At 44.9% G+C, this 67,745-nt stretch overlaps 1 protein-coding gene across 1 annotated transcript; it reads left to right on the top strand.

Annotated features, from left to right (window-relative positions):
• Positions 1-20,766: 20,766 nt before the first annotated feature.
• On the top strand, positions 20,767-53,047 carry LOC311616071 (zinc finger protein 416-like; the record flags this gene model as incomplete). Its single annotated transcript, XM_084907286.1, has 7 exons — positions 20,767-20,840; positions 34,356-34,479; positions 35,439-36,341; positions 39,223-39,314; positions 49,458-49,530; positions 50,973-51,106; positions 53,006-53,047. Exons 1-7 carry the CDS (start codon positions 20,838-20,840, stop codon positions 53,045-53,047), a joined length of 1,371 nt encoding a protein of 456 aa, XP_084763412.1. The 5' UTR covers positions 20,767-20,837.
• Positions 53,048-67,745: the final 14,698 nt, after the last annotated feature.

Here is a 67,745-nt window from a genome sequence, read left to right as displayed (position 1 = left end):
GGGCGATCACAGGCACGTGCACACAGATCTTCTCCCCTCTCACACTTGCTCCTGTTCCGTTCCCTCTCTCCCTAGGTGTGGCTCCAGAACCGCAGGTCCAAAGAGCACAGGCTGAAGAGACCACCGCGCCAGCAGAGAAGCCCTGGAGCCCAGCACGCTTTGCCCCAGGAACCAGGAGCCTGCGCCCCTCAGCCCGCGCCTGCGCCTGCGGACCCTTCCTTCCAGGAGGGACTTGTACTCCCTGCCAGCCCCTTGCTCCCTCCGCACAGCCCCTGGCAAGTCTTCCCAGCAGCAGATGCCAGCGCCTCCAGCTACAGCCAGGCCTGCTGGCACCCTCCCAGGGTGTCCAGGGCATGGTCCCCGCTGCTCCTGCACCTGCTGTCACTCCGGCTCCCGCTCCAGCTCCAGATCCAGCTCCAGCTCCAGCGGAGGCCATAGTCTGGCCTCAGGTCCCCGATGATGAAGACAATGGAGAAGACGAGGCCCGAAGCCGCCTGGAATGCCTACCCAGATCCTGATTTCACAGAGCTGCTCTCTGCCCTAGAGGGCTTGGAGGAGCCTTCTTCCCCAGGCCCTGGTATGTATGACTTTGTGGGCGACAGCGACGTGGACCTGTTCCAATTACCAGGTCTCCAAAGGCTTCAGTCCCCGCCAAGAACTGCAGATGCCACGGCACCCAGAGCGACCACGGTGTGCGCCCACCTGGGGCCGGGCAGGCGCCAGAAGTGCTGGGCAGTGCGTCTTGGCTGTTTGTTGCTCTAAGCATCCACCTTGCCCCCACTATGCATGCTCGTGGTTTCCTGTACAGGGGGGCAGGAGTCCCAAAGGCTGCACCTCCCTCGCCCACGCTGCCCCCATTAGGAACTGCTGCCAGAACTTTCCAAGGGTCCCGACCCAGGCTCCATGCTCCTCCTGGCAGCACATTGTGGCACCCAGAGGACTGGGATAGCTTTTCCTGTCTGCACATCTGTGACTCCTAGCTGCCTTGGAAGACTTTGCTTGGGAGACTTTGGCTGACTACATGTACACAAATCTATGATGTGGCATAAGTGCAAAGTTGAGATTTGTGAATTACAATGTCCATCACTTTTACATTAATATAAGTAGTATGAAGGTAAAGATGACATGAGATAGAGTAATGGGGTACTGACATCGGGGATGAGTATATGGGGCTCTCAAGATACAATTCTGTACATTTCCATATATTCAAAAGTTTCCCAAATAAAAAGTTAAAGAAGCCCAGGCTTGGAGACTTTTACAGGAAAGAAAAGACATGGAAGCTAGTGAGGTGCATCCCCATACACCGGCATCTGTGAGAACACACCCTCTTAGTTCTTGGGTGGGAGGGAAGAGGAAGAGGGGGCAGAAATCCCCAGAGAACAGGAACCCCAATGCTGACATATGGTTTCCCGAGCCAAGATCAGCTGGGCATATCCTCCTCCCCTGTGGGACCCTCCTGCCCCTAGGCCGGCACCAACCCCATATTGCTGAGGGAGACATTCCATTCACTGCTCTTCCCTGTGAAGCAGCAGGTCCAAAGGAACCATGAGGGGCCAGAGCAGGGCCAAAGGAACCAGAGGGGCCAGAAGCCTGGAGAGCTGCCTAGTCACCCCAACAATTGCTGGCGCGCACCTACGCCTGAATGCCTTGCTCTGCACTTCCATGAGCAACACAGCTGGGTTTTGTAGCAGCTGTGCTCCTCCATGAGGGCCTGGTACTGCACTTTATTGATGGTTTCCAAGTGCTGGCTGTTGTCTTTTTCCTTCTGGAGTTCCATCTCCAACTCTTCCATCTGCAGAGCCAAAGACCCAGCCTTTAGGAAACTCCATTTCACGGAGGGAACTATACTCCAAAGCAACCCCCAAACCCACAGACCACTTTAACAGGATTTTTCTCAAGGAAAACACTTCATCCCCACTGCCAAGGCTGGCAGAGCAGGAAGAGGGAAGCCTGGCCCCTGATGGCATCACTGAGCCTTTGCCCCAGCGCTGGGCTGCCTTCCCTGGGACTTGTGATAGTCCCAGGCGAATCCACCTTGAAGGTTTGACAGGGTGACCTGAGAAAGGGAGTTCTGACCTGCACAAAGGAAACAGACCAAATGTCATTGCAAACACCTGTCAATTGTGGCCGGAACTTACTCTCAGGGATCCTTCTTTTTGACAAGCTGTATTGTTTATGCTGAAAGAGTAAGTACCTTTAACATCAACGTATAAACATACACATGGTAGCATGTACACATCCATGGGCCATATGCTTTCAAAACCAGTCTGAACCAAAACCAGTTTGGCTCAGTACATAGAGAATCTGCTGTGCACTGAAAGTTCCCAGGTTCAATTCTGGTCAAGGGCATGTACCTTGGTTGTGGGCACATCTCCAGTAGGTGGTGTGCAAGAAGCAGGGGATCGATGTTGCTCTCTCATCGATGTTTCTAACTTTTTATCCCTCTCTCTTCCTCTCTGTAAAAACTCAATAATATATACAATCTGAGTGTACAGTATTAATTCACGCAACACAGACTCGTGAATGCAGCACTGAGCAACCCACCACAGCATTGGAGCTTCTCTGTAAGCACATCCTCCTATCTTCAAAGTCAAGTGGACTTCCTTGGCCAGCAGCCATCTGGATCTTTGAAAAAAGACCAGTGTACATCTCTCTCTGCAATGCTGCACATCTAACAGCCCCCATTCTGAAGCCCATGCTGAGCCTGGAAGAGGGGGCATGGAGTCGTTTCAAAGTTCCAGTTGGAAAGGGAGACCTGCTCACCTCTGTCATATCTAATTAATACTGGGAATATTTAGGTTTCGTGTATGTAGAGACTTGGGTGCATGGAGAATGCTGTTATTTCACATGGTGAACATGATGGATGATATCAGAGAATGCCTGACACTTCTGACTGGTAACTGGTGGAATATAGGACACAAGGACTATGTTCAGAAAGCCCACTGCATGGGAGAACATATTTGCCAATGTCATCTCTGATAAGTGTTTAATATCCAACATTTTCAAAGAACTCATAAAACTTAACAAGAGGAAGAAAAACAACCCAATCAAAATTGGGTAACACACCTAAGTAGATACTTTTCAAAGAACACGTAAAGAAGGCCAAGAGACATATGAAAACATGATCAAAATCAGTAATCATCCAAGAGATACAAATCAAAATGATAATGAGTTACCATCTCACATCTGTCATGATGGCTATCATCAACTTATCAAGAAATGACAAGTGCTGGTTGTTGTGGGGTTGAACCCTGGGTTCAAAATAAGACCACCAGAGGCTGATGATTAATTAAAAAGCAGGCAAAGATGTATTGAAATATCTGGCCAGGACAGACATGAGAGCACCACACGCAGGTGGTCTCCACATGACTGCACCGTTTCAGGGGTAGGAAGTCCCTTTTAAAGGTTCAAACCACAGGAATTTTCCTTTGTTCTAAATTCTAAATCTTAAAGACTACATTCTAAAGACTGGGGTCACCCCACAGGGTCATTGCTAGTCACATCCTGCTGGACATTGGAATGTGGCCCTATCTTGTGATAGCTGATAGCACAGAAGGAGAGCTCAGAGGTTATCTACAGTTTCTATCTCTGAAGGTTACTGAGTTAGTGGGAATTACTCTCCTGTGCTTCTGGTCCCAGGCAAGGGAAAATTGCCTTAGCCTCCAAGTCTCCACCTGAAAGCTAAGGTAAATAGCTTCCACCCCCCCCCCCGCCCCCCCATGTTTAATCAGGTGCAAGAGCCAAACTAGATGGGTTAAAATTCAAACAGCAGTTTTTACCAAAGTATGGTTGCCACTATATTTCATTCCCCACTATTTTTTTTCAATATTTTTCTGTAGTATGTTTTATTTAATTTTATTTATTTTTAAATATATTATATTGATTTTGTACAGAGAGGAAATGAGAGAGATAGAGAGTTAGAAACATCACTGAGAGAGAGTCATGGATCAGCTACCTCTTGCACACCCCCTACTGGGATATGCCCGCAACCAAGGTAAATGCCCTTGACCGGAATCAAACCCGGGACCCTTCAGTCCCTGAGCTGATGCTCTATCCATTGATCCAAACCGGTTTCGGCTCATTCCCCACTAGTTTTATGTGCATGAGTCAAATCATTGACTCATCCTACTTCCTTTAAGGGCATTTTTTTAAATTCTGTTCTTGCTTTCCAGTCCTATAGCACATTTAGTTTTACTTAGCCCTGAACTTTCTCACTCGCTAGCAAAAAACGTTCTTACAGTTACAAAAATCCTTAGTACCACAGTTTCCATTAGTACTGTCCTCACTGAAGTCCAATTCCCCTACTGTGGGCATCAAGTCTCCTCCTGGGCTGCGTGGAGCCTAAGCTAGGGATCTCATGGGTGAGGTCGCTGGTTGCCAGGATTCAGGCTGTTTTCTGTGCAGCAGATGGAAGCGGTGTAGCCAGGTCTGGGTGCCTTCTACTTCAACAGCCATGGGCGTGCTCAGGGTAACAGTGTAGCGTCCCTTTCAGGTTGGGGTGAGTCCTTAGGCAGTGAACTTCTTTACCCACACAGAATCTCCGGGCTGGAGGGGGTATACAGGATCCACGGTGGGCACTGGCAGTGCATCTGGAACAAGCTTATGGGTGGCTCTCTGGGTAAACTGCAGAGCCTGTAAGGACTTGAGCAAGTGAATGGTTATGAATTACAGTTTTCAGTTTCTCCCTGACCTTTGGGAAGGATGGAGAAACGTCTACCATACATGATCTCAAAATGGGGGAGCTTGTCCCAGCACGGGGTACACCTGGCCCATAAGAGGGTGAAGGAGCAGGAGGTGGTCCAGTTTTCACCGTTTTCTAGGACAAATTTAATTAAATTTTTTAGAGTCCTGCTCATGTCTGTCCTAAGGCTTGAGCTATATTTTGAGATACCTTGGCTTCAAATGTGGGGCTGTTATCTGATTCTATGACTACTGGCAGCCTCAATCTAGGTATAATCTCCTGGAGTAATTTCTTGACTACTATAGAGGCAGTTTCTGTCATAGTGGGGTAACCTTTGACCTAACCTGAGAAGGTGTCTATAAAAACTAGTATGTACTTGAACCTCAATGCTGGTGGCTTTATCTTTGTAAAATCCACCTTCCAATGCTCTCCTGGGGAATTTCTCTGGGGCCCGAATTCCCAGGGTGACCCCCTACCTCAGCATTTACCTGTATCTGCCTCACAGAAGTTCAAAGTCTTGGTGATACCTAAGTGGGTAACCTGGTGTAACTGGGCATCTAACGTCTGACCTAGATCCTCTGGGACCAATAGTTTGTCATCTGGTAGGGTCCACCAACCATCTGGTCCTTTGATGGCTTGCTTCTGTTCACCCAATTCCTTCTCTTGTTTGGTGTAGGTCAGGGTCTGGCAGGGTTACTAAGAATTGTAAAGGCCCCACTGGTTTTTTGGGCATCTTCCTTAGCAGTTTGGTCTGCGGTTCTATTTCCTCTGGCTTTAATTGTCTCCCTTTTTCTGATGTCCTTTGCAGTGCACTATTGCAACTGCCTTTGGGGGTCATATGGCCTCAAGTAAGCTAAAATCTCTTCCTTATTTTTAATGTTTTTTTCTGGCTGAAGTTGGTAACCCTCTTTCCTGGGGGGTGGCACTGTGTCCTCATTGAAGGACCTGGATTAAGGCCAAAAGTTCAGGAACTGTGCCCAAATGGTGTGGTCCAGGGGGACTACTGCTGCCCCTGTATATCAGATCCCATCCTGAACATAACTGCTCCCATCAGTGTACAGTACCTCAGCTGGTGATGATGGCAGGACATCTGTCATATTGCCTCTGTTACCTCTATGCAGTCATGAATGGGTTCCTCAGGGTCATCATCTGGAAGCAGGCTGGCAGGGTTGATGGCCAGTGTCTTATGGAACCGGATGCAGGGCTGATCCTGGAGAAGAGCTTGGCACTGGGTAATTCTGGTGTATGATATCCATCTCTCTGGAGTACCTCAAAGGAGGGTCTCAATGGCATGGGGTGTTGTTAGGGCTAGCTCCTGACCCAGAGTCTGTTTATCTGCCTCCTTCACCAGCAATGCTGTGGTGGCCACTGCCCAGAGGCACACTTGCCACCCTGCTGCCACAGGGTCTAGCCTCTTAGACAGATAGGCAACAGGTCTCTTCCAGGGACTTAGAGTGAGTGAGAACCCCTTTGGCAATGCCCCTTACCTCACTCACTTAGAGGTGGAAGGGCTTCGTGACAAATGGCAAGGTTAGGGCAGGTGCTGAGACAAGAGCCTTCTTTATCTCCTCAAAGGTCCGTTGTTCCACTTTGGTCCAGTTCAGCGGCTGTGTTCCCCCAGTACATGTTCCTTCCTAGGTCCACAGTCCTTCTTGATGTCCAAGGAAAACAGTTTGTCTGGTGGCTCCCTGAACTGATATCTTCCTAGACCTCCCATCGACTCTATCAAGACTGAATACACTGCCCCAGTATCCACCAGGAAACTAATAGGTTTGCCCTCTACTTGTAAGGTTACCCTTGGGGGCTCAATTTAAAGGAGCCCCGGTCCTGTCAGTCTTCTTCCTTTAAGTTAAAAAAAACCCTTGGAGTCTAAGTCTCCCTTTCTTTCAAACCCTCTTTGTGTCTTCTGGCCTCATCTTCTGTCTCTCTCCCTTCCCATCTCTTGCTCATGTCTCTCTCCCTCCCTTTCTCACATACACACACACACACACTTATGCAGCCATATCACTTTCTCTCCCAGTCTTTATTTCTGTTTCTGTCTAAATCCTTTCCTCTCGGACTCCCAGAATCTCTTTCTTAAGTCTCTGTCTCGTTCTTTCCCTCTCTCTCTAAACCTCTACTTTGCTGTTTCCTTCTCTCCCTGCTTCTCCTTCTCATCAAATGTACAAACTTCACAAAAACTTTCACTATTTTACATTAGCCTTTAAACCCTTTTTTATGTCCTTTAAAAAATGTATAACCATGCTTAAACCTTCTATTATTTTAAAATATTTAGAAAAGGCAGAGGGAGTAGGGAGCAGGTCCACCACTCTATTCCCAGGCCTCTAGCCTCTTGAAATTTAAACTGCCACATTCTTCCTACAGATAGAGATCTTAGATTCCGATAAGCCTGGAAAGGGGAATGGGAGAATTTCTAACTGTGCCTTTAAGCCCCCTAACAGAACACGGTGAAAAGTGTCCAAGCAGTCACCGGGGGTTTTGGGGTCTCATTGGGGTGCAGGGGGTCACAAAGGAAATTCTCTCCTGGATGCAGCTGCCTCCAGCTAATCTAAACATCCCCTGGAGGTGGGCGGAGGTGGGTCCCAGGTGGCAAAGGAGGTGGCTTCCACCAGGGCATTTTCATCTGGCAGTCCGCCGCTTGCCACTTGCTAGCAAAGGTGCCGTGGGGGAACCGGTGACCCCTATGCTGCAATCAAACTCCCTGAACTTTCTGAAAAGTTCTTCTGCATGTGTTTTTATTAATATTACTGATTTTGAAACTATAATTTAAGAGTTGACACACACACATAAGGACCAAGTTGCCCTCAAAATATTTTCCTTTTCTTCTAAAGATTTTACAATGTATTGTAATCATTAATAACATTAAATTTAAATGGCCAATTGAGACAAACAGTTCTGAAACCATTCCTCCACCACTGATCAAGACTGGGTGATGGCAGAAATAAGGTTCATTTACTTTTTGAGTTTGCTGGGCAGACTTGGTGACTTTGCCAGCTCAAGCTTCCTTCTTGGAAATAGTTAACGTTAGAATTTGGTCTCTGCTTTTAACCTTTTGTACCACAATTGTTACAACTTCAAACCTTTAAATCAATAAACATAGACATAAATTTTGTTAGGTGGGCTGACTCCCTTCTGACAGAAAGCAAAGCACCCCTGGGAAAAAGGAATCCCAGTGGCCACTCAGGGTGGTTTGCTAGCTGTCAGAGTACTCAGTTTTAACCAAATAAAAGGTTTCTTTCTTTTTTTTCTTCTTTTTCACAGATTTTCACACTTACATGAACAAATAATTATACCTAAGCAGATAAACAAAATATCAAACAAACGTTTGTACTTATACCTTTTCAGTAAATGAGTAACATTACAATGTTTCAGCAAAACAGAAATGACAGTCATGTTGGACAAAGGAAATAAGACTAATACTCTAGGAACTGAGAGGGGAAAGTTATCCTACAGAGCGGCGTCGACCTGAGAAAAACAGTGGTTAAATCAAAAGCATTAACATCAGAGCCATATTCGTCTGCCCGTTTCTTGAAGTCCTGGAAATTTTAAAAAAACACTGAGAGGGGAACATGGAGACACAGACAAACATTGACTCATTTTGACGGAGATCAAAACACAAAACACAAAACAAATAGGCCTGACACAAACATGATAAAACACAAGACAACCTGTCTGGAAACCTGGGGCCGAGGAAACACACCATAGTGTCCTGGGTTGATGACACCGTTGTGTCCTCTGGCCAGAGCCTGGAGGTTAAGCTGCATCCAGCCCTCCAAGAACTCTTACCCTTTTGAGATCTCAACCATAACCTGGGCGCCTTACCTCCTGAGACCGGTCTCCCCGATTTCAATAAATCCTTGTGGCTTCTGTCTCAGGTTAAGATCCCCGAAAGGAGGGAGAGCCTCCTGCCCCACAGATCCAGAGAAGCACAAATGGAAGGTAGGGGAGGGAGTGGGTCCCTCTCTCCTCTTGCTGGAGAGAGAGCCTCCTCCCCCTGGGGGGTCCCTCTCTCCTCTCTCTCAGGTATCTTGCTGGGGGCCTCCAAATGTTGTGGGGTCGAACCCTGGGTTCAAAATGAGACCACCGGAGGGTGATGATTAATTTCAAAGCAGGCAAACATGTATTGAAATATCTGGTCAGGTCAGAGCACAACACACAGGTGGTCTCCACACAACTGCACCATTTCAGGGGTAGGCAACCCCTTTTATAGGTTCAAACCACAGGAATTTTCCTTTGTTCTAAATTCTAAATCTTAAAGACTACATTCTAAAGACTGGGGTCAGCCCACAGGGACATTGCTAGTCACATCCTGCTGGACATTGGAATGTGGCCCTATCTTTCGATAGCTGATAACACAGAAGGAGAGCTCAGGGGTTATCTACAGTTTCTATCTCTGAAGATTACTGAGTTAGTGGGAATTACTCTCCTGTGCTTCTGGTCCCAGGCAAGGGAAAATTGCCTTAGCCTCCAAGTCTCCACCTGAAAGCTAAGGTAAATAGCTCCCTGTCCCCCCCCCCCCATGTTTAATCAGGTGCAAGAGCCAAACTAGAAGGGTTAAAATTCAAACAGCAGTTTTTACCAAAGTATGGTTGCCACTATATTTCACTGGTGAGGATGTGAAGAAAAAGGAACCCTCGTGTACTGCTAGTGGGAATGCAGACTGGTGCAGCCACTGTGGAGAACAGTATGGAGTTTCCTCAAAAAACTAAAATTGGTACTTCCATTTGACCCCATGATCCCACTTCTAGGAATATATCCCATAAAACTAGAAACACAAATCAGAAAGGATACTGCACCCCTATGTTCATAGCAACACAACTTACAATAGCTAATATGTGTGATCAGACTAAGTGCCCATCTGAAGATGAGTGGATTTAAATACTTTGGTACATCTACACAATGGACTACTGTGCTGCTGTAAAAAGGAAAGAAATCCTACCATTTCCAACAGCATGGATTATGATAAGTGAAATAAGTCAGTCAGAGAAAGATAAATATAACATGATCTCACTCATTTGTGGAATACAATGTACAACATATAGTGATGAACCAAAACAGATCCAGAGAAGCACAAATGGAAGGTAGGGGAGGGAGTGGGTATGGGGGAGTGATCAACCGAAGGACTTGTACACATGATTATAAGCATAAGCAGTAGATACAGACAATAAGGGCCTGAGGGAGAGGGCAAAATTGGTGGGGTGAGGGGACAATAGGAGAGGGTAAGGACAAAATACCTTAATCAATAAAGGGAAAAATAATAAATAAAAATCTCCTAACTCTGTTCTGAAATCCTTTTTGCATGAAGTCAAGAACTTAAACACTATAGTCCAAGCTGAGGCAGACCAACTTCAGGCTGGTTCCTGTTTCCTAAAAGTTATTGGCTGGGACATCCTGTGTAAAGACAGACAAAGGCATGAATTTGCTTACAAGACTTGGAAGAAAACATGATGGCTCACAATCACTTTGCTGTTGTTCAGTCAAATAAATCTTTTATATATATATATATATATATATATATATATATATATATATATATATTATTGAGTTTTTCAGAGAGGAGGAGAGAGGGATAGAGAGCTAGAAACGTCGATGAGAGAGAAACATAGACCAGCTGCCTCCTGCACACCCCCCTTCGGGGAGGTGCCCACAGCCAATGTACATGCCCTTGACCAGAATCGAACCCGGGACCCTTCAGTCCGCAAACCGACGCTCTACCACTGAGCCAAACCAGTCTCAGCATGGTCAAATCAATCTTAACACTTCATTTTTAGAAAAATCTTTATTGAAATTTTAGAGGGGAAGAAACTTCGATGACAGAGAATCATTGACCAGCTGCCTCCTGCATACCCCCTGCAGAGATGGAGCCCCCAAAGTGGGTATGTGCCTTGATCTGGAATCAAACCAATGATATGTTGGTTGATGAGTACACACCCAGCCACTGAGTCCCACCGGCTGTGCACAGCATTATTTTTTCTTGGTGACTCTATTATAATGTTCCCAATTTCCAACATTTGATCACCCTACCCTGTTCCCACTGTTTCTAGGCCTCCACTGCTTCTAGTTCATGGCCTATGCATATATGTATATACTTGGTTTAAAATATTTTTGTTGATTTTATTTTTTAAAAAATATATTTTATTGAGTTTTTTATTTTTATTTATTTATTTATTTTACAGAGAGGAAGGGTAAGCGATAGAAAGCTAGAAACATCGATGAAAGAGAAACATCAACCAGCTGCTTCCTGCACACCCCCACCGGGGATGTGCCAGCAACCAATGTGCATGCCCTTGAACAGAATCGAACCTGGGACCTTTCAGTCTGCAGACCAACGCTCTATCCACTTAGCAAAAAACATTTGTGGCGTTTTTGTTGATTTTAGAGAGTGGAAGGAGAGAGAGAGAGAGAGAGAGAGAGAGAGAGAGAGAGAGAGAGAGAAAACATCAACGATGAGAGAGAATTGCTGCTGAGTTGCTTCGTGCATGACTCCACAACTACACTGGAAATTGAGCCTGCAACCCATGTATGTGTCCTGACCAGAAATGAACCAGTATCACATAACCTCATAATTTGTGGAATATAAAGAATAGCATAAATTGGTGAACAAAAACAAATTCAGAGACATAGAAGCATCAAACAGATTGTCAAACTTCACAGGGAATTCAAGAGGGAGAAGGGTTAGGGATCAACCAATCCATATAAGCATTGTCAATGGACCCATATGCTAAAAGGGAGGGGGATAAGCGCATGTGCAGAGGCTTTGGGTGGCTGGGAAGAGCTCAATGGGTGTGGGGGGAAGGAGTTATATGTAATATAATACATTAAATAATAAATAATTTACAAATTAATAATAAGAATAAAAAAGAACCAGGACGTTCTGATTCATAGGTTGAGGCTCAACCACTGAGCTACACCAGCTAGGGGTATATTATTTTAAAATTTAAGAAAATAGATATATTTTTATTGTTCATATTATTATGGATATCTCAATACTAACCTCTGTATATATTCTTTGGTGGATCTCTTGCATTCCTTCCTTCTTCTCCGCAGAGATCTGTTAATCTGCTCCAGTTAGCCAGGCCTCTGGTCTCATCTTCTCCTTCCCTAGGTGTCACTTGCTGGGCCACAACACCATTGTTCACCTAAGTCATTGGCAGGAATGCCCATATTCCATGGGCGGTTGAGAAAACTACATTACCCAGAAGGATCTGCACTCATGTGACATAGGCGGAACTAAAGGGCATTTTGGTGTCTGCACATCCCCTTAGGGCGGGACTTTCCCCTTCCTCCTCCTGGCGGACATTTTGAACTCCAGGTTCTTCAAGGACTCACAGCTTCAGCACACTGGTGGTGAGAAGATGGAGGCGGAGGAGGCCTAGGACCCAAGGCCCTTGCTGTGCAGGGTGTGTCTGAGGCGCCTGGAGCCCCAACAGCCCAAGATTGGCATCACCGTACCTCCCGGTTCCTCTCTGATCACAGCCTCCAGGCAGCCTGACCCTCGTGAATCCTCCAGCCTGGGGAGGTTCTGCCGCCCCGGTCAGAGCTCAGGATGGTGAGTCCCTCCTGGAGACACATGGGTGATGGGGAAGAGGGTGGAAGGCGGTAGCGCCACCTTGTGAGGAGGCGATGGTGGGACTGAGTAGGGAGGATTGAAAAACCTGGGCCCTGTTTTGGGTGTAAAGGCAACAAAAAGATGAGATGTGGTTTTGCATGAGGAGTTTTACTTTCACTCTCAGAACGGTAGGGCCATAGATGGTTGTGTAAAAAAGCAGGGACATTTTCTGAGGCAGGATTTTAACTTTCCTAACATTGCTCAGAAAAAGAGCACACTAGAAGACAGGACAGCACTTGTGAACACAGTTTTAAGTTTAATCTACCTGAACATATATCCTGACCAGGATTCGATCACTGGCCTGCAGGATCATGGGTTAAAAGTAAACTACTGACCCAAACCAGCAGTTCTCTCCTAAGATTGGGCCTGTAACCAGAATAGCAATGAACAATGGCAGCTCATCCTGGGGTACCCCCCTGAATCTGCACTCAAGACATTTTCTCTGAATGCCCAGTGAGCTAACAGCAGTCTCCCTGTGGCTCATTTATTTCCCACAATGTTTCTAGAGAGCTGTTAACGAAAAAAAACAAACAAAAAACCATTGAAAGCTTTAAAGAATTTTTGTGAGTTTATTTGAGCAAAACTGTGGACATATGCCGGGAAGCAGAACCTAAATGGACTGAGATAATGCTTCGAAGAATGGCAGGTTACATTTCTATTTATACATTGCAATCAAAGGAGGGACAAAGGTGGGTTACACGAAATTCATTGGTGATGGACTAAGGGAGGCAGAAGAAAGCAAAGTGGTGGGAAACCCCTAGGATTGGATAAAAAGTAAAATGATAGATGTGTACTTAGGTGAGTGCTGGAACAATTAACATGATAACAAAGGAATTTGAGACATCTGTCCTGGTGCCCACCCCCCATTTGGTTGTACCTCAGGGGCTCCAGAAAAAGGGAAGTTACAAGTTACCTGGACATCTCATAGATGTGTTATCTCAGAGGCCGGAAGGGAAAAGGGCTCAGTAAAGAAGTTCTAAGTTGATCTTCTTCAGGTGAAATATCAGTCTAGGACATGACTACCCATTATTACCTGTTTGTATTAATAGTTAGACATTTAATTTTCAAACCATCTTTTGTGGTTATTTTAGGTCTCTGAGTTTGCAAGGCTGCCACACAAGCCTGCCCTGAGCTTGTCAGGTTAGCATGTGGCTCTTTTCCTTCACAGAACTAAAGGAGCCACGCTTAATCTCTCTGCTGTTGCTTGTTCTATCATAAGGCCTACAATTTTTTAATTATACCCAGGTTTAATTAATGTTCCCTCAAAAACTTTTCCAACAGGAAGTAATGAATCAAACATAGAACAAACTGAGGCAGACCTACTGTAGGCTACTGCGTGTTCCCAAATACAGCTTTGCCTGGGACATCTATAAAGACAGACCAAGGCATGCTTTTGCTTAGCGGACTTGGAAGAAAACGTGATGCCCTCATTCACCTTGTTGTTGTTGACTCAATTCCATCTTAACACTATTCTTTTTTTATTGATTTTTTTTTTAGAGAGAGGGAGATGGAGAAACATAAATGATGAGAGAGAACCCTTGATCTGCTGCCTAATGTGTGCCACCTAGAGGGATGGAGCCCCAAACCTGGTTATGTGCCCTGTCCTGGAATCAAACCAGAGATACCTTGGTTCATGGGTCCACGCCCAACCACTGAGACATGCCATGCGATCCAACTACCTTTTTTTATTGTAGTCTCTATTACAAATAGCCCCGATTTCCTCCATCCTCATCCCCCTTTGCTTACCTCTATCCTGCCCCCACAATTTTAAGGCCATCACCACATTATTGCCTATGTCCATGGAGTATGCATGTATGTATATACTTTAAAATATATTTTTATTGATTTTAGAGGAAGGGAGAGGTAGAGATAAATACATCAATGGTGAGAGAGAATTACTGATTTCCTGCCTCCCGCATGTCCCCACCCTCACCCAACTGAGAATTGGACCTATAATCCATGCATGTTTCCAGACCAGGAATAGAACCTCTACCTCATGGATCACAGGTCAATGCCCAACCATCGACCAACACCCGCTGGCCTATATTATTTAAAATAAAATAAAATGTATTTTTTCCTCCTCATTGATAGTATTACAGATGTCTCGCATTTTCCCCTGTGCATATATTTTTGGGGGGATCTCTCCCAATTCTCCACACACACCTCTCCGGGGAGATCTCCCAGTGTGTTCCAATGAACCAGGTCTCTGGCCCCATCTTGTCCTTCCCCAGGGCCACTTGCTGAACCACATCACCTTTATTGACCAATGTCATTGGCTGGGATGCCAGTCTTCCCCTTATCATTTTTGAAAACTATATTACCCAGTGAGGATGCGCCAATACGGGTGGAGCTAAGGGCAATTTTGGTGTCAGTGCATCTTGTTAGGGTAGGACATTCTCCTTCCTCCTCCTTGTGTGCATTTTGACCTCTTCAGTTTCTTCAAGGACTCCCTGGCTTCAGTCCACTGTTTGTGATTAGGAGGTAGCCTAGGAGGCAGCATCCTTGCTGTGAAGTGGTGTGTCTGAGATTTTCTGTGCACCAATAGGCCACGATTGGAGCCTCTGTGTCTCCCAGATTCTTCTCTGCTTACAACTTTCTTTGAGCCTGAGCCCATTTAACCCTCCAGTATTGGGGACTGGCACCTCAAATTTAGAGCAACCCAGAAAGCTACATCCAGAATACTGAGTCACTCCTGGGTGACACAGAGTGCGATGCGGGAAAGAGGGCCACAGGTTGCAATGCCAACTTCTAAGGATAAGGTGATGGGGCTGAGCTGGTGATGGGGCTAAGCCAGTGAAGGGGCTAAGTAGGAGAGATTAGGAAAACCCGGGCCTGTTTTGAGTGTAAAGGCAGCAATTAGATGAGGTGTGATTTTGCATGAGGAGTTTTACTTTCATTCTCAGGACACTGGGGCCAAAATGGTTGGGAAAAAAGAGGGACATTTTCTGAGGTAGGGTTCTAACTTTTCCTAAAGTTGCTCAGAGGAAGAACAGACTAGAAGGCAGAGGACTGCCGCTGTGGACAGGAAGGAAAAGTCCTGAAGATGATTCGGTAACTGGCAAGAGTGTGCACTGAGGACTGAGCTCTGAGATAGTACAGACATCTCAAGATCACCTGGGCCCATAGATCCTGGCTTTGTTTTCCAGGCTCTCAACATACCATTTTCTTTCCATGAATTCCTGCAAATGCAGCATAAATTAGGTGTACTGATTCATGAAGATTATTTTAGGGCTTCAAACTCTTATGGCTTATGCAAGAATAGTGTCCTGAGACTATCAACCTCTTGTATCCCGTGTATACAAGGTAGTTTAAACAGATACTAATCCAGAATTTAGGGCTTTCTAAAGTGAACCTTCTTCCTGTCAACCATTGTAACGATTGGGAGGTCCTGTAAGGCAATGGTTGCCAACCATTTGTCCGTCACCACCAGTGCTCAGTGAGGCTGGAAAGATTGCCGACTACTGGTTTAAGAGTATTTTTGGAGCAGTGGTGGTCAACCCGTGATCCATGGACCACTTGTGCTCCATGAGATCCTAAAGGTTGGTGACTACTCTTCCAGGGCATAGGTTCCAGAATGTGCAAAGGCTTTGTATGAAGAGTGAGCTGATTCCGGAACCAGCAGGTATATTTATTAAATATATACAACACAGGCGTGTGACCTCACCAGTGCATGGGTCTCTATTCAACCAACTGATACACATCAGCCAGGGTTGTAAATCACTTCAATATTGCGAATCCTGGTCAGGTTGGTAATGGTAGTAGTAGCTCAGAAGGGACAGTGTGAGCCTGAGAACTGGCTTTTCTGCTGGGGCCACTGTTTGTGGGAGGTGGGTGTCACAACACAGAAGAGGGATATAAGTTGTCATGTAGGGTTTGGGGAGAGGTAATCATTTTGCAGTGGTCAAGGCTTTTTTTTTTTTTTGGTCAAGGCCTTTTAAAATGAGTGGACCTGAGATTAACTGGAGGCTAAATAATTATTCAAACAGATGTGACCAGGGCTGGTAGATATTAACTTCTCTAAACACTTACCAGGATTTTTCATAACCCTTGGTGTGGCCTGGCTGTGAGAAGGTGCAGTCAGTGTTGTGGATTAGCTTAGAGGCTTGAGTGGCAATCTGTGAGACTCACTGGGCATGGTGCAGGGGGACATCGGGGCTGGGACTTGGGCTAAGTAATAACTCGTAGGCCAAGGAGAGGAATATGGGGGCTGGGACTGAGGGAGTGCAGGTGTGAGCCAGATGTGGTAAAGAGTGTTGTCCACTTGAAGAGGGAATGTGAATTGATAGCCATGGCACCCTGATACTGACATAAGAGAGAAGTCCATTTCTGGTGGTGTCTGAATGATCCAATAAGGTGAATTTTAGGGTAATTGCCTGTAAAAGGGGTGTTTTGGCACTACATTGAGTTACAAAGCTTAGGCGCCATTTAACTAACCACCTGCCTTTTGTTGTTGGGGATGACACAGTGGTTAATAGAAGTGAGATAGCATACATCAGTGTTACCCAGGCTTCAAAATCTCCAAAGGCATGAGTAAAGGAGAAGGATAAGAGGTAAGAGATTATGGTAATGGTGAACTATAATTTTGGGGGGGAAAGGTGATTAGAAAACAATTTGTCCTCACCATAGCAAATTTGTATTACCTTTGCAGTTATGCCTCTGGGAATGAAGCTGTGTGAGTGAAGTGTTGTTCAAAGAACTCTGTAACAGGTAGTGCAAAGCTGTGGCCTCAGCACTTTGCAATTGGGGTCAAGAGGGTGAAGTGTGGTGCCATGTATTTGGTGTCTTTGAGAAAAAATCTAAGGGTATTGCCTGACAAGACCAGTATCAAATCACTCACACTACCGTTATGGCCAACATTTCTCTTTGGCCATAGAGAGATAAAAATACGTTTAGCTCAGCCCCATAGATATCCTATGGCTTTGACACCCACTCTGTTGAAAAATGTCAGTACGGCATACACGGACTTCCAGCGCTCAGGTATATTTCATCTACTTAAATGCCTTTATTATAGTTGAAAGACAAAATGTCAAATCACTCTTTGGCCAATATTGGTTTATTTTGTATTGCTGACCTAGAACTTTAATGAAAATCTGCATGACTTTTTGATTCTAATTTTTTAACCTGCTGCCTGCATTATTAGTGAGGTCAATGATCACGCATAAGAAGAGTCCTTTGTTGTGCTTCTGTGAACAATATGAATTTTATTCTCTGTTCAGAGTATGTCTTACATACTGCAAAGAAGCCCTGAGCCATGATGTGTGAAATTTCACAGGCTGATTTCATTTGTTGTAACACTGTGAAGTGCAAGTAATATTCGGACAAACACTGTTTTCCTACTGAGTAGAAGAGACAGCAATATAGTGAATGAAAAATGCCTCTTCTGCCCATTACCCACAAATGACCCAGTCCTGAGGCTTGTTTGTTCTTTTTGTAGCTGAAGTGATTGTTTGTGAAAAGAATCTCATGGTTTTGGGGATTCCCTGGGCCCCTCTATGGTGCTCACCTCAAGGTTGTCACAACAAACAGGAAATCAAAGCTGGAGGAAGTATCCTCGCATAATTAGACCCAGGTTTTGTGTTTTGGGACAATTCAGCATTCCTGATCATTCTGATGGCAGTAGTCTTTACTTCAGGACAATATTTGCTGCCACAGAGGCAACAGTGATTCTCTCAGACAATGAGGAGAGATATGGTCATGTCTATATAGAGGTGCCATTTTTATTTTCTAACAACAGAGGGATATATATGGTTTTATTTGGAACCACATTGTAAGGTGTATGTATAATTGGCATGCAACAAAAAGAACTTTTCTAATGTGGACTATTTGGTGAGGTTGAACATAGGAATAAAGCTCAGAAACATTACTTGTGCAAGAAACTTCTCTGTTACCCATACACATGGTGGGGTAAAAGTATGCTTATAGTTGTGATTATGCAAAACACAGAATTATTTTTTTATCCTAATATATACAAACCTAGGGTCCATAACTGCCGAAACCAGTTTGGCTCAGTGGATAGAGTGTCGGTCTGTGGACTGAAAAGTCCCAGGTTCAATTCCGGTCAAGAACATGTACATTGGTTGCAGGCACATCCCCTGTAGGGGATGTGCAGGAGGCAGCTGGTCGATGTTTCTCTCTCATCTCTGTTTCTAGTTCTCTATCCCTCTTCTTTCCTCCCTGTGGAAAATCAATAAAATATATTTAAATAATAAATAAATAAAACCTAAGGTCCATAACAGCCACAAAGATCGGATGTCCGACCACTATGTTAGAGAACTGAGGGAGCTGGTGGTGATTAACCAGTCGCAGCAGTGACTGGCAAGCAGCTGGAAGGCAGACCTCTTGGTCCCTCTTCCTGGCCCTAAGACTACAGTCAATCAGCAGTGCAGGCATGGCAGAACTGGGGACTGGCTCCCTTAGTAGTCCTGCAGGGTCTATCTCAATAGGACAGGACAGGCATCAAAGGGCCAGTGTTGCTGGCCTCTTGGAACTCGGCCTTGGGCACAGAGACTGCTTCCCCTCTCTAAATGTGCAGCAGCTTTAGGTGGCAGAGGACTTGTTGCAGCAGGGACTGGATTGGTAGAGGCAGAGCCTATTGGAGGGCGACCTCTATTCCCCATGTGGCCTGGTTGGCTGTGAGTTCTCCTGATGGCCCACAGGTACTGCTTCAGCTTGGCCTGCAGGCTCCACTTGGTCCTATTCACAGAACAGCTGGCACCACCTCCATGCCACACCCCCACTTCCATCAGTCCTACCAGCCCCCAGCTGTTTCTTGGAAGACCCCACCCTCAGAACACACCTGGCTTCTCAGGAGGCAGATGGCACTGCAGGCAACATTTGGTGGCCATTATTCTGCCAACCACAGTATGAATCAGGAAGAATAAAGTGAAAGGGACAACCTCAACAAATAAAAGTCTGGAAGGAGGATGAATGTGTTCAGTGCCTTAGCAGCCTGGGGACATTGCCCCTGAAGTGAACCCTAAGCCAAAGAGAGAAAAGCAAAGAGGCACCAGGGGTTATCCAACAAAATCCCCAAAGGTGCCTGTATTAATGAACTATATATCCCTTGAAGTGGGAGCAAAGCTGGGGCCAAAAACAAGAGGATAGCTTTAAAATTTAGTCGAATCAATTTTAATGCTATTCTTTTGTTAATATTTTAGAGAGAGGGGGAGATGAATAAACATCAGTAATGAAAGAGAATCATTGCTCAGCTGTCTCCTGCATACCCCCTACAGGGATGGAGCTCCCCAAGCTAGGAATGTGCCCTGACCTGGAATCAAACCAGAGGTACCTTGGCTCATGGGTCTATGCCCAACCACTGAGCCATGCCACATGGGCAAGCTATGTTTTTTATTGTTGGCTCTATTACACACAGACCAATTTCCCCCATCCTCATCTCCCTGTGCCTTCCTCTACCCAGCCTTCACCGTTTCTAGACACTCAGACATTTTGGCTTTGTGCATGGACTATGCATATTTGTATATACTTTTTAAATATTTTTTATTGATTTCAGAGAGAGGAAGGGAGAGGAGAGATAAATACATTAATGATGAGAGAGAATCACTGATTAGCTGCCTGCTGTGTATCCCTACCCTCACCCAACTGAGAATTAAACCTACAAAGCAAGTATGTTCCCTGACCAGGAATAGAACCATGACCTCAAGGATCATATGTCAGTGCTCAACCATTGAGACATACCAGGTGCGCTGCATTATTTAAGGTAAAAATGTATTTTTAAAAATAAACATTTTGTTGATATTTTACAGAGTGGAAGAGAGTGGGAAAGAGAGTTAGAAACATCAATCAGCTGCCTCCTGCACACTCCCTATTTGTATGTGCCCACAACCAAAATACATGCCCTTGATGAGAATCCAACCTGCTACCCTTGAATCCTTAGCCCAATGTTCTTTACACTAAGCCCAACCGATTAGGACTAAAATGAAATAAAAGAATATTTTTTAACATGGATAGTATTACAGATGTCTCCCATTTTTTGCCTGTGCATATATTCTATAGGGGATCTCTCCCAGTTCTCTGTCCTAGGAGATCTGCCAGTCTGTTACAGTGAACCAGGCCTCTGGCCCCATCTTGTCCTTCCCCAGGGTCACTTGCTGAACCACATCACCTTTATTCACCTACTTAATTGGCTGGGATGCTAGCTCTCCTTGGCGTTTGAGAAAACTACATTACCTAGAAAGTATTGCGGCAAACGTAGGTGGAGCTAAAGGGCACTTTTGTTCCAGTGCTTCCGGTTAGGGCGGGACTTCCGCCTTCGTCCTCGTGGTGGACATTTTAAACAACGGATTCTTCAGGTACTCACAGCTTCAGCACACTGGTCCTGAGAAGTAGGAGGCAGAGGAGGCTTAGGACCCAAGGCTCTTGCGGTGCAGGGCATGTCTGAGGCGCCTGGAGCCCCAACAGCCCGAGATTGGCATCTCCGTGCCTCCCAACACCTCTCTGCTCACAGCGTCCCCGCAGCCTGACCCCCGGAACCCTCCAGCCTGGGGAGCGGGCCTCTCAGGTTCTGCCACCCAGGTCTCAGCGCTCAGGATGGTGAGTCCCTCCTGGTGACACATGGGTGATGGGAAGAGGGTGGAAGGCGGCAGTGCCACCTTGTAAGGAGGCGATGGTGGGACTGAGCTGGGAGGATTCAGGAACCCAGGCCCGTTGTGGGTGTAAACTAAGGCAACAACGTGATGAGGAGTTTTACTTTCATTTTCAAACGCTGGGGCCACAGATGGTTGTGAAAAAAAGAGGGATATTGCCGAAACCTGTTTGGCTCAGTGGATAGAGCGTCGACCTGCGGACTGAAAGGTCTTGGGTTCAATTCCGGTCAAGGGCATGTACTGTGGTTGTAGGCACATCCCCAGTAGTGGCGCTTGCAGGATGCAGCTGATCAATGTTTCTCTCTTGATGTTTCAAACTCTCATCTCTCTCAATTCCTGTCTGTATAAAATCATTAATATATATATATATATATATATATATATATATATATATATATATGTATTTTATTTTTATTTTTTTTAAAGAGGGACATTTTCTGATGGAGGGTTCTAACTTTTCCTGACATTGCTCAGAGGAAGAACAGACTAGGAGACAGAGGACAGCAGCTGTGGACAGGAAGTAGAAGTCCTTTAAATGAGAAGGGAACTGGAAGAGTGAGCACTGAGGACTGAGCCCTGAGATCATACAGGCACCAGGAGGGCACCTGGCCTCAGGGCTGGGCAAGGGCACTGAGCAGCCTGAGCCCATAGAACCTGGAGGTGTTTTCCAGGCTCTTAACAGACCATTTTCATTCCATGAATTCCTGCAAATGCAGAATTGATTAGGTTTGTGGAGCTTATTTCAGGTCTCACACACCTGTGGCCTCTGAGATGGTAGAGTCTCGGGACTGTGAGCCGCTCTTGTAGCCCTTGGACCTGGGGACTTTTAGCTGACACTAAGTCCAGGATCCTAAGGCCTGTACTAGGGCTACATGAAGTGGACCTTGCTTTTGGCAACCAGGGTAATGAGTCCTACAGGGCATAGGTTCTAGAATGTGCCAAGTCTTGAAGAGTTAGCTGATTCTGAACTCTGCAGGTATTTAAAGATAAATATATATATTTTTTGTAGCATATACTTATACATTTAATCTGCATTGTTTACATTCTCCAGTACCCTTTTTTGAAGTTTAAGCATTAAATAATACAGTAAATGAAGTCTATATTTATAATATTTGTTACACTTCCTGGTGTAAATACTCTCATCATTGTCATTTACAAACTACTAAAATGATGGCACTGAACATAAACATGTTAAGATATATCACTAGCACATCATTATATTTTATTTAAATATGCTGATATTGTAGGTACAAATATGCTCAAGAACTCTCATAATAAAATAAAATTATTGGGAACTGTCCAGTTTTAAAACTTTCTTAAAGTTTGATATAAGTATATTTGATTTAAAGCATATGTTTTTAAGCATATGCTTTTGTGTTTCCATGCATTCCTGAATTGCTGAAACAAACATTCTCTGACCTTATCAGTTGTAGTGGGAGGAGTATGTCCTGAGGTCCCCTGCCAAGCGCCACCAGGTAGGCAGCTTGGCCTCAGGTCCTTTGGCCTGCTGCCAAGGCAGGGGGGCTGCATCCTGAGGTCCCTCATCAAGCCCTGCTGGGTGGGGGCACGGCCTAAGATCCCCCAGCCTGGTGTCAGGGTGGGAGTTGTGCTCTGAGGTCCCCTGTCAAGCCCCGCTATGTGGGAGGCATGGGCTCAGGTACCCTGGCTCAGTGCCATGGCAGCAGGGTGCAGCCTGAGGTCCCCCGTCAACCCCCATTGGGCACAGGGTGTGGTCTGAGGTCCCCCAACTAGACCTGCTGGGTGGGGGGCAAAGCCTAAGGTCCACCAGCCTGGCACCAAGGGGCTGATGCAGCCTGAGGTCCCCAGTCAAGTCCCATGGGGTTAGTGGGGACCAATCTCAGGTCCCTGCTGATTACTCCTTAAGGCTCATTACAGGAACTTGGCCTCCACTGTGGGTGCTGCCATTTTCGTTACGGAAACCCCTGCCTCCTCTGTGGGCACCACCATCTTTGTGGAATATTCAGTTTGCACATTTCTTCTTTATTATATTGCATAGATAATCTGCTATAGGGGCCCTGTGCAGAGTAAACGGAAGGTTCAAGGCCAACTTGCCATGCCCATGCATACAGAAAAGGACACAAAAGAATTACAATGGCAAAGGCCCCTTATGCCCTTTTTATGTGAGGGTACAATCCCTCAGCAGTAACACTATATATTATATAATGCATAAGAGCACACTTATACATCCTGTTTGTGTTCATTTAGCTTGAGCACCACTAATTGGTATGAGACCTCTTTTGTTTGAGTGTGTAAATATGCTGCCACTGACCAGCCAGGTTTGGGCTGCTCTGTTTGTAATAAACCATCAACCACCTGTAGTCACCCAGGGGTTCTTCCAAATTCCTGCACCAGATGGCTCAAGTCCCTGACGGAGGAACTTGTCACAAACACCTGTTTTTCTCTTCATAGTGTGATATTTTCATATGGAAAGCAAGAAATGGGCCTCTGGGGGTGGTTCAATTGGTTGAACATGCTCCCATGCGCAGAAATGTTTCCAGTTCCAATCCAGTGAGGGCACACAGGAGGGGGCATGTCAGCTGGGTCCTCAGTGTGGGTCCTTGCCAAGACAGCCAATTAGTGTTTTTCTCTTTCAGTCCCTTTAAAAATCAATTTAAACAATATGTTTATAAATCTTATTATTTCTGATCTTCAGGAATAATTGAAACAATAATTTTCACCTCAGTGAGCATTCTGAGTATCATAGAACCTGAAATAATCCTATCTTAAAAGAGATCAATTGAAGACAATGCATGCAAATTATGAGTCTTGTAATTTTCTAGTGTGACAGGGTTTTTTTTTGTTTTGTTTTTTTTGCCATGATCAGTCAGTGATTGGGATCCTAATGCCAACTGTTCGTTCTGAAAATGTAAGCTACCAAAAGGGCAATGCATTGTTAACGTTCTCCGATATTCCTATTTAAATCCAAGCCTTCAGTAATGCATTAGTGAAGTCTACATTGGTAATCTTTGTTAATATCCCTGGTGTAAATACTCTCATCATTGTGAGGTTCAAACTGCCAAATAATGGAATTAAACATGGACGAGATAAGATATTTTAGTAACACATCATTATATTTCATTTCAAATATGCTGACATACCAATATTAAATATGTCCAAGAACTTTCTTAATAAGAGTAAAATTATTGGAAAACATCAAGTTTAAATATTTTTAAAAATTTGATTTAAGTAAAATTAATATAAAATGTACATTCAAAAAAAGAAAGAAGGAAACATGCTCTTTTGGTGTTTTTCTGCATGCTTGTGTCACTGAAACTAAGTTCCTCAGGCTCTTATCGGTGGTTTGCTTTTGTCATAAAAAAATAACTGATGCAAAAATACAGTCTACCTTTCAAACAGCTTACTTGAAATTTATTCAATGTGACAAAGATAAAAATTTAACTCTATGAACCCTATTCCAGCCTTACAATACTCTCTATCATCATGATTTTTTGTTGTTGTTGTTTTTGTTTTTTGTATCTATTCTCAGGTACATTATTGGATAATTTTACTTAAAATTCCACATAGGTTTGACGATGCAGTGGGTCAAAAAATGCATCTCAATAATGTCACGATTACAAGTTCCATCCCTGGTCAAGAACCAAACAAAAATGTATAAAAATAATGGTTCTCTCTCTCTCCCTCTCTCTCTCTCCCTCTCTCTCTCTCTCTCTCTCTCTCTCTCTCTCTCTATATATATATATATATATATATATATATAATCTCTTTTTTTAAAATATACTTTATTGATTTTTTACAGAGAGGAAGGGAGAGAGATAGAGAGCTAGAAACGTCCATGAGAGAGAAACATTGACCAGTTGCCTCTTGCACACCCCCTACTGAGGATGTGCCCGCAACCAAGGTACATGCCCTTGACTGGAATCGAACCTGGGAACTTTCAGTCCGCAGATCAACGTTCTACCACTGAGCCAAACCGGTTTCGGCTATATCTTTTTTTCTTTTTTTTACTCACTCTCTAAAACAGGGGTCTTCAAACTACAGCCCGCGGGCCACATGCGGCCTGCAGAGGAGTCTGATCCGGCCCGCCAGGTTTTTTGGGCAGTGAGCGCAGCCGAGGTGTTACAGTAGGAATTAGTAGTTCATATGGTCCGGCCCTCCAACTCTCTGAGGGACCGTGATCTGGCCCCCACTTTAAAAAGTTTGAGGACCCCTGCTCTAAAATATATGTTTTAATCACCCAATTAGTCTACATACTTGTGAACACCAGCACAGCCCAAGGCCCGTGGTGACCAGCAGCCGGGATTCCCATGAGGGCAGAGCAGGCAATGACCCAGAGAAGAGTATGGGAGCTGCCATTGCTGTTAGTGTAGCAGGTGGGGAACCAGGGCTGAGCTGCACACTCACCCCCAGGGGATGATGGCAACAGTGTGATCTATATGATGAAACCACCATAAAATTATCCTCTAGGACAGGCCCTCGTGATCCCTGCACCTTCCAGCTGGATGTGGACCATGACCTCTTTCAGATTCAGGGGGATGAAGTGTCCCGATTCCTCTCAGGTATCAAGGCTGTGAGCAGGACAGGGTCCAGGGAATCTGCCAGAAAGAATTGGTGCTGAGCCATGTGTGTGGTTCTGAGGCACCTCCCTAGTCATAGTCCAGGTTGGTGGCTGCTCTGTTCTTTGGGGCCTTGGTGAGTGGGAAATGAAGCAAGCTCTGCTGCAGGAGTCCCTGGGGGTCATGACCTGGGAGTCAGCATGTGCTCCAAGAAAACTGTGACCTAGGCAGGGCCAGCCTAGTCCACTGTAATGAAGTGCTCCAGCCATTGCTCTGCCCAGAGGGTGAGAGAGCTGTCTCTGCAGAGGCTGATTCCCTGTCTCTCTGGCAGGTGGGGCTGCAAGCTGCTGAGCCAGGTGGTCCCCTGCTGGGTTACAAGTATCTTCAAGTTTGGCCACTAAAGGATGTTCTAGATATTTATCATTCCAAAGAGAGAAAGTGTCCCTGATCTTTCCTTCCTGGATAAGCATCCCCCTGCTGCACTGAGACTGGTCTACTGCCTGCACAGCCCACCCCTCTACACTCTTTTCTGGCTGTGCCTGGGTTGTTTCCACTAAAGATGAGACATGCTCCTCAAGTGAGTTGATGGACCCTGAACTCTGAGTATAGTATGCTGCTGAGGTGTGTGAGTGAAGGAGCAGAGAGGTGGGGGTCTGGCACAGGGCTGGAGAGGGGCACGGTCCTTGAGTGGGTGGGCTGAGGGAAGGCTCTAGGGATGAGAATTTGAATCAGACTGGATGTAGAGGCAGCAGCCAATTGCGTGCAGAGGTGAGACCTGTAAGTACCAGGGGCATGGACACTGTTGACCCCAACTGTTCCAGACTCCAGAGATATAGAGGCCTCTTACCTTAGGAGCTGGTTTTCTAGTGGAGGATAGCCCACAGACAATGAACGGGACAGCTGAGACAGGTGACAGGATCTCGGGCATAAGGTAAAGTCAGTGGTGGTTAGTGGAGGCCTTCCTCAGAAAATTTGAGCAGGCATGGTAGAGTCTAGTTGGAAAGCCTGCTAGCAGATTTCCCCCCTATTCTCCTATTTGGGAGGTGAAGGGAAGTCACTGTGGTTGCTTTGGACAACAGAAATTAGAAAGAGGGTCCTGGCTAGCATTGTGGGCGCTGAGGCAGGACTTGACCTTCTCCTCAGGAGGCCTCACAGTTTGCCTCCCGCCCCAAGCTGCCTTCAGAAAAGCTGATGGGTAGCCCATTCTGAAAAATTATTGCCAGAGGGGAATTCAAAGTCCTGAATGCACATAAAGAATCCAGGGGCTTAACCATGTTTGCTTATTTATGAGTAAAGGTGCATCTGGAAGTTGCTTAAGTTTACTCACCACAAGGATAGTTCTACAGAGGAAAATGACAAATTGTATAAAGAAACAGTGATGATGATCAGCTTCCACAGAATTTCAAAATATTGGCTGGAGGACACAGTAATGGGGCAGATTGTGCAATAGATGAAATCCTATGTGAGATCCTGAGGAGCCTTAGACATTTACAAAAAGCTGTCTCAGGAAATCATCTTTTAAATCCCAGCACCAGCCTCCATGTGACCCTGAGAGGAGTCTTTCTTTAAGAAAGACTGCAAGTTGGCTGACTCATGCCTCCTGTGTCATTGGCCATATTTATAGGCATTAAAACATGGTTTTCACTGGGGAAGGCACAGTTTCTAGTTCACCTTGCACTCTGCTCACTCTAATGTTTAAAGTTATAATGGAATCCCTCAGAAACAGCATCTCTCATGGGAAAGTTAATTTTTATCACTGGAAGATTAACCTAAGTTACGAAAAATAAAGAGATGACTTTAATCAGCAACCAACAGATTTTAGGGCTTAAATAAAAACAAGGTGGGGATCATGACTAGGACATTAATAATGTGTGTGTGTGTGTGTGTGTGTGTGTGTTTTGTTTGTTTGTTTTTCTTTTCAGAAATCCATGATATTGATTCTTTTAGCCTCTTATATGAAAGGAGACATACTCCACTGAATTTAGTTGGTTCTGACAACTGTTCTAGATATATACCCTATTTTCCCGAAAATAAGACAGTGTCTTAATTTTTGCTCCCAAAGATGCACTAGGTCTTATTTTCAGGTGATGTGTTATTTTTCCATGAAGAAGAATACGGTACACTTTTATTGTTAAATGAAAATAAAGGAAATTTATTACCTGAATACGGTATGGTAGTATGGTAGTTGTCAACACAAACCAGACAAACTGTGAATCCTATAGTATCAAGAATTTACTCATTTATTCAGTGATGATCGAGTCATCATCTTCTGGAACATCATCATAACAATCCAATTCCTGAATTTCCTGGTGAATTTCTTGTGACTCCGTTTCTTTCAGAATCAGTGGACCAAATCTCTCATGTTTAGCCTAGGGGAGTCTTATTTTCAGGGGTTGCCTTATATTAAACTCAAAAGGAAGCCTGTAAGTAGGTCTTATTTTCAGAGGATGTCTTATTTTCGGGGTAACACGGTAGTTTTAGATTTAAACATATGTACTTATGTATTGAAACATAAACAGCTTGTTCTTTTAAATTCTGTCCCAGGGAATTGTTTGTTAATTTGAGGGAGGGAGGAGAGTGTGGGAGAGGGAGAGAGAGGGAGAGAGAGAGAGAGAGAGGGAGAGAAAGAGAAATAAAATAAAAAAGAAGAAGCATTGATAGAAAAAGGAAACATGGGTCAATTGCCTCCTCTTTGCTTGGTGAAAAAAAATTTAATTTACATACTAGGTAGTTAAGTGCACTTAGCATGAATCAAACAAGCCATCAATTTTTGGGGCTGTGCTTTAAAAGAGGATGTTCCAGTTCACTGAGCCCCCTGAGCAGGGCAGCACCTTAATTCTTAAAGTTTCCTTTAAGAGATTACATTAATATGACTCAGCATTTGTGAGATGCCTAAATTTCTGTGCTCTGGAAGGCACATAATAATGGCAGAAAATCTGTCTTTGTCCAATATTGGCTTCTTTTGCATTTGCTAACCAAAGAATTGAAAGAAAGTCTGCATGACACAGGGCATCCAGGTCGGCGTGTTCTCTGACTTGGTCTGAAACCAGTGAGCTTTCAGGGCAAGGAATGCTGCCCAACCAACTGAAGTGCAATGGCCAGGAAAGAAAATAAATGTGTGTTATTATTTAGTAACTATTGTATTAATTTCATACCAACAACGCTAAAGCTACTTTAGTACACCCTAAATTTACCTCCTGCCCTTCTTTCTGCCTTCCAGCTCTTTTTTTTAAATATTTTTTTTATTAAATTATTATCTGTGTACATATTTTAACATTGCCTCCCCCCCATACATACCCTCCCTCCCCAGAGTTTTGTGTCCATTGGTTGTACTTATATGCATGTATAAAAGTCCTTCGGTTGATCTCTTATCTCCTCCAGATCTCCCTACTCTCCCCACTGTAATTTTAGTCTGCTTGTTGCTTTACTGTGTTTATATTTGACTTTTGGTTTGTCAGTTTATAATGTTCTTTAATATCCGTAAATGAGTGAGGCCATGTGGTATTTCTCTTTTATTGATTGGCTTATTTCGCTCAGCATGATGTTCTCTAGTTCTATCCAGGTTGCTGCAAATGATGAGAATTCCTTCTTTTTTATGGCAGCATTGTGTAGATGTACCATAGTTTTTGGATCCAATCATCTGCTGACGGGCACCTAGGCTGTTTCCAGATTCTAGCTATTGTAGATTGTGCTGCTATGAACATAAGGGTGCATATATCCTTTCTGATTGGTGTTTCTAGCTTCTTGGGATATATTCCTAGAAGTGGGATTACTGGGTCAAATGGGAGTTCCATTTTCAGTTTTTTGAGGAAACTCCATACTGTTCTCCACAGTGGTTGCACCAGTCTGCATTCCCACCAGCAGTGCACGAGGGTTCCTTTTTCTCCGCAACCTCGCCAACACTTGTCGTTTGTTGATTTGTTGATGTTGGCCATTCTGACAGGTGTGAGATGGTACCGCATTGTTGTTTTGATTTGCATCTCTCGGGTAATTAGTGACTTTGAGCATGTTTTCATGTGCCTTTTGGCCTTTCTTCTGTCTTCTTTTAAAAATATTCTATTTAGGTCCATTGCCCATTTTTTAATTGGATCATTCATCTTCCTTTTATTTTGTTGTATAAGCTGTTTGTAGATGTTGGAGATTAAACCTTTATCAGTGATATCATTTGCAAATATGTTCTCCCACACAGTGGGCTTTCTTGTTGTTTTGTTGATGGTTTCTTTTGCTGTAAAAAAGCTTTTAATTTTGATGTAGTCCCATTTGTTTATTTTCTCTTTAGCTTCCATCGCCCTAGGGGCAGTATCAGTGAAGTTCTTTTGGCAAATGTCTGAGATTTTGTTGCCTGTGGATGTTTCTAGTTTGGGATCCCTGTCTTGTTCCTGTTCTTAGAGGGAATGGTTTCCCGTCTGATGTTTAAGTCCTGTATCCATTTTGAGTTTATTTTTGTGTGTGGTGTAAGTTGAATGTGGTCGATCTTTGAGAATGTGCCATGTGCGCTTGAGAAGAATGTATATTCTGTGGCTTTGGGGTGGAATGTTCTGAAGATGTCGATTAATTCCATCTGGTCTAGGGAGTCATTTAGGATTGATATTTCTTTGCTGATTTTTTGTTTAGATGGTTTGTCAAAGGGTGACAGTGGGGTATCTTTTTTTCTGAGGTGGGTTTCTTGTAGACCACAGATATATGGGTCTTGTTTTCTTATCCAATCCATTACCCCATGTCTTTTGATTGGAGCATTTAGTCCATTTACATTTACAGTTATTATTGATAGATACTTATTTGACGCCATTTTTAAAATTTTAAATAAAATCTGCGGTAATGAAGGTCTTTCGCTTCCTCTATTGTTATGATCCAGTCCTGATTTTTAGGCAGGTTTTGCTTTGTTTATTACACTAGAGTCAATTTGTGAATTAGCCTCTGGGGGCAGTGTTTCTAGGTTGACTTCCCAGGCTCTAGAGCTATTTATTTATTTATTTAATTTATTTTTTCCTGTCCTCTCTGAAGCAGGAGCTATTGGGGGGGGGGGGGGGGGAGGGGCAGGTCCTAGCAATTGCAATCTCTCGCAACTCTCTGATATCCCTCCGAGCCAGATCCAAATGTGTTGCTTTTTAGATATCTCCCCTGTTAGGAGCCCCATCCACTTTCACAGGTGACACCCGCCCAACAGCTGGGGCTTCCACTTGTAATCACCGCCCTTGTCCTCCAGCTTCCGCGAGCTTTGTGCGCGCAGGCTTTTGTCTTCGCCGCGAGCACTCTCTACCCTCTTCCCGTGGAATCTGACCTTTTCGCCGAGCAGTGGGGCACTCCTGGGGGGCCAGGTGTTTGCGCCGCCTGGGATCCGCGTTCTGGGGGATCACAGCTGCTTGGTGGTCTCTGCGGCTGTGGATATTCAGGCCTCTGATACGATCCTATCTTCCTCTCAAGATGGCGAGGTTTCCCCGTCCAAGCCTGTAGGTAGCTCCGGGCAGGGACTTAGCCCGCTTGGGTGCCTCCTTGTGAGGGGTACCTCTGTCAGCGGCCCCCCAGCAGTTTCTTCTGGTGTTCGCTGTCTCCCAGCTTGCTAATAAACACTCACAGCTCAACACCATCAGCTGCTCTCTCTTTCTGCTTCAGGACAGGGCTCAGAATCCGCCCATCTATTCTTCCGCCATCTTACCTTCTCCTGCCTTCCAGCTCTTAATAAAATCACTCATTTCTCTTTCTTGAAAAGATTATTTATATTTTTCATAATATTAAACACTATAATTTGTGTAAGCCTTAACAAATATTGAACTCTTTCATGGTACACAGTTATTTCACGATTGAACACTAATTCATATATATATATATATATATATATATATATATATATATATATACACACACACACACACACACAAAGGGAATTATGATGTGCTCATCCAGTTAGGGCCGGACTTCTGCCTTCCTCCTCCAGGTGGCGATTTTTACATTTTAGGGTTTTTTTTTCATGCATTCTCAGGCTTTAGGGCACTAGTCAGGAGTAGGAGGAGGCCTGGGGTCAGCTTCCTGTGGTGCAGGGTGTTTCTGAGGCACCGGGACACCAACAGCTCGAGATTGGCATCTCTGTGCTTCCCAGTTCCTCTCTGCTCACAACGTTTTAGCAGCCTGACCCCACGGAACCCTCCAGCCTGGGGAGCAGGCCTCTCAGGTCTAACACTAAGGATGGTGAGTCCCTCCTGATGGCTGATGAGGAAGCTGGTGGAAGTTGCAGTGCCACTTTGTAAGGACGTGATGGTGACACTGAGCAGGGAGTATTGGAAAACCCTGGCCTGTTCTGAGTGTAAAGGCAACAGTGAGATAAAGTGTGGTTTTGCATGAGGAGTTTTGCTTTCAAGCTCAGAACACTGGGACCATAGATGGTTGTGGGGGGAAAAAAAAAAGGGACATTTTATGAAGTAGGATTCAAGCTTTTCCTAACATTTCTCAGTGGAAGAGTAGACTAGAAGACAGAGGACAGCAGCTGTGGACAGGAAGGGGCATTCCTGTAAATGGTAAGGGTAAGGGAACTGGAAGAGTGAGCGCTGAGGACTGAGATACAGGCACCTAGAGTGCACCTAGCCTCTGGGCTGGGCAAGGGCACTGAGCACCCTGAACACATAGAGCCTGGTGGTTGCCAGGCTCTCAACAGACCATAATCTTTTCACAAAATCCTGTAAATGTATAATTGATTACGTATATGGGTTTGTGGAACTTATTTCAGCACCTCACACACTTGTGGCCCGTGAGATTGTAGGGTTGTGGGACTATCACTGCTCTTGTATTCCTTGGACCTGGGCACTTTCAATAGACACTTAGCCGAGAATCCTAAGGCCAGAAGTAGGGGTTCATGATGTGGACCTTGTTTCTGACAACAGTGTAGTCAGTATGAGGTCCTCCACACATAGGTTCCAGAATGTGCAAAGAGTAAAGAGAGCTGAATCAGGAACCTGTATGGTATGTCTATAAAAATACATATTTAGCCGAAACCAGTTTGGCTCAGTGGATAGAGCATCGGCCTGTAGACTGAAAGGTCCCAGGTTCGATTCCGGTCAAGGGCATGTGTACTTTGGTTGGGGGCACATCCCTAGTGCAGAGTGTGCAGGAGGCAGCTGGTCGATGTATCTCTCTCATCGATGTTTCTAGCTCTCTATCCTTGTCCCCTTCTCAATAAAATATATATTTTAAAAAATACATATATATATTTTTATTGATGTTAGATGTAGAAAGGATGGGGGGGGGGTGAGAGAGACAGAGCAACAGGGAGGAGCAAAAAATAGGTATTGGTTGCCTCCTGCAAATATCTACTGTGGATCCAGCCCACAGCCCAGGCATGTGACCTCACACCACTGCATGGGTCAATGCTCAACAAAATGAGATAAATCATTTAGGACAGTATATCACTTTAGTACAGGGAATCATGGTCAGGTTGGTAATGATAGTAGTTGTTCAGAAGGCATAGTGTGAGCCTGAGGACTAACTCTCTTCCTGGGGCCACTGTTTGTGAGAAGTAGGTGTCACAACACAGCACAGGGACAGAAATTGTCATGTAGAGTGTGGGTAAAAGATAATTGTTTAGCAGTGGCCAAAACCTTTAAAAGAAGAGTGGACCTGAGATTAGACGAGGTCAAAGAGTAATTTAAACAAGATGATTCTAAGTCTGGTACATAACAACTTTTCTAAACTTTCACCAGGATTTTCTTGTGAGTCTTGTGCCCTGGCTATGGGGAGTTGCAGTCAGTGTTGTGGATTAGCTAGAAGACTTGAGTGGTCATCTGTGAGATTCACTGGGAATGGTTCAGGGGGCCATCGGGGCTGGGACTTGAGTGAAGGTTAAGTGAGAATTGCTGGCTGTGACTAATGAATGAACATTAACTGCAGCATAAGAGGAGGTGGGCTATAGATACTTGAGATCTGATTGTTGTTCTTAATAGTTGAGGTTGAAAGAAAGAAACAGTCATGGAAAGAGGCCTATATAGCAGGAATCAAGGCTGTGTCTATGATTGTGGACTATCAGAGTCTGGGCAGTGCTTGATCCTGATTCAATATGGCAATCATCCTCTGTACCAGACATGCTGACTAAAAGGCAAGGAGATCCTGATCCTCTCAGGAGGAATGGGGGCTCCTTGATGAGGCTCAGAGACGTCTGTACTGCAATGTCACGGGGCTGGGGAAGTGCAGGTTTTAAGGGAGGTGTGGTACAAAGAGTGATGTGCACTCAGAGAGGGAATGTGAATTCATGGCCACAGCACCATGACATTGACATGAGTGACTGAAGAAAGAGTCCATTTCAGTGGTTCCTAGATGTAACAATAAGGTAAGAGAGAACTAGATTTTGGAGGTGGTGAACTATAATTTTGGAAAATAAGGTTATTAGGAAAAAATTTATCCACAACACAGCATATTTGCATTTCCATTGAAATGGTGCCTCTGGGAAGGAAGCTGTGTGAGATGAGTGTTGTTCAGGGTACTATGTGCAGCAGGTAGTACAAAGCAATGGCCTCACCGATTGGGATTGGGATCAAAACGTTGACGTGTGATGCCATGTATTTAGTGTCTTAGAGGAGTAATCTGAGGGACTACAATGCTATTTCCTGAGAAAACAGTATCAAATCACTCCCACTGTCTTTATGGCCAATATCCCTCAAAAACCTATACTTTTGATATCCAATCTATTGATAAGAGGCAGTGTGACGTACATGGGAGAGCCCGAGCTCAGGTATCTTCTATCTACTCAACTGCCTTAATTGTTGGAAGAAAAATATCAGCACGAATATAAGAAGACAGTTCCTTTCGTGGAATTAAGGCCTGACATTTTCTCAAATGTGAAGAGTGGAAAGAGCAGATGGATTTGGAGGGTAGGTAGTAGGATAGACTTATAATATTGGGAGTGACTCTGATTATGAGTTGTACTGTCCCCATTATGACAGGCTGTGAACTTTGAGGATGTGGCCATTACCTTCTCTCAGGAGGAATGGGGGCTCCTTGATGAGGCTCAGAGACGTCTGTACTGCAATGTCATGCTGGAAGTGTTTGCACTTGTATCATCTGAAGGTAAGATCTTCATGTTTTCCCAGTGTCCTGAGGTGATGATTTCTCTTCCTTTATTCCTCAGGCATAGCTTTCTCTCTCCCACAGCCAGAACATTGCCTCTGCTAATTTCCCCCACTGTCCTGTCAAATGTGCTGTTGCCGCCAGCCTACTCAAGGACTCCAAGATCATCAATAACACCTGTTATCTCAAAAAGTGTTAGGGAGTTAAGTGTTAGGGAGTCAGGCGTCTTGCAGTCAGTTTAATGGGTCTCAGTTTGGACTTTCTCTTCAAGGGAAACTAACAGTGTCCACATGCATGGCTTCGTAAGGGTTCTTTGCAGCAGCTTCGGCCATGTTATGGTTTTTTATCAACATGAACCATGGGCTGTTCTTCTAAGGCCCCTATTCAAATTCTGTAATATTTTCTTCCCTGAATACTATACCAAGTGTGGCTCAGGCCCAGTGCTGACTGCTCACTACTTCATCACCTGTTCCTCTGCACTGGTGCCTCTGCAGTATTCTGCAACATTGGCTTGCACATGTGTTATGAGTTGCACTTACATATGTGCTAAAGAATTTTCAAAACTTACTACTCCTTTATTGATATTTACTTGAAGTAAGATGGGACCAACGTCCTTCCCATCTCTCTCGATCCCCAACAGATAAGTCATGGTGAATGCTGTTAGGTAAAGGATGAGCTGGAGATCCATATTCTAATCCATGTGGTGCTTTGCAGGTTTGTATCATACTTCTGTTGAGGCCTCCTTGTCTTGGGATCTTCATTAGCCCAAAAAAGTCACAAGAGCCTCCTTTTTTTTTTTTTTTTTTTTTTTAAAGAGCCTCTTATTCATTCTTCCTGCACATCTTTTATAATCGAATAATTTCATGGAACCAACATGTAATGTGTAACACACTTTTACAATGAGACTTCCCCCTGTCACACAGTCAATATTCATTTTCTCACCATTTCTCACTTTTCAGGTTGCTGGCATAAAATGGATGATGAGGAGTCCTGTTCTGAGCATAGCATATCTGTACAAGGAGAATCACAGGACAGGGCTTCTAAGACAGCTCCAACCACCCAGAGGACGCCTCTGTGTAAGCAGTGTTTCTATGTGTTACAACATATTTTTCACCTAACTGGTTCACATTCAGCATACTTTGAGCAGAAAGACTTCTGTAGTGATACATGTGTTGGAGACTTATGTTTCAGTGCATACCCTTACCAGCAGCAGAGGAATGAATGTGGAGATGAGTCCTGGAAACAAGCTATGGACTGGGCATCCTATATGAGCAGGTACAGCTTCTACCTATCGATGGTGCCTTCAACTTGCAGGGAGGTTGGGGAAGATTTGCAGTACACCTTGGAGCTTCACCAGCACCAGGCCACTCTCAACATCGAGAAGCTACACTGTGATGGTGAGGTTTCACGGGAATTTCCTGATTATAAAAGTGATCATCGGTGGAGTGACTGTGAAAATGCTGCAAGCCATATCTTGAAAGTTGTTCAATGTCAAGGTGAATTTTCTAGAGAAGTGACTTATGAGTGTAAGAAATGTAGGAAAGTATTTAGACGATTCTTTAACCTCATTGGACATAAGAGAGTTCATCCTGGAAAAGAGATGTATGAGTGTAGTGAATGTGGGGTTTCCTTCCGTCGAAGAGCTCACCTCACTGTACACCTCAGACTTCACACTGGAGAGAAGCCATATGAGCATACTGAATGTGGGAAGTCTTCTATACAAAAATGTAACCTTATTAAAAGTCAGAGAATTCGCACTGGACAGAAGCAATATGAGTGTACTAAATGTGGGAAGTCCTTCAGTGATAGAAGTGCACCCTTTAAACACAAGAGAGTTCACAATGTAGAGAAGCCCTATGAGTGTACTGAGTGTGCAAAGACATTTAGCCAAAAATCTCACCTTATTATACATCCGAAAGTCCACACTGGAGAAAAACCAAATGAATGTACTAAATGTGGGAAGTCCTTCAGTGAACGAAGTAAACTCATTAAACACCAAATAGTTCACACTGGAGAGAAACCATATGAGTGTAGTGAATGTGGGAAGTGCTTCAGAGAAACAAGTAAACTGATTAAACACCAGAGAGTTCACAATGGAGAGAAGCCATATGAGTGTACTGAATGTGGGAAGTCCTTCAGTGAAAGAAGTAAATTGATTAAACACCAAAGAGTTCACACCAAAGAGAAGCCATATGAGTGTACTGAATGTGGGAAATCTTTTAGCCAAAAATCTCACCTTATTATACATCGGCAAGTCCACACTGGAGAGAAGCCATATGAGTGTACTGAATGTGGGAAGTCTTTTAGCCAAAAATCAATTCTGATTACACACCAGAGAGTTCACACCGGAGTGAAGCCATATGAGTGTACTGAGTGTGGGAAGTCTTTTAGCCAAAAATCAATTCTTATTATACACCAGAGAGTTCACACGGGAGAAAAGCCATATGAGTGTAATGAATGTGGAAAGTCCTTCAGTGATAGAAGTGCACTCATTAAACACCAGAGAGTACACACTGGAGAGAAGCCATATGAGTGTACTGAATGTGGGAAGTTTTTTAGCCAAAAATCTCACCTTATTATACATCAGCAAGTCCACAATGGAGAAAAGCCATATGAGTGTAATGAATGTGGAAAGTCCTTCAGTGATAGAAGTGCACTCATTAAACACCAGATAGTTCACACCGGAGAGAAGCCATATGAATGTACTGAATGTGGGAAATCTTTTAGCCAAAAATCTTACCTTTCTATACATGGTAAAGTCCACACTGGAGAGAAGCCATTTGAGTGTCCTGAATGTGGGAAATGTTTTATCCGAAAATCTGACCTTATTAGACATCTGAATGTCCACACTGGAGAGAAGCCATATCAGTGTAATGAATGTGGAAAGTCCTTCAGAGATAGAAGTGCACTCTTTAAACACCAGAGAGTTCACACCGGAGAGAAGCCATATGAGTGTACTGAATGTGGGAAGTCTTTTAGCCAAAAATCAATTTTGATTACACACCAGAGAGTTCACACTGGAGAGAAGCCATATGAGTGTACTAAATGTGGGAAGTCTTTTAGCCAAAAATTAATTCTTAATGCACACCAGAGAGTTCACAATGGAGAGAAGCCATATGAGTGTACTGAATGTGGGAAGTTCTTTAGTTACAGAAGTGCACTCTTTAAACACCAGACAGTACACACTGGAGAGAAGCCATATGAGTGTACTGAATGTGGGAAGTCTTTTATCCGAAAATCTGACCTTATTGGACATGTGAAAGTCCACACTGGAGAGAAGCCATATGAGTGTAATGAATGTGGACAGTCCTTCAGTGATAGAAGTGCACTCTTTAAACACCGGAGAGTTCATATCGGAGAGAAGCCATATGCGTGTACTGAATGTGGGAAGTTCTACAGTCAAAGAAGTACATTAACTAAACACCAGAGAGTTCACACTAGAGAGAAGCCATACGAATCTTAATGAATTTGGGAAGCCCTTAAGCCAAAAATCTAGTCTTATTAAACATCTGAAAGTTCACACTGGAGAAGAGTGTTTAATGTGCAGGAATATTTTATTTTAGTCACTTAAAATAACACTAAAGGTGACTGTTTGGAACCTATTTTTTTTTTTTTTTTATCTTAAACTTTTTAATGGAACATATAGTGTTCTATATTCCTCATGTGTTTCTAGTACAAGTAAGAATTGAAGGATATTCCCAGAACTACTATCTGATACATTTGTAGCTCAAGAGATTTTTTTATTGAATTATGCTTTTATGAATTCTTTTAATTCCTAATTCACCAACCTGTAAATTGCTTACCGTGCTCTGTCTGGTTTATGATTTTTTAGTAAAGATATTTTTCTCTATTACCTTAATTTTTTTATTTTATTTTTTATTTTCACTTCTAGGGATGATTGTCAAGTACAATTATGATATATCATCCTAGAGTTAACAGTTATTGTTTGGAGTTAACATATTGTTTGAATCCCAACCTTTCTATGCTTTTGGAGGTACAGCATAATAACAGACAATTACACTTTGACCAATATTGGTTTATAACTCATTGCTGCCCAAGGCCTTGAAAGAAAGAGTACTTGACTTTGTGGTTTTAGTTTTGCATATTTGATCCCAGCGCATATGATTTTTTTTCTCTCTCTCATATTGATGTCTCTCTCAATATCTCTCTTCTTCTCCCCTTCCATTGCTCGCTCGCTCGCGCGCTCTCTCTCTCTCTCTCTCTCTCTCTCTCTCTCTCTCTCTCTCTTAAAATATCCTTAGATGTGGATTATAAAAAAATGCAAACATTCACTCTGGTGCCCTGAGATGAGGCCTCTGTCTGCACAGCCTAACTTAACTCACTCTTTCATACCTTTGCCTTGAACATTCCCGCTATAGCTGGGTACACTGTGTCCTTCCCAGGGATCGGAAGAGAGGAGGCCCAGTCAAAGCACAGGGGAATTGGGATTCTGTGTCTGTCTGAGATGTGCTGGCCTGGTCTCTTCTATCTCCATCCAAAGTGAATCTTCCCACCCCCTTAGGCACCTTGCTGCTGTAAATGAACCCACTTCTATATCTGGGAGAAACCCCTTGGTGCTTTGGACCCCAAAATCAGTTCACTTAGAAAGTCCTGCCTCCAACAACCCACTCATACCCCTGAGACCCTCTGGTGTTTAAGTCTCTTTTCCATGTTAGGGATTATTTTGCTGTTTTATTTTATCTAAAATAAAGCACTCCTCTCTTCTCCCCCTTACCCAAACAGTCCTGGAGGTAGCGTGGATGCTACAGGAGATGGTGATGTATATTTTGAGTGGTGAGAACAAGCTGCAATACAAGCATTTCCAGAAGGAGAGGGTTTGTCTCATTATAAGTCCACTTTCTGAGGTTGAGATGTGGTTGGTGTACCCCCTCCCTAAGTTTTTCCTTTGCATAGAAGACCTTAAATGAGGTGATAGTTTTTGGTTTATGGGGAATAGTGGGCTGCTGGGATGTATGGTTGAGGGGCAGGGAGGTTGGGTTCCTGTGAATATCCTTTTGCCACTTCATCGGCCAGGTTCCTTGAGTGGGTGGGCTTAGGGAAGCTGTAGGGATGAGAATTTGGATCAGGTTGGATGGAGGGTCAGCAGCCATGGGTGAGCATAATGGACAAATATAAAGATCGAAGCCGTGGATACTGTTAAGCCCAACTGTTTCATGTACTGTAAATGCAGATTCCTCTGTCCTTGGGAACTGGCATCTAGTGGAGGACAGCCCACAAAGAATGGAGGACAGTCCACAAAGCCGGCTATGACTGGTAACAGCAGTATGGGGTAATTTGAAACTAGAGTTGGTCAGTGGGCACTTCACTGAAGAGTTCTGTGAAGGGCTGGCAGACTCCAGGTAGTAGCCTGAAGGGAGCATGTCCTGTGCATTTGCACCTGTATGGAAATCACTCTGGCTGCTTTGAACACCAAGGATCAGGAAGTGGTAAAAAATAAATAAATGGTGGCCAATTAAACAGTAGTATTGTGAATCTCATCCTGAGCCCGATTGAAAATACAACTAAATCAAATAACATCCACTTGTATTAACAAATTAGATGCAGCTGAGCAAACCATTTACGACTAGGAAGGGCAGATGAGAATGTCAAGAACTGGGAAGTGGACTTTCCAGGGACAGCAACCAGTGGGTCAAGAGGGTGAGGAGAAAGCTGTGTCGCAACAAAGCTGTGTCCCTTCACGAGGTGGGTAACATCCAAGTGCGTAAAGGAAAAGCCACAGGGAAGCTGGCTGCTGGGGATACTGGACCAAAGGCAAAAGCCCCAAAAGGCTGCCCCATGAAAGAAGGGCCATACAGCGTGGTGCTGGGGAGAGACAAAAATGCAGTTTCGTTGATTTGGTTTGGTTTTGTCTTTGCTTGTATTCTCTAAACCCAGAACACAGGACTTTTCTATTGCAAACACTCAACTGGGGCTTTGGAGCTGGGAGAGAGGCACAGACTTAAGGTGCCTGAGGAGGAAAGCAGGACACGGAGACATAGCCAAGAGTCCTGCATTGGGACATTCTTTTTTTTTTTTTTTTTACTTTAAACTTTTATTTTTTAAATTGTTACGTAAGTCTCCTTCACCCCTTGCCTTTGACCTCTGTCTCCCTGCTCCTGCCCAAAAGCACATGCCCTCACCCTTTTGCTATCTATGCCAACTGGTTATGCTCATATGCAAGCATACAAGTCCTTTGGTTGATCTTTGACACCCTCCCCTCCTGGGCCTTCCCTCTTAGTTTGGATGGTCTGTTCAATGCTTCTGTGACACTGGCTGTATTTTTTTGAATCAGTTTACCGTATTTTCCGGCATATAAGACGACACTGTGTTCTAGTAAAAAGCCTGCTCAGATTGACCAGAGTCAGAGAAGCGGTCTATTAAAAAAAGAACTGGTGTTGCCTCGGAAGTGTGGGGTAGTCTTATACAGCGAATATAGGCCTAAACCTATGTTTTAACTGTAAAATTAGGGGGGTCGTCTTATACGCTGGAAAATACGGTATTCATTATATTGCACAAATCAGTGAGGTCATGTGATATTTATCCATCTCTGATGGCTTTATTTCCCTTAGCATAATACTGTATGGGTCCATTGATGCTGTTGCAAATAATAAGATTTCCTCCTTTTTTACAACAGCATAATATTCCCTTGTGTGGATGCAGCACAGGTTTTGAATCAACTCATCTGCTGATGGGCATTTAGGCTGTTTCCAAATTTTAGCTCTTATAACTACCATTGTGCTGCTCTGAACATGGGTGTGCATATATGCTTTCTGAGTGGTGTTTCTGACCTTTGGGGATTTATTGCTAGCAGTGTGACATACTTAATCTTTGAAACCTAAGTGGCCAATTTTCCCCAGAAGAGCTATCCTATCCTAGTAGACTCAGGGAAGCAGATACTTTCTGCCACACCCTGCATTTTGACCTTAACCAAAAAAAAAAAAAAAAAAAAAAAGGGCAGAGGCTAAGTTTATGGGTCCTTAATAGTCCCAAAGACCCTTCAGTGTCTGTATAGGAAAAGAGACTGGTCCATCCTTCTATTCTTAGAATCCTATCTATTAAAAGAGCAATAGGCAAATTAACCATCACTTCACTACAATTGCAAGCCAAGCCCATCAGTCAATCTGGACCGACTATGCAAATTAACCCCAAGAAGATGACTGCAGCCAAAGAGGGAGATCAGAAGGGAGGCTTGACCTTCGCATCCCAGGAGGGGAGGAGAGGATGCAGCACTCACTGGAGGCCTGCAGTTGCACAGATCTGCAAACCCCTGTGTCGCGGCCAGGAGGATGTCAATTGGGTCCACCATGGTGGCTGTCCCTGCAATCGCGCACCTTCTGGGCCAGGAGGCGGGACCTGCACTGCCACTCCTTGGCACTGATGACCTGCAGGTGTTACTTCCGCTTGGCCCACAAGCTCCACTTGGCACAGTTGCCCCTGCCACCATCGCCATGTGGGGAATACATGCTGCCCTCCAGTGACCCACCTCCTCTGCTCAGAGGCTCTTCCAGTGTGCTGTACACAGGCCCAGAGCAGCCTGGGTGGGGCGGGATGCCTGCGAGTTCTGCTCACTGGCTGCTTTGCACTGCATGTGCTGCCCATGCCCAGAGTTTGCTGGCCAAGGCTATGAAGGCAGGCGTCTTTCCGCACCTTTCCCACTGGCCTCTCTGTGTCTGAACACGCTGCCCATGAACCTGGAGCCAGGCGCCTGGCTTCCTTGCCTTGGCAGTGCTCTCTGGGCTGGTAGGCGGCCTCCCACCCCACCCACTGGCATCCCCACACTTGTGAGTGCTGCCCACAAAGACCAGAGCAGCCAGGACGGGGTGGCTGCCTGCCTTCCTTGCCTTGCTGAAGAACCTAGGAGTCCCACCAACCCCCCGCCACTTGGTGCCTGCACCCTAGGCCTGGAGGCATTCTGGCACCCAGGACACTCAGAGTCTATGTACAGGCCTACAGGCTAGGAGCAGCCTGGGTCACCAGGATGTTCCCAGGACCTAGGCCAATCCGTGCCTGCATATGCAAAATAACCTGCCAAAGATGGTGGGTTAATTTTCATACTACTCCTGATCGGCTGGTGAGCGTAATGAATGTATGGTCAACTTACATGTTTCTTTTAATTATATAGGAGATATACATACATACATACATACATACATACATACATATATATTCTCTGCACTATTACATAATTCTCAGCAATATTTAGGAAAACTCCATCAGACTTCAAAAGAGCCATGTGCTATTAAGAATAAAATTTTATACACTGGTGTCATTTGTTGTAAGACTCTTGAGGTTTAAATGGAACCACCAGAGAGGAAAGATGGCAACAGAATAGAAGACATGTCCTGAGGCTTGTCCCAGAGCTTGTAGAGTGAGCAGCTGAAACAAGTGGAATTCAGCCCAAATTTGGCGAGGAGCTACAGTTGGTGAGATAGTTTGCACCAGGGAAGGACAGAGGTTCTCTTGATAAAGGTAAAATCAGGGATCTAGGCAAGAGAATCTGCCAAGCCTCTGTGGCTAGGTCAGGAGTAATGAGTCCCTGAGGACAGGCACAGCATTTATCTGGGGGAGGGGGGGGGGGGGAAGGACCACGCACTGTGAGAGGTGGGGGATTTTGGACATTGGAGTTTGGACTTTGGATCTGAGCTCAGAGGCAGCTCTGAAAGGCTGGACGAAATTTACAGTGCAGGCAAAAGAGGAGCTCGTGAGGACAAGGTCCTTGCACTGGGGCTTGTTCCTTTCCCCATTGAACCTGGTTCATGGGATCTTTCGGATACCGACACCTGTGGCTGAGGGGCAGGAGAAGGTGTGGGCTTCTGGAATCTGGGGAGAGTAGGCGGCAGTCCAGGGGAGGTGGTAGTGGTCTAGTGCTGAGTCATATCTAAGCCCTTCATCACTATTTTCTCCTGAGAGATAGCCCCTTCTCCAGTCTCCAGGCAACCAATATAGCCACACCCAGATCACACCTTGAATAATACAAGGAATCTGAATAATCCCTGTGGACATAGGATGGGCCTAAAGAGGAAGCTTTAGCCCCAGCAACTGGAAACTGACAGGGCCTTTGGAGGTCAGATGCCTCAAAAATGCTGACCTGGGCTTGGCTTGGATACAGGGCTCAACCAGGTTGCTCCATGCCCTTCTGTGTCTGGCCTGAGTCATGGAATCGGAGACTTCCGGTTCCTGTCCAAAATGACCCTGTCAGCAGCACACCCAGGGAGCTGGGTCTCTGGACTGGTGACCTATCCAGGGGACTGAGTGGGCTGTTGATGGCTCCTTGGAAATAGTTGTGAGCTCTCTCTCTCTCTCTCTCTCTCTCTCTCTCTCTCTCTCTCTCTCTCTCTCTCTCTGGTTAATCCTCAATTGAGAATATTTTTTCATTGATTTTTGAGAGAGTGGAATGGTTGCCTTCAGCACACACCCAGACTAGGGCTGGGAACCTGCAACCAAGTACATGCTCTTCACTGGAATCGAACCCTGTACCTTTCAGTCCACTGGTGGATGCTCTATCCATTGAGCCACACCAACAAGGCCTAGAGATGGTTGCTCTCCACGCAGGTGACAGTGGGCCCAATGCTCCTGGGAGACCAGCGCCATATTGATGATATTGATCAGACAGTGACGCAGTAACCAGGACGCCAGGCAGATGGCGCCCAGAGCATGGCATGGGGACAGAAGGAACCACCCAGCAGCCTGGGCCTCTTCCTCCAAGGCTGGTCCCTTGGTCTGTTTGCTCCCCCCATAGGTGCCTCTTCGAGCATCCCTTACCCAATGGCGCCAGAGGGCGGCACTGTTGCCTTTGAGTGAGACCAGGTGAAGTCCCAGAAGCTCGAGTAAGTGGTGCCTGTCTCGCCACCCAGGACCATCACACAGCTGGGCACATCTCAGCTTGTGCGCACCCCAAAGCGCAGTGTGACCTTGTGCCCAGTTTCCCAGGCTGATCCTCTGAGTCCCCATGCAACATGTAAGGGGGTGGTGCCAGCGACCTCATTTGCATATGCTGGGACTTGGCCAATGGGCAGAGCGGGTGGGGGGCAGGGAAGAGTGACCATAGCCCAGGCCCTGGATGCAAGCGCCCCAGAGCCCTGCTCTTCAGGGGACGGACCCTGGCGCCTGTTTCCCCTGCGCAGCAGGCTCGCCCGGCCCATCCCAGCGCAGAGACCATGCTGCTCCGGGGGTGCTGGCCCTGTTGTAGGCAGGGAGACTGAGGAAGCAGTTCCTCAAAGCCAGCAAGGTGGGGGCGCGGGAAAGTGGGGGGCGGGTTCCCCAACACTCCTGGACCACAGGGCTCCAGATCTGCCCACCTATGAGTGCGCGGGGGTGGAGGAGGGTCTGGAGAAGGAGAACATGGCCAATGGGTCTCCATGTGCAGAAGGGGAGTGAGCAGGGACCCAGCTCATACCCCCTCCCCACCATCCCACGGTGGGAGTGCGGGGTTCCCGGGCGCATATGCGGGCCAAAGACCCTGCGTCCTGCCCCCTTCGGGCTTGGAGCTCCCCACGCGTGGGCCTAGTGATGGATCTGCAGGGCTGCGGTCCAGGGTTCCCCACCGCCTTCCTTCCTCCCCTTCATCTCTCCAGGTCTCCCTGGCCTGGCCCCCAGGTCAGGGGACACCTAGACAGACCAGTCAATAATGTTAGACACCCCCAGGACAGGGCTGGGGCGTCCTGGAGAGCTTCCTGGAGGAGGAGGCTATGTCTTGGGAAGATGAAGTAGGAGGAGCAATTGGGGGTTGGTTGGGGACTGGGAGAAAAGGAAGAAGGGCTTTCTGTGCTGAGGAAACAGGAAAATTGACCTGCAGGCATGAGATTGGTGTGTGGACACTGTTGTGTGTGGACAAACCAATTTGTATTCCAATCCTGCAGCCTCTTCCGGCCATGGCAGGGCTCACCCTGTAAAACCTGTCCTATCCCTGCACCCCTGGACCTGCACTCGCCTCTCCCTCCCAACAGCCCCCCAATGTTGCAAGAACCAGATGGGGGACATCCTTTGGAATACACATTCCTGAGGTCTAACCCGGCACCTCCCACAAATTGGCTCCCGAAATGCTGCTGGGATGAGTGGCTTCACTTCTTGTTGTCTCAGTCTGAGGCCTAAGCCCTCTCTGCCCTCAATCTTTCCCCTTCCCTGGATGCTGCCTGGTGGATGTCAGGGTTCCGGCTGGGGGTCCTGGGTGGATAGGGATGCCCTTCTGGGAGATGGTCCTACAGGAGCGTCAGTGGGGAGGGGAGAAGGATTCCCTGCTGATCCTGAGCACTCTGAGGAGTCTCTGAGGGCAGGTGCATCTCCTGACCTGGGACACAGGCTGTGAGGCCAAGACAAGGGCTGCAGCCTAAATGGAGATTTAAAAATATCAGTGCAGCCCTTACTGGTCTGGCTCAGTGGGTAGAGTGACAACCTGCACACTGAAAGGTCCAGGGTTCCATTCCTGGCCAGGACACATGCCTGGGTGCTGGATCCCAGTGTGGGGCATGCAGGAGGCAGCTGATCCATGATTCTCTCTCATCATTGATGTTTCTCTCTCCCTCTCCCTTTTTGTCTGAAGCCAATAAAAATACATATGTAAAACAATGAACAGCCAAAACCAGTTTGGCTCAGTGGATAGAGGGTCGTACTGCGGACTGAAAAGTTCCAGGTTCAATTCTGGTCAAGGGCAAGAACCCTGGTTGTGGGCCCATCCCATATGGGGGGTGTGCAAAGGCAGCTGATGGATGTTTCTCATCGATGTTTCTACAATAGCTTTCTATCCCTCTCTCTTCCTTTCTATAAAAACTCAATAAAATATAGTTTAAAAAATCAAACCATAAATGCATGAACAAGTGAAACAAAACTATATTTATCTCTCCCTTTCTCTAAAATCAATGAATATATATAAAAAAAAAATGAACAAGGAAATTCAGAAAAAGGCTGAATCTGAGAGTGGTGTGTGTGTGTAAAAGATAGAGAGATAATTAGCGTCAGATAATTTGATCACAAATCAATGTATATTATACTTACTTATCTTTATTTCTACAGATAATTAGTGAAAAAATAAATGGCATTGAAGTCACAAAACTAGATGATCACTTTCTTGACATGAAAAGGATAAGAGCATTTTTATGTCAATTGTGTGAAGAATGTGAGTCTCATCACATGATCTCACTCCGATGTGGAGTCTAAGTAACAAAATACCAATCTGATGATCGGAGTGGATGTGCACATGGAAGCATAGAGCAGTGTGGAACCTCGGAGGGAAGGCAGGGGAGGTAATCAGACAAGGACCTTGCATGCATCTGTGCATGGCCCAGGAACGCAGACAATGGGGTGGTGAGGACCTGGGTCAGCGGGCAGCAGTGGGCTGGAGGCGAAAAGTGGAGAAAAGGTGGACATAAGTAATAATTTCAACTATATGAATTCTTTTAAAAAGGAGAGAAAGAAATATAGGGGAAACATTTTTTTAAAGGAAACAAATTTGCCTGTAGTTGTGAGATGAGACACACCAATACTATGAAGAGAGTGGAGTCTAGGATGGTCATATACAGGTGTGGATCATGTGACCCAAAAGGCAGTTTTTTCCCAGGTCTAAGCCCAAATGAGGACCCTTGATTATAAAAGAGCGTGGATATGGTTCACTGGTTCCCTCTAGTGGATAAAATTCAGAATGCTCTCTATATACTAGAGGCCTTGTGCACAAAATTTGTGCAAGGTTAGGGGGCCTAGGCCTGGCTGGTGAATGAGGCTAATCGGTGGGGTGATGGGGAAGGGGCTTCCACTGGCACCCGCCTTGGCTGGCTTGGGGTCTGTCGGCTGGGAGCAGCTCCTTCATTGAGCATCTGCTGCCTGGTGGTCAGTGCGCATCATAGCGACTGGTCATTCCGCCAGTTGTTTCACGTTTTGATCGATTTACGTATTAGGCCTTTATTATATAAAATATGTATTTTTTATTGACTTCAGAGCAGAAAGGAGAGGGAGATAGAAACATCAATGATGAAAGAGAATCATGGATTGGCTGCCTCCTGCACACCCCTCACTGGGGATCGAGCCCATGACCCAAGCATGTGCCCTGACCTGCATCATGGCCTCAAATTTGACCAAGAATCAACTGTGACCTCCTCATTCATAAGCTGATGCTCAACCACTGAGGCACACCAGCTGGGCAAGTTGGGCAGTCTTGGCAAGCAATTAAAAAGCCCCAGCATGTGGTTATGCGCCTTGGAGGGTCAGAATGTATTTCTAATTTGAGATCCTCATATGGATACATATTGAGGCACCCTGGATGTGTCTCCTGGGCATGGCAGCTGAGTAAAGCATCACCAGATCCTGGTGCTGCCCTCAACTGGCCTGAGGGCCTGCGTAGGTATATTTGTCTTTTCTGACTATGACACAGGGTGACACCCAGAGCGCTGATCACATGGCATTTCTGTTGTGGGGAACATCCATGCATGAGAAAGCATTGGAGGATTACAATGGGACTCCTTTTTTTTTTTTTTTTTTTTTTTAATGCGTTTCGCCTGGCTGGTGTTGCTCAGTGGTTGAGTATCAACCTATGAACCAGCTAATGGTTTGATTCCTGGTCAGGGAACATGCCCAGCTTACGGCTCAATATCCTGTGTGTAGCATGCATGAGACAGCCGATCGATGATTGTCTCTCATCAGGGATGTTTCTATCTCTCTCTCCCTCTCTTTCCTCTCTGAAATAAATAGAAAGATCCTATATAATAAAAGGGTAATATGCAAATTGACCAAATGCCTGAACGACTGGTCGCTATGACATGTACTGTCAGCCAGGGGACAGACGCTCAATGCAGTAGCTGCCCCCTGATGGTCAATGCACTCCTACAGGAGAGTGCCACTCAGCCAGAAGCCAGGCTCACGACTGGAGAGCGCAGCGGCAGTGGTGGAGCCTCTCCCACCTCCTTGGCAGCACTAAGGATATCTGACTGCCAGCTTAGGGGGCCTAAGGGATCAGTCAGACATCCCCCAACGGCTCCCAGACTGTGAAAGGGTGCAGGCTGGACTGAGGCCCCGCCCCCTCAGTGCACGAATGTCCTACACCAGGTCTCTAGTGTGTATACACACTGGAGACCTGGTATAGGACATTAAAAAAAAAATTATATATATATATATATATATATATATATATATATATATATATATATATATATATATCTTTGCCCTCTGCTGTCCCCTCTCAGGGGACATCGGAATTCTAGCATATCACTCGATGTCCCCTCTCAGGGGGGACATTGCAGTTTATTAGTGATTACGGGGAACTGAGTTAATTCAACACACGTGTCCACCACAAAGTAGCTCGAGTAGCTGGTAGCCAATGTCCAGAATGGTTCAGAGTGCAAAGGGATATATATATATAATGTGTTTCTTTTAATCCTCACCCAAGGATATGTTTTATTGATTTTATTTTATTTTTTTAAATATATTTTATTGATTTTTTACAGAGAGGAAGAGAGAGGGATAGAAAGTTAGAAACATCGATGAGAGAGAATCATCGATCAGCTGCCCCTTGCACACCCCCCAATGGAGATGTGCCCACAACCAAGGTACATGCCCTTGACTGGAATCGAACCTGGGACCCTTCAGTCTGCAAGCCAATGCTCTATCCACTGAACCAAACTGGTTTCAGCTGTTTTATTGATTTTAGAAAGAAAGGAAGAGGGAGAGTAAGAGAGAAACATCGACATGAGAGAAACAACTGGCTGCCTCCCATATGCACCCTTAACCGGGGATTGAACCGCTTAACTTTCGGTGTCCAGGGTGATGTACCAAACCACTGAGCAACCCGGCCAGGCATGTTGAGACTTTGAACAGAAATGATTGTGACATTGTCCCCGGTTCCCTGTGTGGAGCATCCCTGGGGCCCCACAGGTCCTCCATCTCCTTCCCTTTATCACTGGAGGAAATCAAGTCTCTGTGTTATTTCCTGCGAATTCATCATTTGTTACTCACCGTTTTATGTGCTTTTTTTTTTTTTTTTTTTTTTTTTTTAGAAAGTAGATCTCACAAATCAAGCTGTTGCAGAAATTGTTTTGAAAGCCACAGAATACATTCAGCCCAATCCACGTAACGTGGGACAAAGTCTGGAACTGTCTCTTGCCCATTCACGGTGACCCACGCTGACCACCCATATTGGCTGGGCCCTCCCTTGATGTGATCTAGAAGCAATGCCCTTGCGGTCTCAATCCTCAAATGTGGTTTAGGGTTTGTTTTTTAAAATATATTTTTGTTTATTTCAGAGAGGAAGGTGAGGGAGAGGGGGAGAGAGAGAAACATTGATGTGGGAGAGACACATGGACACACTGCCTCCTCTTACATGCCCTGACCAGGGCCGGGGAACCTGCAACCAAGGTACGTGCCTTGACCAGAATCAAACCCAGGACCCTTCAGTCTTCAGGCCTGAGCCAGACCGGCTACAGCTTATTTACTTTTTAAAATATATTTTTATTGATTTCAGAGAGGAAGGGAGAGGGAGACAGAGAAAGAAACATCAATGATGAAAGATAATCATGGATCGGCTGCCTCTTGAACGCCCTCTACTGGGGATCCCAGGCATGTGCCCTGACCTGGTATTGAACCGTGACCTCCTGGTTCCTAGGTTGATGCTCAACTCTGAGCCGCACAGGCCCACAGGGAGATGGTTGTTAGTTTTTGTTTGTGTTTTTGCACCTGAGGATATTTTTTCATTGATTTTTAGGGAGAGTGGAAGAGAGAGGGCGAGAAGAGAAACACAGATGTGAGAGAAACACATTGATTGGTTGCCTCCTTCATGATCCCTGGCCCACCCGAGAAGCCTGCAACCTAGGTATGTGCCCGTGACCCAATCAAACGTGGGACTCTGGTTCGAAGGCCAATGTTCTATCCACTGAGCTTCATGGGGGATGTATTTTAAGAGAACCTGCAGTCTCACTGTCCACAGCTTTGAGGTCACCTGCTTGCAAATTAATGTGGATTAACTGCTGCCCAGGTACTGGGGCTCATTCACTGTTCACCCTCGTCATGGCTGCCCACCCTGCTGAGAGCTCCCTGCAGGACACTGCCAGGCTTCCTCCACACCAGGGAGGATCTGGGTGCCTTGCAGAGGACCTGGTAGCAAAAGCTGAGATGAGATATGCATTCATTCCTATTGGCATCTTCATTGGTGGGTGCTTAGCCCTGAGGAGGACTCAATGCTTTTATTGTTTACAAAGAGGGACTTTGTTCTACAGCTTTAAAAACCCTTACGGCCAGTTTACAAAAACGCATCGTGGTTTGTTTGTTGTATTATTTTTAATATATTTCATTGATTTTTTTACAGAGAGGAAGGGAGAGGGAGTTAGAAACATCGATGAGAAAGAAACATCGATCAGCTGCCTCTTGCACACTCCCAACTGGGGATGTGGCGGCAACCAAGGTACATGCCCTTGACCAGAATCGAACCCGGGACCTTTCAGACTGCAGGTTGACACTCTACTGACTGAGCCACACTGGTTTTGGCAACAAACGCTTTCTGTTTGTTTCTGTCCCAGGTGGTTCACTGATCGATATGGGTACTGCCATGAAGCTGATGGCGGAGGTGAAAGAATCCTTTGATATCAACGTCAGGGAAACCTTTATCGATCCACTCAAGTTAGTCCATGACAAAGATTTAAAACAGATTTCGGTAAGTTTTCTCAGCTGTAAACCCCCCGCGTTGCTACTTAAAATGATGCTTGTAGTTAAAACCATGGGGGAGCCAGCAAAAGCATCATCTTAGTGTGGGCGGTGAAACAGATAAGCACTCAGTGATTTTCACTTGACCCCCTGCCCAGGAGCCCCAGAGCCATGAGCCCTTTATCCTCTAGCTGTGTGTGTGAGTGTGTGTGTTTTAATGGTAAATATGTTTGTTTATTTTAATCCTCATTCAAGGATATTTGTTCCATTGACCTTTTTTATTTTTATTTTTTTGTATATTTTTATTTTTTAAATATATTATACTTGATTTTGTAAAATATATTTTACTGATTTTTAACAGAGAGGAAGAGAGAGGGATTGAAAGCTAGAAACATTGATGAGAGAGAAACATCAATCAGCTGCCTCCTGCACACTCCCTAGTGAGGATGTGCCAGCAACCAAGGTACATGTCCTTGACTCTAATCAAATCGGGAACCTTTCAGTCCACAGGCCGATGCTCTATCCACCGAGCCAAACCACTCAGGGCAAAATATTTTTATTTTTATTGATTTCAGAGTGGAAGGGAGCGGGAAAGAGAGAAAAAACAGTGATGAGAGAGAATCATTAATCGGATGCTTCCTGTATGCCCCCCACATGTGCCCTTGGCTGGATTTGAACCTGGAACTCTTCAATTCACAGGACAAAGATGTAGCCACTGAGCCAAACCAGCTAAGGCTGTTCCATTGGTTTTAGGAGAAAGTAGAAGAGAGAGGGAGAGACAGAGAGAAACATCAATGTGAGAAAAACACATTGGTTGGTTGCCTCCTGCTCACACCATGACATGCTGGGGAGGGGCCTACAACCAAGCTAAGTGCCCTTGACGGGAATAGAACGCAGGACCCCTAGGTCCCCATATCAATGCTCTATCCACTGAGCCACACTGGCTATGGCTATCCTGTGGCTTATTGAAGCCAGTAAGAAGCCAAGCTAAAGGTCCTTATTCCCACAGCCATTACTCAGAGCAAAGGATTCCTAAACTGTGGAGTGGGTTTTCAACGATGAAAATCAAAACATACTCATTTCATCTTTTAAAAATATATATATTCATATTTATTTAAGACACAGAAAGAAACATCAGTGATGAGAGAGAATCATTGATCCACTGCCTCCTGCACATCCTCTACTGAGCCCACAACCCAGGCATGTGCCCTGTCCAGAAGTCTAAACTGTGACCTGTGTTTCCTGGGTTGATGCTTAACCACTGAGCCACACCAGCTGGGCCTCATTGTTTTTTTTGATTCATGGCACAATTGGTCATTAATTTCCATGATTTGATTATATATTTGGAAAAATTTTTAAATGGCCACATGGAGCTCACCATAAGAATGTGTTTGTGTTTCTTTCATGGTAGTGTTTACTCAACTCATTCTGTAATTGTTGTGAAACCTTATGGAAGATGTATAATTACTCCAGAACAAGCAGGTCAAACTCAAAGCTAATATGGGCCAAATAAACAAGGTTTAAGTGTATGTGGGCCACAAAAAAAAAAAAGAAAGAAAGAAAGAAAGAAAACTTAAATTTTCATAGAAACATAGGTGACTTGTTAATTTAACGTTTATTTCTATGAGGCCCCCAATATTTTGTAAATTAATTAGTGAGCCATGCATGCCATAAAAATAATTCATCAGCCCCCCCAATATTCCGTAAATTAAAATAAATAAATTAAATAAAAAATGTAAATAATAATTTTATCTATTTATTTAAAAAATAATTTTTTATATAATAGCCACAAATTTCCTACAGTGTACACCTTACAAAAGAACCTGTCTCCCATGCTTAACCAACAACAAAAATTAGTATCTGTTAATTTTATTTTTTTTTAACCTGGCTGCTGTTTTTTCTCTTTCAGGCTCTTGTTCTCCACTCACTGTACAGGCCCGACTCGCAGTGACAATCACACTGCAAGCCCTCTCTTTCTCTTTCTCCAGTCCTCTCTGTCTTCTTCTTTTTCCTTCTCCCTTTTTTCTCTTTATTGCTCTTTATTATTATCATTTTTCAGTGTCACCTCTATCAGCACCTCTCTTTCCCTCGCAGCAGTCTCCTCCTCCCCAGCGCAGAGGTGCAAGCTCAGCGTGCCCTCAGTGACATCACAGGCTGTGATGTGAGGGAGGAGGCTGGGCCAGGACAGGGTCGCTATGGTTGCCTAGCGACGCTAAGTCGCCAGCAACCTGCCACACAGAGCTATGGGAGGGAGGCGAGGCGGAGGAGGTGATACAGCCGCCGCGCCCCCCCACACACTACCCATCGGCTGGAGCTACAGCAAAGCTTCAGAAGAGCAGCATGCGGCTCTGGAGCCGTAGGTTGCCGACATCTGCCTTAGTTTATACCCACAATGGGTCTGGGTTTCCCAATCCTCCCTGCTCAATCCCACCATCGCCTCCTCACAAGGTGGCACTGCCACCTTCCACCCTCTTCCCCATCAGCCACGTGTGACCAGGTGGGACTCACCATCCTGAGCACTGAGACCTGGGCGGAAGGACCTGAGAGGCCTGCTCCCCAGGTTGGAGGGTTCGGGTGGGGGGGGGGGGGGTCTGGCTTCGGGGACACTGTGAGCAGAGGAGCCGGGACGCCAATCTCGGTCTGTTGGGGCTCCAGGCGCTTCACACAAGAGCTTTGGGTCCTAAGCCTCCTCCGCCTCCTTCCTCTCAGGGCCAGTATGTTGAAGCTGGGAGTCCCTGAAAAACCTGGAGTTCAAAATGTCCGCCAGGAGTACGAAGGCGGAAGTCCCGCCCTAACAGGAAGCACTGAAACAAAAGTGCCCCTTAGCTCCACCTACGTGGTTGCATTCCTTTCTGGGTAATGTAGTTTTCTCAAACGCCAAGGAGAGCTAGCATCCCAGCCAATTAAGTAGGTGAATAAAGGTGATGTGGTTCAGCAAGTGGCCCTGGGGAAGTATAAGATGGGGAAATAGGCCTGATTAACTGGAACAGACTGGCATATCTCCCAGGATAGGGGTGTGGGTAGAACTGGGAGAGAACCCATAAACAATATATGCACAGGCAAAAATGGGAGACATCTGTAATACTATCAGTGATAAAAAAAATATATATTTTATTTTATTTTATCCCTAATTGGTTTGGCTCAGTGGATAGAGCATTGGCCTAGGGACTCAAGCGTCCCAGGTTCAATTTTGATCAAGGGCATGTACTTTGGTTGTGGGTACATACCCAATAGGGAGTGTGCATGAGGCAGCTGATTGATGTTTCTAATTATTTATCCCTCTCCCTTCCACTCTGTAAAATATCAACAAAATGTATATTTTTAAAATACATTTTTTAAAAATCTTAAATAACATAGGTCACCTGGTGTATCTCAATGGTTAAGTACTGACATATGATCCTTGAGGTCATGGTTCTATCCCTGGTCAGGGAATGTAATTGGTTTGTAGGTTCAATTCTCAGTTGGGTGAGGGTGGGGATACATAGCAGGCAGCTCATCGGTGATTCTCTCTCATCATTAATGTATTTATCTCTCCTCTCCCTTCCTCTCTCTAAAATCAATAAAAAAATATTTTAAAAGTATATACATATATGCATAGTCCATGCACAAAGCGAAAATGTGCTGAGTGCCTAGAAACAGTGAAGGCAGGGTAGAGGAAGGCAAAAGGAGATAAGGATGGGAGAAATTGGGTTTGTGTGTAATAGAGCCAATAATAAAAACATAGCTTGCCCACATGAGCCAAGGTATCTCTGGTTCGATTCCAGGTCAGGGCACATTCCTAGGTTGGAGAGCTCCAACCCTGTAGGGGGCATGCAGGAGACAGCTGAGCAATGATTCTCTTTCATTACTGATGTTTATCTCCCCCTCTTTCTAAAAAAATTAACAAAAGAATAGCGTTAAAATTGATTTTACTAAATTTTAATGCTATCCTCTTGTTTTTGGCCCCAGCTTTGCTCCCACTTCAAGGGATATATAGTTAATTAACACAGGCACCTTTGGGGATTTTGTGGGATAATCCCTAGTGCCTCTTTGCTTTTCTCTCTCTTGGCTTAGGGTTCACTTCAGGGGCAATGTCCCCAGGCTGCTAAGGCACACAACACATTCATCCTCCTTCCAGACTTCAATGTTTGTTTCGGTTGTCCCTTTTCAGTTTACTCTTCCTGATTCAAACTCTGTTAGGCAGAATAATGACCACCAAATGTTGCCTGAGGTGCCATCCACTTCCTCAGGAGCCAGGCGTGTTCAGAGGGTGGGGTCTTCCCGGAAACAGCTAGGGGGTGGTGGGACTGATGGAAGTGGTTGTGTGGCAGGTAGGTGGTGCTTTAGCTTCTGTGCCCACCAAGGTGAGCCAACTGGCCAAGCTGAAGCAACGCCTGTGGGCCATCAGGAGCACTCACAGCCAACGAGGCCACATGGGGAATAGAAGTCACCCTCCAATAGGCCCTGCCTCTACCAATCCAGTCCCTGCTGCAACAAGTCCTCTGCCACCTAATGCTGCTAGACATCTAGGGAGGGGAAGCAGTCTCTGTGCCCTAGGCCAAGTTCCAGGAGGCCAGCAACACTGGTCCTTTGGTGCCTGTGCTGTCCAATTGAGATAGACCCTGCAGGACTACTAAGAGAGCCAGTCCCCAGTTCCGCCATGCCTGCACTGCTGATTTATTGTAGTCTTAGGGCCAGGAAGAAGGACCAAGAGGTCTGCCTTCCAGCTGCTTGCCAGTCACTTCTGCGACTGGTTCATCAACACCAGCTCCCTCAGTTCTCTAACATAGTGATTGGACATCCGATAATTGTGGCTGTTATGGACCCTAGGTTTTATTTATTTATTATTTAAATATATTTTATTGATTTTCCACAAAGAGGAAGGAGGAGGGATAAGGAGCTAGAAACAGAAATGAGAGAGAAGCATCGACCAGCTGCCTCCTGCACAGCCCCTGCCAGGGATGTGCCTGCAACCAATGTACATGCCCTTGACCGGAATTGAACCTGGGATCTTTCAGTCCACAGACCGACACTCTATCCACTGAGCCAAACTGGTTTCGGCAGTTATGGACCCTAGGTTTGTATATATTAGGATAAAAAATAAATTATGTGTTTTGCATAATCACAACTATAAGCATACCTTTACCCCACCATGGGTATGGGTAACAGAGAAGTTTCTTGCACATGTTTCTGAGCTTTATTCCTATGTTCAACCTCACCAAATAGTCCACATTAGAAAAGTGCTCTTTGTTGCATGGCAATTATACATACACCTTACAATGTGGTTCCAAATAAAACATACATATCCCTCTGTTGTTAGAAAATAAAAATGGCACCTCTATATAGACATAAACATCTCTCTCCTCATTGTCTGAGAGAATCACTGTTGCCTCTGTGGCAGCAAATATTATACAGAAGTGAAGACTACTGCCATCAGAATGATCAGGAATGCTGAATTGTAGCAAAACACACAAGCTGGGAATGATTATGCAATGATCCTTTCTCTAGCTTTGATTTCCTGTTTGTTGTGAACCTTGAGGTGAGCACCATAGTGGGCCCCAGGGAATCTAGAAAACCATGAAATTCTTTTCACAACCCATCACTTCAACTACAAAAAACAAACAAGCCTCAGGACTGGGTCATTTGTGGGAAATGGTCAGAAGAGGCATTTTTCATTCAATATAATGCTGTCTCTTCTACTCACTAGGAAAACAGTTTTTGTCCCAATATAACTTGCACTTCACAGTGTTACAACAAATGAACCCAGCCTGTGACATTTCACACATCATGGCTCAGGGCTTCTTTGCAGTATGTAAGACATACTCTGAACAGAGAATATAATTCATATTGTTCACAGAAGCACAACAAAGGACTCTTCTTATGGGTGATCATTGACCTCACTAATAATACAGGCAGCAGATTAAAAAATTAGAACCAAAAAGTCATGCAGATTTTCATTAAATGTCTAGGTCAGCAATACAAAATAAACCAATATTGGCCAAAGAGTGATTTGACATTTTGTCTTTCAACTATAATAATGGCATTTAAGTAGATGAAATATACCTGAGCGCTGGACGTCCGTGTATGCCGCACTGACATTTTTCAACAGAGTGGGTGTCAAAGCCATAAGATATCTATGGGGCTGAGCTAAATGTATTTATATCTCTCTATGGCCAAAGAGAAATGCTGGCCATAAAGGTAGTGTGAATGATTTGATACTGGTCTTGTCAGGCAATACCCACAGATTTTTTTTCTCAAAGACACCAAATACATGGCATCACACTTCACCCTCTTGACCCCAATTGCAAGGTACTGAGGGCATAGCTTTGCATTACCTGTTACAGAGTTATTTGAATAACACTTCTCTCACACAGCTTAATTCCCAGAGGCATAACTGCAAAGGTAATACAAATTTGCTATGGTAAGGACAAATTGTTTTCTAATCACCTTTCCCTAAAAAATTATAGTTCACCATTTCCATAATCTCTTACCTCTTATCCTTCTTCTTTACCCATGCCTTTGGAGATTTTGAAGCCTGGGTAACACTGATGTATGCTCTCTCACTTCTGTTAACCACTGTGTCATCCCCAACAACAAAAGGCAGGTGGTTAGTTAAATGGCGCCTAAGCTTTGTAACTCAATGTAGTGCCAAAACACCCCTTTTACAGGCAATTACCTTAAAATTCACATTATTGGATAATTCAGACACCACCAGAAATGGACTTCTCTCTTATGTCAGTATCAGGGTGCCATGGCTATCAATTCACATTCCCTCTTCAAGTGGACATCACTCTTTACCACATCTGGCTCACACCTGCACTCCCTCAGTCCCAGCCCTCATAGTCCTCTCCTTGGCCTACGAGTTATTCCTTGGCATGTGTTGTTCACAGAATGCTTTCCACATCTCTCATTTAACCACCACTCAAGTCCCAGCCCCGATGTCCCCCTGCACCATGCCCAGTGAGTCTCACAGATGGCCACTCAAGCCTCTAAGCTAATCCACAACACTGACTGCACCTTCTCACAGCCAGGCCACACCAAGGGTTATGAAAAATCCTGGTAAGTGTTTAGAGAAGTTAATATCTACCAGCCCTGGACACATCTGTTCGAATAATTATTTAGCCTCCAGTTAATCTCAGGTCCACTCATTTTAAAAGGCCTAGAAAAAAAAAAAAAAAAAAGCCTTGACCACGGCAAAAAGATTACCTCTCCCCAAACCCTACATGACAACTTATATCCCTCTTCTGTGTTGTGACACCTACCTCCCACAAACAGTGGCACCAGCAGAAAAGCCAGTTCTCAGGCTCACACTGTCCCTTCTAAGCTACTGCTACCATTACCAACCTGACCTTGATTCGCTATATTGAAGTGATTTACAGCCCTGGCTGATGTGTATCAGTTGGTTGAATAGAGACCCATGCACTGGTGAGATCACACGCCTGTGTTGTAAATATTTAATAAATACACCTGCTGGTTCCTGAATCAGCTCACTCTTCATACAAAGCCTTTGCACATTCTGGAACCTATGCCCTGGAAGAGTCGTCACCAACCTTTAGGATCTCATGGAGCACCAAGTGGTCCATGGATCACGGGTTGATAACCACTGCTCCAAAAATATTCTTAAACCAGTTGTCGGCAACTTTTCCAGCCTCACTGAGCACCGGTGGTCACGGACAAATGGTTGGCAACCACTGCCTTACAGGTCCTCCCAATCGTTACAATGGTTGACAGGAAGAAGGTTCACTTTAGGAAGCCCTAAATTCTGGGTTAGTATATGTTTAAAGCACCTTGTATACACGGGATACAAGAGGTTGATTGTCTCAGGACACTATTCTTGCATAAGCCACAAGAGTTTGAAGCCCTAAAATAATCTTCACAAATCAGTACACCTAATTTATGCTGCATTTGCAGGAATTCATGGAAAGAATATGGTCTGTTGAGAGCCTGGAAAACACAGCCAGGATCTATGGGCCCAGGTGATCTTGAGATATCTGTACTATCTCAGAGCTCAGTCCTCAGTGCACACTCTTGCCAGTTACCATACCATCCTCAGGACTTTTCCTTCCTGTCCACAGTGGCAGTCCTCTGCCTTCTAGTCTGTTCTTCCTCTGAGCAACTTTAGGAAAAGTTAGAACCCTACCTCAGAAAATGTCCCTCTTTTTTCCCAACCATTTTGGCCCCAGTGTCCTGAGAATGAAAGTAAAACTCCTTGTGCAAAAGCACACATCATCTAATTGCCGCCTTTACACAAAAAACAGGCCCAGGTTTTCCTAATCTTCCCTACTTAGCCCCTTCACTGGCTCAGCCCCATCACCAGCTCAGCCCCATCACCTTATCCTTAGAAGTTGGCATTGCAACCTGTGGCCCTCTTTCCTGCATCACACTCTGTGTCACCCAGTTGTGGCTCAGTATTCTGGATGTAGCTTTCTGGGCTGCCCTAAATGAGAGCTTCCAGTCCCCAAGGCTGGAGTGTTAAATGGGCTCAGGCTCAAAGAAAGCTGTAAGCAGAGAAGAATCTGGGAGACACAGAGGCTATTGGTGCACAGAAAATCTCAGACACACCACTGCACAGCAAGGATGCTGCCTCCTAGGCTTCCTCCTAATCACGAACAGTGGACTGAAGCCAGGGAGTCTTTGAGGAAACTGAAGAGGTCAAAGTGCACACAAGGAGGAGGAAGGAGAATGTCCTACCCTAAAAAGATGCACTGACACTAAAATTGCCCTTAGCTCAACCCGTATTGGCGCATTCCTCACTGGGTAATATAGTTTTCAAAAATGATAAGGAGAAGACTAGCATCCCAGCCAATGACATTGGTCAATAAAGGTGATGTGGTTCAGCAGGTGGCCCTGGGGAAGGACAAGATGAGGCCAGAGACCTGATTCATTGGAACACACTGGGAGATCTCCCTGGAGAGGTGTGTGTGGAGAATTGGGAGAGATCACCCAAGGAATATATGCACAGGGGAAAATGCGAGACATCTGTAATACTATCAATGAGGGGGGAAAATACATTTTATTTTATTTTAAATAATATAGGCCAGCTGGTGTTGGTCGATGGTTGAGCATTGACCTGTGATCCATGAGGTTGAGGTTCTATTCCTGGTCTGGAAACATGCATGGATTATAGGTCCAATTCTCAGTTGGCTGAGGGTGGGGACATGCAGGAGGCAGTAAATCAGTAATTCTTTCTCACCACTGATTTATTTATCTCTTCCTCTCCCATCCTCTAAAATCAATAAAAATATATTTTAAAGTATATACATACATGCATACTCCATGGATATAGGCAATAATGTGGTGATGGCCTCGAAATGGTGGGGGCAGGATAGAGGTAAGCAAAGGGGGATGAGGATGGAGGAAATTTGGACTATTTGTAATAGAGACTACAATAAAAAAAGGTAGTTGGACCGCATGGCATGACTCAGTGGTTGGGCGTGGACCCATGAACCAAGGTATCTCTGGTTTGATTCCAGGACAGGGCACATAACCAGGTTGGGGGCTCCATCCCTATAGGTGGCACACATGAGGCAGCAGATCAAGGGTTCTCTCTCATCATTTATGTTTCTCCATCACCCTCTCTCTAAAAAAAAAAAAAAAAAAAAAAAAATCAATAAAAAAAAGAATAGTGTTAAGATTGAATTGAGTCAACAACACCGAGGTGGCCGAAACCGGTTTGGCTCAGTGGTAGAGCGTTGGTCTGAGGACTGAAAGGTCCCAGGTTCGATTTGGTCAAGGGCATGTACTTTGGTTGCGGGCACAACCCCAGTAGGGGGTGTGCAAGAGACTGCTGGTTGATGTTGCTCTCTCATTGACATTTCTAGCTCTCTATCCCTTTCTCCTCCTCTCTATAAAAAATCAATAAAATATATTAAAAAACAAAAAACAGCGAGTTGAATGAGGGCATCACGTTTTCTTCCAAGTCCTCTAAGCAAAACACATGCCTTGGTTTGTCTTTATAAAAGGTGTTCCAGGTATAACTGTATTTGGGAACAAGCAGTAGCCTACAGTGGGTCTGCCTCAGTTTGGTCTGTGTTTGATTCATTACTTCCTGTTGGAAAAGATTTTGAGGGAACAATAATTAAAGCTTGAGATAATGAAAAAATGTAGGCCTTATGATAGAACAAGTAACAGCAGAGAGATTAGGCGTGGCTCCTTTAGTTCTGTGAAGGAAAAGAGCCACATGCTAACCTGACAAGCTCAGGGCAGGCTTGCGTGGCAGCCTTGCAAACTCAGAGACCTAAAATAACCACAAAAGATGGTTTGAAAATTAAATATCTAACTACAAACAGGTAATAATGGGTAGTCATGTCCTAGACCAATATTTCACCTGAAGAAGATCAACTTAGATCTTCTTTACTGAACCCATTTGCCTTCCAGCCTCTGAGATAACACATCTATGAGATGTCCAGGTAACTTGTAACTTCCCTTTTTCTGGAGTCCGTGAGGTACAACCAAATGGGGTGGGCACCAGGACAGATGCCTCAAATTCCTTTGTTATCATGTTAATTCTTCCAGCACTCACCTAGATACACATGCATCATTTTACTTTTTATCCAATCCTAGGGGTTTCCCACCTCTTTGCTTTCTTCCGCCTCCCTTAGTCCATCATCAATGAATTTCGTGTAACCCACCTATGTCCCTCCTTTGATCGCAATGTATAAATAGAAATGTAACCTACCATTCTTCGAAGCATTATCTCAGTCCATTGAGGTTCTGCTTCCAGGCATATGTCCAAGTTTGGCTCAAATAAACTCACAAAAATTCTTTACAGCTTTCAATGGTTTTTTGTTTGTTTTTTTCATTAACAGCTCTCTAGAAACATTGTGGGAAATAAATGAGCCGCAGGGAGCCTGATGTTAGCTCACTGGGCATTCAGAGAAAATGTCTTGAGTGCAGATTCAGGGGGGTAGCCCAGGATGAGCTGCCACTGCTCACTGCTATTCTGGTTACAGGTCCAATCTTAGGGGAGAACTGCTGGTGTGGGTCAGTAGTTTACTGTTAACCCATGATCCTGCAGACCAGTGATCAAATCCTGGTCAGGATACATGTTCAGGTAGATTAAACTTAAAACTGTGTTCACAAGTGCTGTCCTGTCTTCTAGTGTGCTCTTCTGAGCAATGTTAGGAAAGTTAAAATCCTGCCTCAGAAAATGTCCCTGCTTTTTTACACAACCATCTATGGCCCTACTGTCCTGAGAGTGAAAGTAAAACTCCTCATGCAAAACCACATCTCATCTTTTCGTTGCCTTGACACCCAAAACAGGCCCGTGTTTTTCAATCCTCCCTGCTCAGTCCCACCATCGCCTCCTCACAAGGTGGCACTGCAGCCTTCCACCCTCTTCCCATCACCCATTTGTCACCAGGAGGGACTCACCATCCTGAGCGCGGACCAGGGCGCGGCAGAACCTGAGAGTCCTGCTCCCCAGGCTGGAGGGTTCAGGAGGGTCAGGCTGCCTGGAGGCTATGAGCAAAGAGGAACCAGGAGGCACCGGGATGCCAATCTCGGGCTGTTGGGGCTCCAGGCGCCTCGGACACACCCTGCACAGCAAGGGCCTTGTGTCCTAGGCCTCCTCTGCCTCCTTCTTCTCACGACCAGTGTGCTGAAGCTGTGAGTCCCTGAAGAACCTGGAGTTCAAAATGTCCACCAGGAGGAGGAAGGGGAAAGTCCCGCCCTAAGGGGGATGTGCAGATATCAAAATGCCCTTTAGTTCCCCCTATGTGACATGAGTGCGGAGCCTTCTGGGTAATGTAGTTTTCTCAACCGCCCATGGAATATGGGCATTCCTGCCAATGACTTAGGTGAACAATGGTATTGTGGCCCAGCAAGTGACACCTAGGGAAGGAGAAGATGAGACCAGAGGCCTGGCTAACTGGAGCAGATTAACAGATCTCTGAGGGGAAGATGGGAGGAATGCAAGAGATCCACCAAAGTATATATACAGAGGTTAGTATTGAGACATCCATAATACTATGAACAATAAAAATATATCTATTTTCTTAAATTTTAAAATAATATACCCCTAGCTGGTGTAGCTCAGTGGTTGAGCCTCAACCTATGAATCAGAACGTCCTGTTTCTTTTTTTATTCTTATTATTAATTTGTAAATTACTTATTATTTAAAGTATTACATAAAACTCCTTCCCCCCACATCCCTCTGAGCTCTTCCCAGCCACCCAAAGCACATGCCCTTACCCCCCTCCCTCGTAGTATATGGGTCCATTGACAATGCTTATATGAATTGGTTGATCCCTTACCCTTCTCTTTCTCTTGAATTCCCTGTGAAGTTTGACAATCTCTGAATTAGTTTTTGTTCACCAATTTATGCTATTCTTTTTTTAAAAAATATATTTTATTGATTTTGTACAGAGAGGAAGGGAGAGAGATAGAAAGCTAGAAACATCAATGAGAGAGAGTCATAGATCAGCTGCCTCTTGCACACCCCCTACTGGGGATATGCCCGCAACCAAGGTACATGCTCTTGAACGGAATCGAACCCGAGTCCCTTCAGTCCCCAAGCCAACGCTCTATCCATTGAGCCAAACCGGTCTCGTCTATGCTATTCTTTATATTCCACAAATTATGAGGTTATGTGATACTGGTTCTTTTCTGGTCAGGACACATACATGGGTTGCAGGATAAATTTCCAGTGTTTCTCTCTCTCTCTCTCTCTCTCTCTCTCTCTCTCTCTCTCTCTCTCTCTCTCTCTCTCTCTCTCCCTTCCACTCTCTAAAATCAACAAAAATGCCAAAACCGTTTTTGCCTCAGTGGATAGAGCTTCAGTCTGCAGACTGAAAGGTCCCAGGTTTGATTCTGGTCAAGGGAATGCACATTGGTTGCTTGCATATCCCCGGTCGGGGTTGGCAGGAGGCAACTGGTTAATGTTTCTCTTTCATCGATGTTTCTAGCTTTCTATACCTCTCCCTTCCTCTGGTAAAATAAATAAATAAATAAATAAATAAATAAATAAATAAATAAATAAAAATAAAAAATCAATAAAATATATTTAAAAAAATAAAATCAACAAAAATATTTTAAACCAAGTTAATACATATAGGCATAGGCCATGGACTAGAAGCAGTGGGGGCCGAGAAACAGTGGGAGCAGGGTAGGGTGATCAAATGTTGGAAATTGGGAACATTATAATAGAGTCACCAAGAAAAAATAATGCTGTGCACAGCCAGTGGTGCTCAGTAGCTGGGTGTGTACTCATCAACCAACATATCATTGGTTTGATTCCAGATCAAGGCACATACCCACTTTGGGGGCTCCATCTCTGCAGGGGGTATGCTGGAGGCAGCTGGTCAATGATTCTCTGTCATCAATGTTTCTTCCCCTCTAAACTTTCAATAAAGATTTTTCTAAAAATGAAGTGTTAAGATTGAATTGACTTAACAACAACAAAGTGATTGTGAGCCATCATGTTTAATTCCAAGTCTTGCAAGCAAATTCATGCCTTTGTCTGTCTTTACACAGGATGTCCCAACCATAACCTTTAGGAAACAGGAACCAGCCTGAAGTTGGTCTGCTTCAGTTTGGCCTATAGTGTTTAAGTCCTTGACTTCATGCAAAAAGGATTTCAGAACAGGACTTAGGAGATTTTTATATATTATTTTTCCCTTTATTGATTAGGGTATTTTGTCCTTATCCCCTCCGATTGTCCCCTCACCCCACCAATTTTGCCCTCTCCCTCAGGCCCTTATTGTCTGTATCCACTGCTTATGCTTATAATCATGTGTACAAGTACTTCGGATGATCACTCCCCCATACCCACTCCCTCCCCTACCTTCCATTTGTGCTTCTCTGTCTCTGGATCTATTTTTGCTTCATCACTATATGTTGTACATTATATTCCATCCACAAATGAGTGAGATCATGTTATATTTATCTTTCTCTGACTGACTTATTTCACTTATCATAATCCATGCTGTTGGAAATGGTAGGAGTTCGTTCCTTTTTACAGTAGCACAGTCGTCCATTGTGTAGATGTATTAAAGTTTTTAAATCCACTCATCTTCAGATGGGCACTTAGTCTGTTCACACATATTAGCTATTTTAAATTGTGTTGCTATGAACATAGGGGTGCAGTATCCTTTTGATTTGTGTTTCTAGTTTTATGGGATATATTCCTAGAAGTGGGGTCATTGGGTCAAATGGAAGTACCAATTTTAGTTTTTTGAGGAAACTCCATACTGTTCTCCACAGTGGCTGCACCAGTCTGCATTCCCATAAGCAGTACACGAGGGTTCCTTTTTCTTCACATCATCAACAGTGAAATATAGTGGCAACCATACTTTGGTGAAAACTGCTGTTTGAATTTTAACCCTTCTAGTTTGGCTCTTGCACCTGATTATACATGGGAAGGGGGGGAGATATTTACCTTAGCTTTCAGGTGGAGACTTGGAGGCTAAGGCAATTTTCCCTTGCCTGGGACCAGGAGCACAGGAGAGTAATTCCCACTAACTCAGTAACCTTCAGAGATAGAAACTGTAGATAACCTCTGAGCTCTCCTTCTGTGCTATCAGCTATCGCAAGATAGGGCCACATTCCAATGTCCAGCAGGATGTGACTAGCAACGACCCTGTGGGCTGACCCCAGTCTTTAGAATGTAGTCTTTAAGATTTAGAATTTAGAACAAAGGAAAATTCCTGTGGTTTGAACCTTTAAAAGGGGTTGCCTACCCCTGAAATGGTGCAGTCGTGAGGAGACCACCTGTGTGTGGTGCTCTCGTGTCTGACCTGGCCAGATATTTCAATACATCTTTGCCTGCTTTTTAATTAATCATCAGCCTCCGGTGGTCTTATTTTGAACCCGAGGTTCAACCCCACAACAACCAGCACTTGTCATTTCTTGATAAGTTGATGATAGCCATCATGACAGATGTGAAATGGTACCTCATTGTCGTTTTGATTTGTATCTCTTGGATGATTACTGACTTTGAGCATGTTTTCATATGTCTCTTGGCTTTCTTTACGTGTTCTTTTGAAAAGTATCTACTTAGGTGTGTTGCCCAATTTTGATTGGGTTGTTTTTCTTCCTCTTGTTAAGTTGTATGAGTTCTCTGTAAATGTTGGATATTAAACACTTGCTGGAGATGACATTGGCAAATATGTTCTCCCATGCAGTGGGCTTTCTGACCATAGTCCTTGTATTCTTTATTCCACCAGTTACCAGTCAGCAGGGTCAGGCATTCTCTGATATCATCCATCATGTTCACCATGTGAAATAACAGCATTCTCCATGCACCCAAGTCTCTACATACATGAAACCTAAATATTCCCAGTAATAATTAGATATGACAGAGGTGAGCAGGTCTCCCTTTCCAAGTGGAACTTTGAAACGACTCCATGCCCCCTCCTCCAAGCTCAGCTTGGGCTTCAGAATGAGGGCTGTAAGATGTGCAGCATTGCAGAGAGAGATGTACACTGGTCTTTTTTTCAAGGATCCAGATGGCTGCTAGCCTAGGAAGTCCACTTGACTTTGAAGATAAGAGAATTTGCTTACAGAGAAGCTCCAATGCTGTGGTGGGTTGCTCAGTGCTGCATTCACGAGTCTGTGTTGCAGTGAATTAATACTGTACACTCAGATTGTATATATTTTTGAGTTTTTACAGAGAGGAAGAGAGAGGGATAGAAAGTTAGAAACATAGATGAGAGAGACACATCGATCCCCTGCCTCTTGCACACCCCCTACTGGAGATGAGCCTGCAACCAAGGTACATGCCTGCCGGAACCTGCCGGCTGATCGACCAGATAACCTGAATGAGGGGGTGAGGCTGAGAAAGAAAGATAAGAGACAGGATGGGGTTGGGAGGACTGCAGCTCAAGACTGCAGCAACTTTATTAGTTGCAAGCGTACATTTATGAGGCTTTTCTGGGCATTTCTCCAAGTGCCCCTTTCCCAGGACAAGGCCGCCCGTCAGCCCCTCAAGACATTCTTGGAAGAGATACATAGAGCAAGCGTCTGGTTAGATATCATTGAGAACAGCCTAGCTGAGAACATCCAGATAAGTCATGCATCACGCGCACTCTCTAACAATGGGGCTATGGTCTGCCCTGTCCTTGGTTGACCCTGAAGGCTTAGGGGAGAGCAGGTAGGCATCCCTACCCTGCGCTCAATCCCCTGTAGGAGAGCAGGTAGGCGTCCCTACCCTATGCTCCATCCTTGCCCTTGGGCCCCACGGAACACGGCTTCCCACACATGCCCTTGACCAGAATTGAACCTGAGAACTTTCAGTGCACATGCAGATTCTGTATGTTCTGAGCCAAACTGGTTTCGGTTCAGACTGGTTTTGAAAGCATATGCCCCATGGATGTGTATATGCTACCATGTGTATGTTTATACATTTATGTTAAAAGTAATGAGTCTTTCAGCATAAACAATACAGCTTGTCGAAAAGAAGGATCCCTGAGAGTAAGTTCCTGACACAATTGACAGGTGTTTGCAATGACATTTGGTCTGTTTCCTTTGTGCAGGTCAGAGCTCCCTTTCTCAGGTCACCCTGTCAAACCTCCAGGGTGGATTCGCCTGGCACTATCACAAGTCCCAGGGAAGGCAGCCCAGCGCTGGGGCAAAGGCTCAGTGATGCCATCAGGGGCCAGGCTTCCATCTTCCTGCTCTGCCAGCCTTGGCAGTGGGGAGGAAGTTTTTTCCTTGAGAAAAATCCTGTTAAA

The sequence above is a fragment of the Pipistrellus hanaki genome, assembly GCF_964339955.1.
Source record: "Pipistrellus hanaki genome assembly, contig: scaffold_50, whole genome shotgun sequence".
In the NCBI taxonomy this organism is placed as follows: domain Eukaryota; kingdom Metazoa; phylum Chordata; class Mammalia; order Chiroptera; family Vespertilionidae; genus Pipistrellus; species Pipistrellus hanaki.
This window is presented reverse-complemented; position numbering and strand designations above follow the sequence as displayed.